The sequence below is a fragment of the Triticum aestivum genome, chromosome 5D (genome assembly GCF_018294505.1).
Source record: "Triticum aestivum cultivar Chinese Spring chromosome 5D, IWGSC CS RefSeq v2.1, whole genome shotgun sequence".
Taxonomy (NCBI): domain Eukaryota; kingdom Viridiplantae; phylum Streptophyta; class Magnoliopsida; order Poales; family Poaceae; genus Triticum; species Triticum aestivum.
In genome coordinates this window covers 303,409,069-303,481,157 of record NC_057808.1, presented here as the reverse complement: position 1 = coordinate 303,481,157, position 72,089 = coordinate 303,409,069, and positions in this window count along the sequence as shown.

Sequence of the window (72,089 nt, the reverse complement as noted above, 5' to 3'; positions counted from 1 at the left end):
GGGCTAAGGAGGGACGCCTGATACGTCTCCAACGTATCTATAATTTTTGATTGTTCCATGTTATTATATTACCCGCTTTACTTTACACTTTTATGTCATTTTTGGGACTAACCTACTAACCGGAGGCCCAGCCCGTATTGCTGTTTTTTTTGCCTATTTTAGTGTTTCAAAGAAAAGGAATACCAAACGGAGTCCAAACGGAATGAAACCTTCGGGGGCGATCTTTTTGGAACAAACGTGATCCAGAGGACTTGGAGTGCAAGTCAAGAAGCAATCGAGGAGGCCACGAGGGTGGAGGGCGCGCCCCCCGTACTGGGCGCGCCACCCTATCTCGTGGGCCCCTTGGGCGTCCACCGACCTACTTCTTCCTCCTATATATACCCACGTACCCCGAGAACATCAGGGGCGACAACGGAAAACTATTTCCTCCACCGTAATCTTCTATATCCGCGAGATCCCACCTTGGAGCCTTCGCCGGTGCTCCGCCGGAGGGGGAATCGACCACGGAGGGCTTCTACATCAACACCATAGCCTCTCCGATGAGTTGTGAGTAGTTTACCACAGACCTTCAGGTCCATAGTTATTAGCTAGATGGCTTCTTCTCTCTCTTTGAATCTCAATACCATGTTCTCCTTGATCTTCTTGGAGATCTATTCGATGTAACTCGTTTTGCGGTGTGTTTGTCGAGATCCGATGAATTGTGGGTTTATGATCAAGTTTATCTATGAGAAATATTTGAATCTCCTCTGAATTCTTTTATGTGTGATTAAGTTATCTTTGCAAGTCTCTTCGAATTATCAGTTTGGTTTGGCCTACTAGATCGATCTTTCTTGCAATGGGAGAAGTGCTTAGCTTTGGGTTCAATCTTGCGGTGTCCTTTCCCAGTGACAGCAGGGGCAGCAAGGCACGTATTGTATTGTTGCCATCGAGGATAAAAAGATGGGGTTTATATCATATTGCATGAGTTTATCCCTATACATCATGTCATCTTTCTTAATGCGTTACTCTGTTCTTTATGAACTTAATACTCTAGATGCATGCTGGATAGCGGTCGATGTGTGGAGTAATAGTAGTAGATGCAGGCAAGAGTCGGTCTACTTGTCACGGACGTGATGCCTATATACATGATCATGCCAAGATAATCTCATAATTATTCGCTTTTCTATCAATTGCTCGACAGTAATTTGTTCACCCACCGTAATACTTATGCTATCTTGAGAGAAGCCACTAGTGAAACCTATGGCCCCGGGTCTATCTTTTATCATATAAGCTTTCAATCTACTTTTATTTGCATCTTTACTTTTCCAATCTATATTATAAAATACCAAAAATATATTTATCTTATCATATTATCTCTATCAGATCTCATTTCGCAAGTGGCCGTGAAGGGATTGACAACCCCTTTATTACGTTGGTTGCGAGTTCTTGTTTGTTTGTGTAGGTGCGTGGGACTTTTGAGGAGCCTCCTACTGGATTGATACCTTGGTTCTCAAAAACTGAGGGAAATACTTACGCTACTATTGCTGCATCACCCTTTCCTCTTCAAGGAAAACCAACGCAAGCTCAAGACGTAGCAAGAAGGATTTCTGGCGCCGTTGCCGGGGAGGTCTTTGCTCAAGTCAAGACATACCAAGTACCCATCACAAACTCATCTCCCTCGCATTTACATTATTTGCCATTTGCCTCTCGTTTTCCTCTCCCCCACTTCACCCTTGCCGTTTTATTCGCCCTCTCTTTCCCAATCTCCTCTCTCTTTTGTTTGCCTTTTTGTTTGCTTGTGTGTTGGATTACTTGTCGCGATGGCGCAAGATAATACCAAATTGTGTGATTCTCCAATACCAATAATAATGATTTCCTTAGTACTCCGATTGCTCCTCTTAATGATGTTGAGTCTTGTGAAATCAATACTGCTTTGCTGATTCTTGTTATGAAAGATCAATTCTCCGGCCTTCCTAGTGAAGATGCCGCTACCCATCTAAACAACTTTGTTGATTTGTGTGAGATGCAAAAGAAGAAAGATACGGATAATGATATTGTTAAATTGAAGTTATTTCCGTTTTCACTTAGAGATCGTGCTAAAGTTTGGTTTTCGTCTTTGCCTAAGAATAGTATTGATTCATGGAACAAGTGCAAAGATGCTTTTATCTCTAAGTATTTTCCTCCCGCTAAGATCATCACTCTTAGGAATGATATTATGAATTTTAAACAACTTGATCATGAGCATGTTGCCCAATCTTGGGAAAGAATGAAATTGATGATTCACAATTGCCCTACTCATGGTTTGAATTTATGGATGATCATACAAAATTTTTATGCCGGATTGAATTTTGCTTCTAGAAATTTTTTACATTCGGCCGCGGGAGGCACGTTTATGGAAATCACCTTAGGAGAAGCTACAAAACTCCTTGATAATATTGTGGCTAATTATTCTCAATGGCACACCGAAAGATCTACTAGTAAAAAAGTGCATGCTATAGAAGAAATTAATGTTTTGAGTGGAAAGATGGATGAACTTATGAAATTGTTTGCTACTAAGAGTGCTCCTATTGATCCCAATGATATGCCTTTGTCTACTTTTATTGAGAATAAAAATGAATCAATGGATGTGAATTTTGTTGGTAGGAATAATTTTGGAAACAATTCTTATAGAGGAAACTTTAATCCTAGACCATTCCCTAGTAATTCCTCTAATAATTATGGAAATTCCTACAATAATTCTTATGGTAATTTTAATAAGATGCCCTCTGATTTTGAGAATAGTGTGAAAGAATTTATGATCTCTCAAAAGAATTTTAATGCCTTGCTTGAAGAAAAATTGCTCAAAGTTGATGATTTGGCTAGGAACGTTGATAGACTCTCGCTTGATGTTGATTCTTTGAAACTTAGATCTACTCCTCCTAAGCATGATATCAATGAGTCTCTCAAATCTATGAGAATTTCCATTGATAAGTGCAAAGAAAGAACCGCTAGATTGCGTGCTAAGAAAGATTGCTTTATAAAGGCGTGTTCTTCTAGTTTCCATGAAAATAATGATGTAGATCTTAAAGTTATTGATGTTTACCCTATTAGATCTTTGTTTTGCAATATGAATCAATAATGATGGGACTGGAGATGAGTCAACTTTAGTTAAAAGGCGTCCCAATGATTCGGAGTTTTTAGATCTTGATGCTAAATTTGGTAAAAGTGGGATTGGAGAGGTCAAGACTTTAAATAGCATTGAACCCACTATCTTGGATTTCAAGGAATTTAATTATGATAATTGTTCTTTAGAAGATTGTATTTCCTTGTTGCAATCCGTTGTGAATTCTCCTCATGCTTATAGTCAAAATAAAGCTTTTACCAAACATATTGATGCCTTGATTCAATCTTTTGATGAAAAACTTACTTTGGAAGTTTCTATACCTAGAAAACTTTATGATGAGTGGGAACCTACTATAAAGATTAAAATGAAAGATCATGAGTGTTATGCTTTATGTGATTTGGGTGCTAGTGTTTCCACGATTCCGAAAACTTTATGTGATATTCTAGGTTTCCATGGTCTTGATGATTGCTCTTTAAATTTGCACCTTGCGGATTCCACCATTAAAAAGCCAATGGGAAGGATCAATGATGTTCTCATTGTTGCATATAGGAATTTGGTGCCCGTAGATTTTATCGTTCTTGATATAGATTGCAACCTTTCTTGCCCTATTATTCTTGGTAGACCTTTCCTTAGAACGATTGGTGCGATTATTGATATGAAGGAAGGGAATATAGATTCCAGTTTCCATTAAGGAAAGGCATGGAGCACTTTCCAAGAAATAAAGTTAAATTACCTTATGAATCCATCATGCGAGCTACTTATGAATTGGGTGCCAAAGAAGGCACTACTTCAATCTATCCTTGCTTTTATGCCTAGCTAGGGGCGTTAAACGATAGCGCTAGTTGGGAGGCAACCCAATTTTATTTGTGTTTTTTGTTTTTGTTTCTGTTTAGCAATAAATTTTGCATCTACCTTCTATTTAGATGTGTTTTTATGTTTTATTTAGTGTTTGTGCCAAGTAGAACCTATAGGATAACCTATGGTGATAGTTAATTTGATTCTGCTGAAAAACAGAAACTTTACGCGCACGAAAATAATTTTAGTAATTAAAAGAAACGTGATTTTGCATTGATTCTTTTTTCTGTAGATCAATAGACAAATTTCTCAGGACTTACTATTTTGGTAGGATTTTTAGAGTTCCAGAAGTATTCGAGAGTTACAGATTGCTACAGACTGTTCTGTTTTTGACAGATTCTGTTTTTCGTGTGTTGTTTGCTTATTTTGATGCATCTATGGCTAGTATGTAAGGGTATGAACCATAGAAAACTTGAAATACAGTAGGTTTAACACCAATATAAATAAATAATGAATTCATTACAGTACCTTATGTGGTGGTTTTTCTTTCTTTCACTAACGGAGCTTATGAGATTTCCTGTTGAGTTTTGTGTTGTGAAGTTTTCAAGTTTTGGGTAAAGATTTGATGGACTATGGAATAAGGAGTGGCAAGAGCCTAAGCTTGGGGATGCCCAAGGCACCGCAAGATATTCAAGAATAGCCAAAAGCCTAAGCTTGGGGATGCCCCCGGAAGGCATCCCTCTTTCGTCTTCGTTTATCGGTAACTTTACTTGGAGCTATATTTTTATTCGCCATATGTTATGTGTTTTGCTTGGAGCGTCTTGTATGATATTAGTATTTGCTTTTTAGTTTTCAACAATCATCCTTTCTGTACACACCTTTTGGGAGAAGCCCACTTGATTAGAATCTATTAGAATACTCTATGCGCTTCACTTATATCTTTTGAGCTAGATAGTTTTTGCTCTAGTGCTTCACTTATATCTTTTAGAGCACGACGGTGGCTTAATTTTGAATAAATTGTTGATCTCTCATGCTTCACTTATATTATTTTGAGAGTCTTTTAGAACAGCATGGTATTTGCTATGGTTATAAATTTGGTCCTAGAATGATGAGCATCCAAGTTGGGTATAATAAAAACTATCATAGAAAGTGCATAAAACACTAGGATCAATTTGATGCTTGATAATTGTTTTGAGATATAGAGGTGGTAATGTTAGAGTCATGCTAGTGGGTAATTATGAAATTGATAAATACTTGTGTTGAAGTTGGCAAGTCCCGTAGCATGCACGTATGGTAAAAGTTGTGTGACAAATTTGTTGCATGAGGTGCTCTTTTAATTGTCTTCCTTATGAGTGGAGGTCGGGATCGCGCGATGGTTAACTCCTACCAACCCTTCCCCTAGGAGCATGCATAGTAGTACTTTGCTTCGAGGGCAAGTAGACTTTTGCAATAAGTATATGAGTTCTTTATGACTAATGTGAGTCCATGGATATACGCACACTTACCCTTCCACTTTGCTAGCCTCTATTGTGCCGCGCAACTTTCCGGTATCATGCACCCATTCTTTACCTTCCTCAAAACAGCCACCATACCTACCTATTAGGGCATTTCCATAGCCATTCCGAGATATATTGCCATGCAACTTTTCACCATTCCGTTATTATGACACGCTCCATCATTGTCATATTGCTCTTTGCATGATCATGTAGTTGACATTGTATTTGTGGCAAGGCCACCCTCATAATTTTCATACATGTCACTCTTGATTCGTTGCATATCCCGGTACACCGCCGGAGGCATTCATATAGAGTCATATTTTGTTCTAAGTGTTGAGTTGTAATTCTCGAGTTGTAAATTAATAAAAGTGTGATGATCTTCATTATTAGAGCATCGTCCCAAGTGAGGAAAGGATGATGAAGACTATGATTCCCCCACAAGTCGGGATGAGACTTCGGACTTTAAATAAAAAATAAGAGAAAAAAAGAGGCCAAAGAGCCCACCAAATAAAAAAAAGAAAGGCCAAATAAAAAAAGGAAAGGTGAAATAAAAAATAAAAAAATGAGAGAAAAAGAGAAGGGACAATGCTACTATCTCTTTTCCACACTTGTGCTTCGAAATAGCACCATGATCTTCATGATAGAGAGTCTCTTGAGTTGTCACTTTCATATACTAGTGGGAATTTTTCATTATAGAACTTGGCTTGTATATTCCAATGATGGGCTTCCTCAAAATGCCCTAGGTCTTCGTGAGCAAGCGAGTTGGATGCACACCCACTTAGTTTCTTTTGTTGAGCTTTCATACATTTATAGCTCTAGTGCATCCGTTGCATGGCAATCCCTACTCACTCACATTGATATCTATTGATGGGAATCTCCATAGCCCGTTGATACGCCTAGTTGATGTGAGACTATCTTCTCCCTTTTTGTCCTCACAACCACCACCATATACCACCATAGTGCTATGTCCATGGCTTACGCTCATGTATTGCGTAAGAGTTGAAAAAGCTGAAGCGCGTTAAAAAGTATGAACCAATTGCTTGGCTGAAACCGGGGTTGTGCATGATGGGAGTATTTTGTGTAATGAAAATGAAGCATGGCCTAACTATATGATTTTGTAGGGCTAAGCTTTCTTTGGCTATGCTATTTTGATAGGACATGATTATTTGTTAGTATGCTTCGAAGTATTACTATTTTTATGTTTTATAAGCTTTTATCTTGAATCATTTGGATCTGAACAATCATGCCACAATAAAGAAAATTACATTGAGAATTATGCTAGGTAGCATTCCACATCAAAAATTCTGTTTTTATCATTTACCTACTCGAGGACGAGCAGGAATTAAGCTTGGGGATGCTTGATACGTCTCCAACGTATAAATAATTTTTGATTGTTCCGTGCTATACCGTTTTGGATGTTTATGGGCTTTACTTTACACTTTTATATCATTTTTGGGACTAACCTACTAACCGGAGGCCCAGCCCGTATTGCTGTTCTTTTGCCTATTTCAGTGTTTCGAAGAAAAGGAATACCAAACGGAGTCCAAATGGAATGAAACCTTCAGGGGCGATCTTTTTTGGAACAAACTTGATACAGAGGACTTGGAGTGCAAGCAAAGAAGCAATCGAGGAGGCCACGACGGTGGAGGGCGCGCCCCCTATCTCGTGGGCCCCTCGGGCGTCCACCGACCTACTTCTTCCTCCTATATATACCCACGTACCCCGAGAACATCAGGGGCGACCACGAAAAACTATTTCCACCACCGTAATATTCTGTATCCGCGAGATCCCATCTTGGAGCCTTCGCCGGCGCTCCGCCGAAGGGGGAATCGACCATGGAGGGCTTCTACATCAACACCATAGCCTCTCCGATGAGTTGTGAGTAGTTTACCACAGACCTTCGGGTCCATAGTTATTAGCTAGATGGCTTCTTCTCTCTCTTTGAATCTCAATACCATGTTCTCCTTGATCTTCTTGGAGATCTATTCGATGTAACTCTTTTTGCGGTGTGTTTGTCGAGATCCGATGAATTGTGGGTTTATGATCAAGTTTATCTATGAGAAATATTTGAATCTCCTCTGAATTCTTTTATGTGTGATTAAGTTATCTTTGCAAGTCTCTTCGAATTATCAGTTTGGTTTGGCCTACTAGATTGATCTTTCTTGCAATGGGAGAAGTGCTTAGCTTTGGGTTCAATCTTGCGGTGTCCTTTCCCAGTGACAGCAGGGGCAGCAAGGCACGTATTGTATTGTTGCCATCAAGGATAAAAAGCTGGGGTTTATATCATATTGCATGAGTTTATCCCTCTACATCATGTCATCTTTCTTAATGCGTTACTCTGTTCTTTATGAACATAATACTCTAGATGCATGCTAGATAGCGGTCGATGTGTGGAGTAATAGTAGTAGATGCAGGCAGGAGTCGGTCTACTTGTCACGGACGTGATGCATATATACATGATCATGCCTAGATAATCTCATAATTATTCGCTTTTCTATCAATTGCTCGACAGTAATTTGTTCACCCACCGTAATACTTATGCTATCTTGAGAGAAGCCACTAGTGAAACCTATGGCCCCCGGGTCTATCTTTTATCATATAAGCTTTCAATCTACTTTTATTTGCATCTTTACTTTTCCAATCTATATTATAAAATACCAAAAATATATTTATCTTATCATATTATCTCTATCAGATCTCGCTTTCGCAAGTGGCCGTGAAGGGATTGACAACCCCTTTATTGCGTTGGTTGCGAGTTCTTGTTTGTTTGTGTAGGTGCGTGGGACTTTTGAGGAGCCTCGTACTGGATTGATACCTTGGTTCTCAAAAACTGATGGAAATACTTACGCTAATATTGTTGCATCACCCTTTCCTCTTCAAGGAAAACCAACCCAAGCTCAAGATGTAGCAACGCCTTTCCCTCCTCGAGCTCCCCGATGCATACCCAGAAGAAAACAAGGCCAAGGCCAAGGACGTGAAGCACAAGGGACCAGCCGTGCTCGCAGCCGAACCAGAGATGAAGCGCAGCTACGAACACCCTGAGTCATCCAAGGGTAGCCGTCCGTACTGCATCTTCCACAACATGCACAACCACAACACCAACAACTGCCAGGAGCTCAGGGCCCTCCGCGATGGGCGCCTCGGCCGTCGCCCCGAGTGCAACGATCGAGGCTACGGCCGTGGAGGTGGCCGAGGTGGAGGATGCTGGGATGGACGCGACCATCGTCAGGAGTGGCACAACCAGCCTCGGGAGGAGCGCTGGCAAGGCCAGCCTCGCGAGGGTGCCTAGAGGGATCAGCCTCGCGAGGATCAGCCTCAGGGCAACGCCGGTCTTCCTCCACTGCCTGTGCCACTAAGAAGGAACAAAGACCATCACCAGGACAAGGGGGCTGGGGGCTTCCGAGAGCCTCGCGCCATCGCATGCATCTTGGGCGGCTCCCAGGCCCCCAGCCTCTCATCGCGCCTTTAAGCAGTTCGCGCGTGAGGTGAACGCAGTCCTCCCCAAGCTCGAGGCGACACGCCCGTTCAGGTGGTCCAAGCACGCCATCACCTTCAACTCCTCCGACCAGCTTAAGTGCGCAGCCACAGCTGGCGAGCTCCCAATGCTCTTCTCACCCATCATCAGCAATGTCCTCGTCACCAAGACACTCATCAATGGTGGAGCAGGGCTCAATCTTCTCTTTGTCCAGACATTCAACAGGCTCCAAGTGCTATACTACCAGCTCCAGCCAACCAAGCCCTTCTCAGGAGTGACCGACGGCTCCACGCATTCAATCGGGCAAGTCCGCCTCCCTGTCACCTTCGCCAACACGACAACTACCACACCGAGCTCATCGACTTCGACGTCGCCGACATTCGCCTGCTGTACAATGCCATCCTTGGATAACCAGCCCTAGCCAAGTTCATGGCGGCAACGCACCATGGATACAATGTCCTCAAGATGCCAGGGAGCAGCGGCATCATCACGGTCGTCTGCGAGGAAAAGGACATGGTGTGCTCTCTCGAGCGCGCCTACCAAGCTGCGGCAGTCGAGAACCCTGAAGTCGAGGGTGTCGTCCTCCCTCCTGAGGTTGCCTCCAAGACAAAGAAGCAGCTGCTGGGTCAGGGGTCTCAGGAGGAGGCAGCATCTGACGGTACCGCATTGAGCCTCGCGTCCGTGGATGGGGCGCCTTCACCTATCGCATAGGAAGGCGCGCCCGGCGCCCCCCTCAGGTTGGGCTCGGGGGCTCTCCTCTAGTGGGCCTCTGACCTAGCCAACGTCATGAGGGTGGCGCTCGGGCACCATGTGGAGGCATGCTTCAGTGCACGCTTCCGAGGAGAGAGCATAGGGCGCGAGGCACCAGGCGCTCAAGAATTCATTAGCAAGGCAGTCAAGGAGATTCAGGAGGCGAGGGCTCTGCAGGGCGATCGCCGCCCGCCACCAGGCGTGGCTCCTTTCCCTAGCGAGGGCGAGGAGTTTCGCGTCTACATCGACATCCCACGGCTCAACAGGGTCACGTCTCAGGAGCTCTTCTGACTGTCCCGTGTTGGCCGATGCGAGGGCCCCCCTCACAGCTACGTTCGCATGCCCTTCGGCTTGCCGAGCGCGGCTGTGCATTTCAGCGCCACATGCGGGACGTCCTAGAGGCTCGGGAGGCTAGGCACCAGGCGATCCTAGCGGAGATGGAGATGGATCCTCACCCCCTAGAGCCTCCTGAGGCTCAGGGCCAGGGTGGCTCATGAGGAATGACTTCAGGAGCGCGCGCCTCCTGCTACCCCGACATTTTTCAGCAACGATGCCAGGTGACATCTTTTTAGTTCATTCAGTTTGGGGTCGCCCCTCGGGCTGCACTATCCCCAAGCCGCGTGGGTCCGTCCCTGCGGCATGTATCCTTCTTGCATTCGACAGGGTTTCCTAACCATCTCTGATGAGCTGAGTTATGATCATCACTTGCTTGCTTCGAATCCTATCTGCCTCGCGGTCTCCCTACATTGCTGACTCGCCCTTTGCTCATCCCGCAGCGGGGGCTACTCACGCTGGCACGACGCTTGTGCTCGGGTCCGTCCCTGCAACGCTGATGAATCCGAGGACCGAGCTCTGGCTCGCGACCCGCCTCGCGCACGCCACCTCACCAGGTCCTCGGTGCCTTCGTCTTCCCGCGAAAGGATCAAGGGTAGGCAGACAACACCGTAGGGGGTCGCATTCTCTCCCACAGGCTAACACGCAAGTACACCTGAGGCCTAGCTATGGGCGGGCCCCGGCGGTCGCCACCTTGCCCCGCAAGTCGCTTGCATGTTAAAGGGGGTGCACCTGAGCATCGCGCCTCAGGATCTCCTACTGGCTCTCCAGCCCTCACCCCCTGGCCTTGACCACGGCATCGCGACCTGGCATACTAGCGGCGACTGAGCCTACTCGAGGGCCGGGACCCGAGGACGTAGAGCACCTAGACAAGCAAGGGAGGGGGCGAGCGTCCCGGGCCCTACCTAGCGCCGCCACCCCGAAGGCACGAGTGGGCACCATCCAGGGGGATCGTTACAAGTTCGCTGAAAGATAAGTCACTCGCATGTCGGCATGATCCCGTCACCCAAATCGCACAACTCTCGCAGTTCCACTTTGGCAACGTCGCCCCCTTCCTTTTCTTTGGCAGCAGCTTGCACGCCAAGGGGGACCTCGTGAGCATCGCGTCTCAAGAGCTCTCACCGGACCTCGGGCCGCTCACCTCCTGGCCTTGACCACGACATCGCGACCTGGCATACCAGTGATGGCTGAAGCCTGCCTGAGGACTGGGCCCCGTCGGCATAGAGTGGAAAGGGAGAACTGTGCCCGAGTGGGATACGCGATTTCATCATGACGACAAGAAGAACAACGTTGAAATTAAAGCATTTCGATTCTTTACGTGCCCCCGCTGGGCTAGTCCTAATTCCGCGTAGGGAAACAAAAGAAGAAAAAGCTTCAAGGAACCAGGCCGGCACGCGTCACCAACGGCGCTGAGTAGCTGCTGCTGCCGCGCTCCGGGCACAGCCGGAGCTTGACGGCACGTAATTGTTGTCGCTGGACTCCGGAGATTAAATGGGCTCAGGAAAGTCGTTGGATTCCCAGGAGTCGTTGCTGCTGCTGGAGGAGACGCCGGCAGGGCCAGAGACGGGCCCAGTGCCCACGGCCGCGTCCCTCGCCTGCTTCCTCCGGGACAACACTCCAACCACCGGCTCTCCTCGTCGAAGACCTTGAAGAACAGAGTGGAGGCGCCGTCATACTCGAAGTGGATCACGAGGACCCCCTCCGCATGGCAGGCTCGGGCGACCTCGCCCCACCCGTGGGTCATGAAGATGTCGCCGGGGGGCAGCACCTCGACCTCAGCCCCAGTGGCCAGGCTGCAGCACCCGACGTGTTGCAGCAACAGCTCGAGCGCCCCCTCGGCGGCAGCTCATCGGCAAAGAACCTCGGGAGCCAGATCCATGAGGCGAGTGGCATCGCTGCCCACACCACGAACTTGCGCGAGCTACCCTCGGTGTGGGTCCGCGGCTCAAAAGGCAGAACGGCAACGGCGCGTCCGCTGCCACCTAGGGTTGCTCGACACCGTGCATTACCGTCCTGCTCACAGGCGTACAGGGGAAGGGGGAAGCTGGGTGGAGGCCTTGCTTGCCAAGGCCAGGTCACCTCTTGCCTCGCGCCGCCGTCGTAGGGACGGCAGAACCGTTTCTTCGGCGGAAGTGGATTTGGCCCCTCCTGAGGGGCTTTTCCCTTTGCTGCCGTGGAAAACCTCCTGATCGGCGCCATGGATGCAACGGCAAGGTGGATAAGAAGGAGGGACGAGCAACGAAGACGAAAAAAGAGATGAGCGAGGAGGGCTCTGCCCCTCCCTTCATTTATAGTCAGAGGGAGGCCAACCACCGGCCTCCACGACATCGCGCAATGATGATCTTCTGCATGCAGCATCGACTCGTCAAGTTGAACGGTTGTCGAGGCAACATGGGGAAGTGGAGACGCCCATGCCCCATTAATCGCCACATGTTGTTCAAGGCCGCAGGTGGTTAGGGCCCGCGGCGCTCCGCACTTGCCCTTTGGCTTCGCCTAGAAGCCAAGTCCGAGCACGCCTTGGGCCCGGGGGCTACTGTCGGCGTTCTGGATACGGGGGTACCCAGACTTGCCTGCCTACGGCCCACTGCATGGCTCCATCGACGGCCTGGTATGGCCCAAGTTCAGCATCAACAACTCAAGACCCTCGCGAGGGGCCAAGCATCGCGAGGCAGACGACACCAAGACCTCCAAGAGGATCGGCCTCCCCAGGCTGGCTCCAGAGGAGCGGAGATTTCTATGCAAGGTGCACCTCACGAGGCTCAGCCGACGTGAGCCATGACGACCAAGGCCAGGCGGGTGCCAGCGGGCGCAGTGTACCAGTTTCCTCTTTGGTGCAAAGGAGGCAAGCAGCAGGCATGGAGTCCCGAAGAATCAACCAAAGGTTTCCATTCTGGTGCAACGAGACCAAGACCGCCAGGATGGCAGGACGGAGGTCATCACCGAGCCCACTGCAGCGTCACGACCAGAGGCTTTTGTAGGTGAAGACCACTTTAGTCAGGATAGGATGTACTTGTTGTCTCCCTTCAAATTTGGCCGTTGTGGGATCTCTTCCCACCAACATTTAGGAAGAGGACCAAGGCCACTATAAATAGCACCTAACAACCACCATAGAAGTGGACGGACCGATGGGGATCCATAGAATCCATTCCACCCTCACCATCTCACCAGCTCACTTGAGCTCAAGAACACCTCACCTCCTGAGGCTGTTCAACCACTGTACCAGTTCTTCCTCAGCCCCTCGAGGCAAATCCACCACAAAGCAGGAGTAGGGTTTTACACCGCAAGGTGGCCTGAACCTGGGTAAACTGTTGTGTCTTTCTCTCCCTTCGACCTTGACGCGCTAGGTTGTGAAGTTTCGCGAGTAGCAGGCTGGGTAGGTTGAGATCTCCACACGCGCCCCAGAGTTCGGGTTGGTGTAACAGCCTGGATTTTGGCCCTTTTTCTTTTTCTTTTGATTTATTTGGGTTTTGCTCTGTTTTTCTTTTTGGAGTGGTTCTGTGGCCTTGCCACCTGGGAAATCATCCTCATTCCCCCTCTCAAGTGGCTAATCATTCTCAAAACCTTGCCAAGTTCATGTCACTTCACTCCTTGACCAAACCCTAAAATTCTTTTCTAGGGAAAATTCCTTTTTCATTAAAGGAATAACCCTATCTGCCCTAGGTTGCGAAGCAACCTATATTTCTGTCCATCCAAAAATCCCCAAATAATTCTCATAATTCCTTTGGGTCATATATAGCTCAAATATGCCCAAACATTTCCTAGGCCAGTTCAAAAATAATTCCCCAATATTCCTTTTTCTATTCTGCCCTAAATGCCACTTTGTGAAGGAAGTGTCATTTATATTTTTCCTAGTGGCTCCCAACCTTTTTGGGCATGCTTATATGTCCAAATAATTGCCTCATGCACAAGTTCAACTTTATTTGCCTAGCCAATCTTCCTCAGTGAATTTTCAAAGTTTCTGTCAGACAGAAGACTTTGTGAAGGAAGTACTAGCTAGGAGTACCCAAACGAGTTGAACTTTTGCACACTTCTTAATGTGCTCATATTAACCCCATCCACCCATTTGCGGCCCCATCCAATCATCTATGTGAGCATAGGAGCAAATCTTTGATTCTGGCAAAAAAATTAGGTTGTGAAGCAAGTGTATTTTGTATTGCTTCAAAAATCCTGATAAATTACCAGCTCATTCTTCTATCCATAAAACATCTCTCCACCCAATTTGGCATCATTTCATTGATCCATTTGATCACCAAAAGTATTCCAAGTTTCTTGACAGAAATGATGTTTGTGAAGCAAGTGCCATTTTGGCTTGTCCATTTGGCATGAGCTTTTTACAACATCTCCATATGTTCAAATAATAAAGCCTTGCCCAATTTGAGCTCACGTTGATACTCCATGTGAGTGCATCATCATGCTCAAGTTTCTGGACCATTTTGGTCAGTTGTGAAGCAACTGTAGTAAAACTTGTTCCATTTCTCCTCAAACTCCCCAGGACTGTAGTCCTTCCTAGCCTAAACACCCCAGACATAACACTTGACACATAGCATCTCTCTGTTGATCACACTTAGTTGATAAAGTTTACTGCAGTAAACTTCAGAGCTCACTTACCATTTGACCAGAGCAGTTTTCACCGAGCTACCACCGCAGTTGAGACCTACCCAGGAAGGACTAACCGCCAGACATTGTTTGGCCTCGCCTGTGGCACTATGTGCACCAGTGCACGCGGTGACCGCCTCTCTGGCATGCCATGGACGCGAGCTGGGTGGCTTCTTGCTCGGGCCCCTCCCCCTCTCGTCGTCTTCACGCTCGTGAGCGTGTCCAGCAGCAAGCTCTCGTCATCGCCGTTCCCCTAGACCCCTCTCCCCCTCCGTCCGCTTCGTCACCGCCGCTCGCCGCCGCGTGCACACGGGCGAACAGTGGCCATTTGGCTCTGTTCGTCGCCGTCTTGTTCCTCCTCGTGCTCCGTGGGCTCCCTCTGCCCCGTGGGCTCCTCTCTGCGTCTCCCCGTCGCCTTCCCCCGAGCTCGAGCGCGCGAGCACACGTCCGCGGCGCCGGACACGCGTCCGCGGCGGTGCCAGTTCGGCCTCCTTGCCCCGCGCCTATATAAGGCCTCCCCCGAGCCCTCCGAGCTCACCCGCAGCCTCACCCCTCCTCTCTAAGCCTCCCCGACCTCTCCTCTAAGCTCCAGGAGCTCTCCTCTCCGCGTTTGGCCGCCATGGCCGCCATCTCTGTCAAAATCGATTCCGGCAAGCCGGAGCTCTTCTCCTCCTTCTACCACCACCACTCGACCACCCAGACCCCAGCGCACCTCTCCCTTCTCTCAACTCGACGGCGGGTCGACCATGGCCTCGACCCCAACTCCGGCCAAGCCGCCACCCGCCGCCGCCCTCGCCTCTGCCGTTCCCGAGCTCTTCGGTGACCGCGCTACCCTGGGATGGGTTGGCCTCATCACCCTGAGCACGTGGGTAGGTCGGGCACCGCCTACGGTGGCCGGAGTCGCCGGCAAACCTCATCGGGGCCGGCTCTGCCTCGGCCGGGTGCGGGCGCGAGCGAGGAGAAGAAGGAGACGACCCTCCTCCCTGCCAGCTGGCCGCGGGCCCAGCGCGTCAGCCACACACGCATAGGCCCCACCCCTGCCACGTGGATAAGTGGCGGACCCGCCTGTAAGTCTCATGCGTTGACCCGAGCTGCCGAGGTGGATAAGTGAAAGCGTATTCCTCGGAGTACGTTTTCCTCCACCGAAAGTGTATTTCTCTTATTGTGCATTCTGTTTTTCTGTCCAGGCCCTGTTTGAAAGTATTTTCATTACAGATGTGTCCCTGGCAGTCAAACGTTCATATCTTTTTACCCGTAGCTCCATATCAGGTGATTCCAAAGCCCACTTCTTCGTTTCGTCGAGCCTGTTCTGATGGAACAATTTTCACCATGTTTTAACATTCCGAAAATGACCATTTTGCCCCTGCCCTTATTCAGTCCCCTTCGAGAGAAAATGTTTTCCGGTGATTCTTTCTGCGAGTTTCTCGCACTTTCTCCCGGTGATTTCTTCCACCCCAGGCAAGCCACACCCTCCATTTGCATCACTGTAATGCAGTGACATGGTTTAATCTATTTGAACTTGTTTGAAATATTGCTTTAGCTACATGACTCTGTGCATGGCAGTTTCTCGGAGTATTATTTTGATCTTTCTGTTGCCATGCTATTGTTTGGATTACTAGGAGTTATGCTTGCAGTTGATGAGTATCATGTTGTCATTGGAGTATTCGTGGTTGGTATTATGATTATTTCCATGACGGTATTTGTTATTATATTTTGGAGTATTACTTTGGATATCATGCTGCCTTTGGATTATTAGTGGTTAGTATGATTATTTTCATGATGCTAGTTGATGTTCTGTTGCTTGGAGTATTATTTTCGGAGATGATGTTTACATGTGGATCATAGCTGGATAACTTTATTCTTGTTATTGGAGTAGTAGGATTATTGTTTTCGGATTCATCTTGATAGTAGTGTTATGCTATCCTTGGAGTATTTTGGTATGATGATATTATGCTTGGATTATTTGTCGGATATTGCTATGACTTGGATTATAGTTTGATAGTTGATATCGGAGTATCAGTTTCACAGTTATATTTTGGGGTTAAATTCCGTCATTAAGTTGGTCAGGTGCCACCGAACCGGGATTTTCCAGTGCAACCACATTTGCCTTTTATGGGAAGGCCCTAATGCGATGCTATTGTCATGCCTCTCGCCGGTGCCTCCAACGAGGGAAGGTTAAGCGCGGGCACTACCCTGATCAGGTAGGACGACATAAGCCTTGTGTGCCCGTAGTTGGTATTGAGAGCGCTTATCCCCGTTTGGGACCATTTTGCCACGACGGTGGCCGTTGGTGTCCGGGGTAGACACGGGGCCAACCCATGACTTAGCCCAGTGGGGAGTGAGTCGGAGTGGCCGGGAGAGTGTCATGGCAGTAGATCGGTTTTGTCGGAACGCCGTTGGTCCACCCAAATGGGAGTGCGAGGCCATGGGTTCCGTGGTGTGGGTACAGTGCGCTACCTCTGCAGAGTGTGTGTGTTTAATCTATCGATAGCCGCGTCCTCGGTCATGGGCATAAGTTCGTACTAGGTCCCACCGTTCGATCAACACTCACATGACAGAATGACTTATAGGTGATGTATATGTTGATATTGTGAGTTGTAACAGTTTGGCAGGATGATGATGATGTTGTTGGGATGATCTTGAGAAGGATCATTCAGTTTGTGATGTGGTCACGAGGTGATCATGTGGATGTTCCGTTTGTGATCCGTGAGTGATCACCGTTTTGTTTTGGTCACGAGGTGATCGAGATGGTATATTGCTTGGACGGTTAGCCAAGTGTGAGATGGTTCATGTGGTACTTGAGATCTGAGATGATGGCTTAGCATTATTCTAGTAGTTCATATCGTGATTATTAGTTGCTTCATATGGTAGCTGTTAATTTAATTAACATGCTTAATGCTATGTTGTTGTCTTGCATTGATGTTTTTGGTTGTTGTGAGCTTGCAAATATATTCAATGTACTGACCTGGCGTGTCATGCCAGATTGCAGGTGATGCCGTGACTGCTTGATTGCTTGTTGTGGTTTCCGTTCATGCGAGCTAGATCGTGTCCCAGCCAGAGTCCCTGCGGAGTGGAGTTCACTACCTTCGTCGTTGTTCCGCTGCTAGAAGATTTCCGCTGCTTTGAGTTGTCCGCTGCTAGCATAGAGCAAGTGTAGTATCGCAGGCATGGTGTTGCCGTGCTGATGTGCTTCTTTGTAACATCAGACCCTTGTATTATTATTCTTGTAATAAGAGATGATTTGTTCTATGTCAAGCTGTGCCATATTCCAGAAGACTTCATCTCGATCTCTGGGCTGGAATACGGGACGTTCCGGTTTCTCTGAGCCGGGGTGCCACAGGCTTGGTATCAGAGCAGGTGTGGCTGTAGGACACCCTATTCAGCGCGAGTGGTAGAAACCGATAGAAATCGGTAGTATAGAGTCTGGCTTGATGATTGCATTTGGTTGCTGCATTTGTTTGTTGCATAGCATGCAAATAGCCTTAGTATTTGTGATAACGGTTTATCTGGTGAGGGTAGCAGGCATCGGTTCGGATCCAGTACAGCTCAACCTTTGCATTTCTCCAGTTCCTTTTTCTTCCGGTGTTTGGTGTCATTTCTGTCCCAGCAGAGTGATGCCAAGTGATCCCGACACTGTTTGCAAAAATGGTGCTCAGGTATCGCGCCAATGTCTTTCTTGCTGTCCCGTCTATCGTTTCGGTGATGGACATGCTTCTATCCCGGATTGTTTTTTTATTTTGTCATGTTGGCAACCCTTAATGATCTTAGTTATCAAGAAAGGGCAATGTCAGCAGCCTCAGTTTTTCCCTGCTATCCTATTTCTTGGACGAGTACGGATATTTTTCCGTCCGCTTCATAATAATGTGGTTGCGACCTTCGTGTCCCACTACATGATTACCGAGTGCGTCCTCCCCTACGAGCTAGTTCAGGTTGCTAGCTGGCTAAGCTAGCACTTGGTGTAACAATGTTTACACCAATTCTTCCACACATTTATTCGTCCTCGTGCACATCGTCACAACATGCTAGATTGTAGAGCCGGAGGTTCCGCAAAATTTGTGTGCTTAAGTAGGCATGCATATTGTGTGACTAGCTGTAATATGTGACATTGATTGTGTGATATGAATGTTGTTGCGTGCTTTTCTTTAGTTGAGTTTTCTTTTGCTTCTTTCTTTTTGGGCCCCGGTGTTACATTTTTCCCCTATAAAAGAGTTGCTCATCAACTGACACCGGACTTGAAGAAGCAATAAGGATTTGAAATATTTGGAAGAAGCTCAGCTAAACATTTTGGTCTACCCAGTCCACTGCATTATAGCATTAATATTGGCTCAGAATACCAATGCTGTCTTGGATTGATTATCAGCATCAAGTCCCCATCAGTACCAAATCCTCACAACAGTTATGCTCCAGCCAACAGGAAGACCAGTCAGGTAGAAGATCAACGGTATATTTTCAGACAGAGGTATGGATCATATACAAAGTTTTGGCTCAGCAATGCATGATGCTTGAAATATGTTACTATCCGAAATAAAGTCATATTGTGATATGCTCGAGGAAGACAGTCAAACTTTTTTTTGCTCATGCAAATAATCAGCCTTAGAATATTATGGGCGTGTGTATGGATTTCAGTCTACATATCCGTATGAAGTTTTGGATATAAGAAACCCAGTATTCCTCCACATGCTATCGGAAGAAATTTATGGGGCAAGGCTCCTCAAATTTTCCTCAGCATGATATGTGAACAATTTCCGACCCACGATACCCAGTCTTTCACAGCAAGATACCTCAGTAAAAGCTTCTGACAGACGGAAATGAATTTTCTCAACAAGGAAACCCTAGGAGAAGCTTCTCAAGTACGGAACTCAGGCTTCTCCAGCACAATAATCGGAGAAAGCTTCGTGCATAAGCTATGGAGCCTTTTTCTGCATGATAACCAGACAAAATATTTGAGCAGAAGTTAGCAAGTCTTCCTCAGCAAGCTACTCGGATGGCTTCTCTCGTAAGCCACCCAGTCCGCATCAGTACCACAATGTTGCACCATCCTCAGAGATCATATGAAGAGTTGCCAATGAATGGCAGTACCGCTCAAGAACCAGACTTGCAATAATTTTGTCAGAGGAACAATTCAGACAAAACATATGCCTACCGCAAGGATCGAGTGTTCGGTGGCATATCCTTCTTATATATGGTAAGCATGTATCCCCAGTCATATCAGTCACTCATATGAGATGCGACAGTGATCCAGCAAATATACCTAAGAAAAGTAAGGATTCAACAACCTCCCAGTTAGGCAAAAGGAAAATAAGCAGAGGTGCATCTCATGTGATGCAAGGAGTGATAAGATCTGGAGATGACATCACAGAATCAACAGTCTTGACAATGGTCATCAAGGTCATTATTCCCGCAACTGACAAGGTGATATCATGAAATCTTGTCACCTTCTTGTATGATTGGTCTCAGCAATGAACTCCATACAGCTACAAACCCCGGGTATATGCCATATGTGTGCGAACCCAGGTCAGAAAACAAGCACAATGACTAATGTCAAAAATATTGCACAAATCGCATCCATGGTCGTACGAAGAATCAAGGACAGGTGTGGCCAAGTTATTTCAGTAAGGTATCCTGACAACAAAAATCATGAGCGTAAAAAGGATGAGACTGACAGCAAAGGTATGATGATTTTTGCACGACAACCAGGGTCCGGATACCCAAATCAGTTGGAGTCCATAATTCCATATGGATCCACAAATGCATAATCTCAGCGGCCTACTCTATTTACAAGTATTTTTCATATCCCGCTGACCTGCTTGACATCGTTAGTGTGGAATATCCAAGTTTGCTCTATCAGATCCAAGATTCCTTTCCAACCTCAGCAGTTTGACCTCAGCGACAGTGTTAAAGCGTATCATAGCCCATTACCACCGATGGGTATATCGACCACATGAGAAAAATCAAAAGCCAAACAATCAGCTCAGACCCGGTATACTCACCGACGAAATCAAGTACATGGTCAGTCTGTCAGGAAAAGCATTTGTCCGTCAGCCCACTGTCGGGCCAGTCTCAAGATGTAAATAATTGAGGTATGACACGGCTATAACTCCATACACCATTATATTGCTCACGACAGAAGGCAGTCAAATCTTTGGTACATATCTCATGCTCGAGCCAAAGAAATAAATCAAGATAAATCAGTGCCACCTGTGAGCAGTCAGATCCCGTCAGAAGATGGCCATGATTCTCAGCATTTATTGAACCCAGAAGGCTTGCATTTATTTTGGCAGAAGTAAAAAGGTTTTCATAACCAAAGGAAAAATTTATGCTCAGGTCCATTGGATATCACCGCAGATATGAGAAAATTTGCGTCAGCAAAATGATTTGGTATGTGAGCAAAAACCTGTCAGAATTTGGGAAAGGTGAAGCAAACCACCCCAAAGCAAGGTAAGTTGATCATCTGAAATTCTTGGGAGAACAGTAAATAAAGGAAAAAGGATACCCAAGTTGGAAACGGTGTCCTCAAGTCATACTTGTTCCCAGAGCAACTAAATCTTGAGGACGAGATTTCTTTAAGGGGGTAAGGATTGTAACAGCCTGGATTTTGGCCCTTTTCTTTTTCTTGTGATTTATTTGGTTTTTGCTCTGTTTTTCTTTTTGGAGTGGTTCTGTGGCCTTGCCACCTGGGAAATCATCCTCATTCCCCCTCTCGAGTGGCTAATCATTCTCAAAACCTTGCCAAGTTCATGTCACTTCACTCCATGACCAAACCCTAAAATTCTTTTCTAGGGAAAATTCCTTTTTCATTAAAGGGATAACCCTATCCGCCCTAGGTTGCGAAGCAACCTATATTTTTGTCCATCCAAAAATCCCCAAATAATTCTCATAATTCCTTTGGGTCATATATAGCTCAAATATGCCCAAACATTTCCTAGGCCAGTTCAAAAATAATTCCCCAATATTCCTTTTTCTGTTCTGCCCTAAATGGCACTTTGTGAAGGAAGTGTCATTTATATTTTTCCTAGTGGGTCCCAACCTTTTTGGGCATGCTTATATGTCCAAATAATTGCCTCATGCATAAGTTCAACTTTATTTGCCTAGCCAATCTTCCTCAGTGAATTTTCAAAGTTTCTGTCAGACAGAAGGCTTTGTGAAGGAAGTACTAGCTAGGAGTACCCAAATGCGTTGAACTTTTGCACACTTCTTAATGTGCTCATATTAACCCCCTCCACCCATTTGCAGCCCCATTCAATCATCTATGTGAGCACAGGAGCAAATCTTTGATTCTGGCAAAATTTTCAGGTTGTGAAGCAAGTGTATTTTTTATTGCTTAAAAAATCCTGATAAATTACCAGATCATTCTTCTATCCATGAAACATCTCTCCACCCAATTTGGCATCATTTCATTGATCCATTTGATCACCAAAAGTATTCCAAGTTTCTTGACAGAAATGATGTTTGTGAAGCAAGTGCCATTTTGGCTTGTCCATTTGGCATGAGCTTTTTACAACATCTCCATATGTTCAAATAATAAAGCCTTGCCCAATTTGAGCTCACGTTGATACTCCATGTGAGTGCATCATCATGCTCAAGTTTCTGGACCATTTTGGTCAGTTGTGAAGCAACTGTAGTAAAACTTGTTCCATTTCTCCTCAAACTCCCCAGGACTGTAGTCCTTCCTAGCCTAAACACCCCAGACATAACACTTGACACATAGCATCTCTCTGTTGATCACACTTAGTTGATAAAGTTTACTGCAGTAAACTTCAGAGCTCACTTACCATTTGACCAGAGCAGTTTTCACCGAGCTACCACCGCAGTTGAGACCTACCCAGGAACGACTAACCGCCAGACAACGTTTGGCCTCGCCTGTGGCACTATGTGCACCAGTGCACGCGGTGACCGCCTCTCTGGCATGCCATGGACGCGAGCTGGGTGGCTTCTTGCTCGGGCCCCTCCCCCTCTCGTCGTCTTCGCGCTCGTGAGCGTGTCCAGCAGCAAGCTCTCGTCATCACCGTTCCCCTAGACCCCTCTCCCCCTCCGTCCGCTTCCTCACCGACACTCGCCGCCGCGTGACCACGGGCGAACAGTGGCCATTTGGCTCTGTTCGTCGCCGTCTTCTTCCTCCCCGTGCTCCGTGGGCTCCCTCTACCCCGTGGGCTCCTCTCTGCGTCTCCCCGTCGCCTTCCCCTGAGCTCGAGCGCGCGAGCACGCGTCCGTGGCGCCGGACACGCGTCCACGACGGTGCCAGCTCGACCTCCTCACCCCGCGCCTATATAAGGCCTCCCCCGAGCCCTCCGAGCTCACCCGCAGCCTCACCCCTCCTCTCTAAGCCTCCCCGACGTCTCCTCTAAGCTCCAGGAGCTCTCCTCTCCGCGTGTGGCCGCCATGGCCGCCGTCTCTGTCAACATCGATTCCGGCAAGCGGGAGCTCTTCTCCTCCTTCTACCACCACCACTCGACCACCCAGACCCTAGTGCACCTCTCCCTTCTCTCAGCTCGACGGCGGGTCTACCATGGCCTCGACCCCAACTCCGGCCGAGCCGCCACCCGCCGCCGCCCTCGCCTCCGCCGTTCCCGAGCTCTCCGGTGACCACGCTACCCTGGGATGGGTTGGCCTCGTCGCCCTGAGCACGTGGGTAGGTCGGGCGCCGCCTACGGTGGCCGGAGTCGCCGGCAAACCTCGTCGGGGCCGGCTCTGCCTCGGCTGGGTGCGGGCGCGAGCAAGGAGAAGAAGGAGACGACCCCCTCCCTGCCAGCTGGTCGCGGGCCCCGCGCGTCAGCCTCACATGCATAGGCCCCACCCCTGCCACGTGGATATGTGGCGGACCCGCCTGTAAGTCTCACGCGTTGACCCGAGCTGCCGAGGTGGATAAGTGAAAGCGTATTCCTCGGAGTACGTTTTCCTCACCGAAAGCGTATTTCTCTTATTGTGCATTCTGTTTTTCTGTCCAGGCCCTGTTGAAAGTATTTTCATTACGGATGGGTCCTTGGCAGTCAAACGTTCATATCTTTTTACCCCTAGCTCCAAATCAGGTGATTCCAAAGCCCACTTCTTCGTTTCGTCGAGCCTGTTCTCATGGAACAAATTTCACCATGTTTTAACATTCCGAAAATGACCATTTTGCCCCTGCCCTTATTCAGTCCCCTCCGAGAGAGAACGTTTTCCAGTGATTCTTTCTGCGAGTTTCTCGCACTTTCTCCCGGTGATTTCTTCCACCCCAGGCAAGCCACACCCTCCATTTGCATCACTATAATGCAGTGACATGGTTTAATCTATTTAAACTTGTTTAAAATATTGCTTTAGCTACATGACTCTGTGCATGGTAGTTTCTCGGAGTATTATTTTGATCTTGCTGTTGCCATGCTATTGTTTGGATTACTAGGAGTTATGCTTGTAGTTGATGAGTATCATGTTGTCATTGGAGTATTAGTGGTTGGTATTATGATTATTTCCATGATGGTATCTGTTATTATAGTTTGGAGTATTACTTTGGATATCATGCTGCCTTTGGATTATTAGTGGTTAGTATGATTATTTTCATGATGCTAGTTGATGTTCTGTTGCTTGGAGTATTATTTTCGGAGATGATGTTTACATGTGGATCTTAGCTGGATAACTTTATTCTTGTTATTGGAGTAGTAGGATTATTGTTTTCGGATTCATCATGATAGTAGTGTTATGCTATCCTCGGAGTATTTTGGTATGATGATATTATGCTTGGATTATTTGTTGGATATTGCTATGACTTGGATTATAGTTTGATAGTTGATATCGGAGTATCAGGTATCACAGTTATATTTTGGGGTTAAATTCCGTCATTAAGTTGGTCAGGTGCCACCGAACCGGGCTTTTCCAGTGCAACCACATTTGTCTTTTATGGGAAGGCCCTAATGCGATGCTATTGTCATGCCTCTCGCTGGTGCCTCCAACGAGGGAAGGTTATGCGCGGGCACTACCCTGATCAGGTAGGACGGCATAAGCCTTGTGTGCCCGTAGTTGGTATTGAGAGCGCTTGTCCCCGTTTGGGACCGTTTTGCCACGACGGTGGCCGTTGGTGTCTGGGGTAGACACGGGGCCACCCATGACTTAGCCCAGTGGGGAGTGAGTCAGAGTGGCCGGGAGAGTGTCATGGCAGTAGATCGGTTTTGTAGGAACGCAGTTGGTCCACCCGAATGGGAGTGAGAGGCCATGGGTTCTGTGGTGTGGGTACAGTGCGCTACCTCTGCAGAGTGTGTGTGTTTAATCTATCGATAGCCGCGTCCTCGGTCATGGGCATAAGTTCGTACTAGGTCACACCATTCAATCAACACTCACATGACAGAATGACTTATAGGTGATGTATATGTTGATATTGTGAGCTGTAACAGTTTGGCAGGATGATGATGATGTTGTTGGGATGATCTTGAGAAGGATCATTCAGTTTGTGATGTGGTCACGAGGTGATCATGTGGATGTTCCGTTTGTGATCCGTGAGTGATCACCATTTTGTTTTGGTCACGAGGTGATCGAGATGGTATATTGCTTGGCTGGTTAGCCAAGTGTGAGATGGTTCATGTGGTACTTGAGATCTGAGATGATGGCTTAGCATTATTCTAGTAGTTCATATCGTGATTATTAGTTGCTTCATATGGTAGCTGTTAATTTAATTAAACTGCTTAATGCTATGTTGTTGTCTTGCATTGATGTTTTTGGTTGTTGTGAGCTTGCAAGTACATTCAATGTACTGACCTGGCGTGTCATGCCAGATTGCAGGTGATGCCGTGACTGCTTGATTGCTTGTTGTGGTTTCCGTTCGTGCGAGCTAGATCATGTCCCAGCCAGAGTCCCTGCGGAGTGGAGTTCACTACCTTCGTCGTTGTTCCACTGCTAGAAGATTTCCGCTGCTTCGAGTTGTCCGCTGCTAGCATAGAGCAAGTGTAGTATCGGAGGCGTAGTGTCGCCGTGCTGATGTGCTTCTTTGTAACATCAGACCCTTGTATTATTATTCTTGTAATAAGAGCTGATTTGTTCTATGTCAAGCTGTGCCGTATTCCAGAAGACTTCATCTCGATCTCTGGGCTGGAATACGGGGCGTTTCGGTTTCTCTGAGCCTGGGTGCCACAGTTGGGGAACGCAGTAATTTCAAAAAATTTCCTACGATCACGCAAGATCTATCTAGGTGATGCATAGCAACAAGAGGGGAGAGTGTTGTCTACGTACCCTCATAGACCGAAAGAGGAAGCGTTAAGACAACGCGGTTCATGTAGTCGTACGTCTTCACGATTCGACCGATCCTAGCACCGAAGGTACGACACCTCCACGATCTACACATGTTCAGCTCGGCGACGTCCCATGAACTCTGGATCCAGCTGAGGTCGAGGGAGAGTTTCGTCAGCACGACGGCTTGATGACGGTGATGATGAAGTTATCGACGCAGGGCTTTGCCTAAGCACTACAACGATATGACCGAGGTGGAAATCTGTGGAGGGGGGCACCACACACGGTTAAAAGATCAATTTGATCAACTTGTGTGTCTATGGGGTGCCCCCTCCCCCGTATATAAAGGAGTGGAGGAGGGTAGGGCCGGCCCTCTCTATGGCGCGCCCAAGTGGGGAGTCCTACTCCCAGTAGGAGTAGGTTTCCCCCCTTCCCTAGTTGGAGTAGGAGAAGAAGGAAGAGGGAGAAGGAGAGAATGAAAGGGGGGCCACCCCCCCTCCCAATTCGGATTGGGCTTGGGGGGGGGGGGGCGCCCCCACCTTGACCGCCTCCTCCTCTCTTCCACTATGGCCCATTAAGGCCCAGTAACCCCCCCCGGGGGTTCCGGTAACCTCCCAATATTCCGAAAAAATGCCCGAACCACTCGGAATTTTTCCGGTGTCCAAACATAGCCTTCCAATATATCAATCTTTATGTCTCGAGCATTATGAGACTCCTCGTCATATCCGTGTCACATCCGGGACTCTGAACAATCTTCGGTACATCAAAACACATAAACTCATAATACCGATCGCCATCGAACGTTAAGCGTGCGGACCCTACGGGTTCAAGAACTATGTAGACATGACCGAGACACGTCTCCGGTCAATAAACAATAGCGGAACCTGGATGCTCATATTGGTTCCTACATATTCTATGAAGATCTTTATCGGTCAAACCGCATAACAACATACATTGTTCCCTTTGTCATCGGTATGTTACTTGCCCGAGATTCGATCGTCGGTATCATCATACCTAGTTCAATCTCGTTACTGACAAGTCTCTTTACTCGTTCTATAATACTTCATCCCGCAACTAACTCATTAGTCACAATGCTTGCAAGGCTTATAGTGATTAGTATTACCAAGAGGGCCCAGAGATACCTCTCCGTAACACGGAGTGACAAATCCTAATCTTGATATATGCCAACCCAACAAACACCTTCGGAGACACCTATAGAGCACCTTTATAATCACCCTTTTACGTTGTGACGTTTGGTAGCACACAAACTGTTCCTCGGTATTCGGGAGTTGCATAATCTCATAGTCTGAGGAACTTGTATAAGTCATGAAGAAAGCAGTAGCAATGATACCAACACGATCATAATGCTAAGCTAATGGATAGTTCATGTGCATCACATCATTCTCATAATGATGTGATCCCGTTCATCAAATGACAACACATGTCTATGGTTACGAAACATAACCATCTTTTATTAACGAGCTAGTCAAGTAGAGGCATACTAGGGACTATAAGTTTTGTCTATGTATTCACACATGTACTAAGTTTCCGGTTAATACAATTCTAGCATGAATAATAAACATTTATCATGAATTAAGGGAATAAATAATAACTTTATTATTGCCTCTAGGGCATATTTCTTTCAGTCTCCCACTTGCACTAGAGTCAATAATCTGGATTACATAGTAATCATTCTAACACCCATGGAGCTTTGGTGCTGATCATGTTTTGCTCATGGAAGAGGCTTAGTCAACGGGTCTGCAACATTCAGAACCGTGTGTATCTTGCAAGTCTCTATGTCTCCCTCCAACACTTGATGACGGATGGAATTGAAGCGTCTCTTGATGTGCTTGGTTCTCTTGTGAAATCTGGATTCCTTTGCCAAGGCAATTGCACCAGTATTGTCACAAAAGATTTTCATTAGACTCGATGCACTAGGTATGACACTTAGATCGGATATGAACTCCTTCATCCAAACTCCTTCATTTGCTGCTTCCGAAGCAGCAATGTACTCCGCTTCACACGTAGATCCCGCCACGACGCTCTGCTTGGAACTGCACCAACTGACAGCTCCTCCATTCAATAAAAATATGTATCCGGTTTGCGACTTAGAGTCATCCGGATCAGTGTCAAAGCTTGCACCAACGTTACCATTTACGATGAGCTCTTTTTCACCTCTGTAAACGAGAAACATATCCTTAGTCCTTTTCAGGTATTTCAGGATATTCTTGACCGCTGTCCAGTGCTCCAGTCCGGGATTACTTTGGTACCTTCCTGCTATGCTTATAGCAAGGCATGCATCAGGTCTGGTACACAGCATTGCATACATGATAGAACCTATGGCTGAAGCATAGGGAATGACTTTCATTTTCTCTCTATCTTCTGCAGTGGTCGGGCTTTGAGTCTGACTCAACTTCACACCTTGTAACACTGGCAAGAACCCTTTCTTTGACTGATCCATTTTGAACTTCTTCAAAACTTTATCAAGGTAAGTGCTTTTTGAAAGTCCAATTAAGCGTCTTGATCTATCTATATAGATCTTGATGCCCAATATGTAAGCAGCTTCTCCGAGGTCTTTCATAGAAAAACTCTTATTCAGGTACCCCTTTATGCTATCCAGAAAATCGATATCATTTCCAATCAACAATATGTCATCTACATATAAGATTAGAAATGCTACAGAGCTCCCACTCACTTTCTCGTAAATACAGGCTTCTCCAAAAGTCTGTATAAAACCATATGCTTTGATCACACTATCGAAGCATTTATTCCAACTCCGAGAGGCTTGCACCAGTCCATAAATGGATCGCTAGAGCTTGCACACTTTGTTAGCACCCTTTGGATCGACAAAACCTTCTGGTTGCATGAGATCCAACTCTTCTTCCAGAAATCCATTCAGGAATGCAGTATGGACATCCATTTGCCAAATTTCATAACCATAAAATGCAGTAGTTGCTAACATGATTCGGACAGACTTTAGCATCGCTACGGGTGAGAATGTCTCATCATAGTCAACTCCTTGAACTTGTCGAAAACCTTTCGCAACAAGTTGAGCTTTGTAAACAGTAACATTACCGTCTGTGTCGGTCTTCTTCTTAAAGATCCATTTATTTTCTATGGCTTGCCGATCATCTGGCAAGTCCACCAAAGTCCACACTTTGTTCTCATACATGGATCCCATCTCAGATTTCATGGCCTCAAGCCATTTCGCGGAATCTGGGCTCATCATCGCTTCCTCATAGTTCGTAGGTTCATCATGGTCTAGTAACATGACTTCCAGAAAAGGATTACCGTACCACTCTGGTGCGGATCTTACTCTGGAAGACGTACGAGGTTCGGTAGTAACTTGATCTAAAGCTTCATGATCATCATCATTAGCTTCCTCACTAATTGGTGTAGGAATCACGGGATCTGATTTCTATGATGAGCTACTTTCCAATAAGGGAGAAGGTACAATTACCTCATCAAGTTCTACTTTCCTCCCACTCACTTCTTTCGAGAGAAACTCCTTCTCTAGAAAGGATCCATTTTTAGCAACAAAGATTTTGCCTTCGGATCTGTGATAGAAGGTGTACCCAAAAATTTCCTTTGGGTATCCTATGAAGACGCACTTCTCCGATTTGGGTTCGAGCTTATCAGGTTGAAGCTTTTTCACATAAGCATCGCAGCCTCAAACTTCAAGAAATGACAACTTTGGTTTCTTGCGAAACCACAGTTCATAAGGCGTCGTCTCAACGGATTTTGATGGTGCCCTATTTAAAGTGAATGCAGCTGTCTCTAAAGCATAACCCCAAAATGATAGGGGTAAATCAGTAAGAGACATCATAGATCCCACCATATCCAATAAAGTACGGTTACAACGTTCGGACACACCATTTCGCTGTGGTGTTCCAGGTGGCGTCAGTTGTGAAACTATCCCATGTTGTTTCAAATGAAGACCAAACTCGTAACTCAAATATTCTCCTCCACGATCAGATCGTAGAAACTTTATTTTCTTGTTACGATGATTTTCCACTTCACTCTGAATTTTTTTGAACTTTTCAAATGTTTCATACTTATGTTTCATCAAGTAGATATAACCATATCTGCTCAAATCATCTGTGAAGGTAAGAAAATAACGATACCCACCACGAGCCTCAACACTCATTGGACCGCATGCATTAGTATGTATTATTTCCAATAAGTCAGTATCTCGTTCCATTGTTCCAGAGAACGGAGTTTTAGTCATCTTGCCCATAAGGCACGGTTCGCAAGCACCAAGTGATTCATAATCAAGTGATTCCAAAAGTCCATCAGCATGGACTTTCTTCATGCGCTTTACACCAATATGACCCAAGCGGCAGTGCCACAAATAAGTTGCACTATCATTATTAACTTTGCATCTTTTGGCTTCAATATTATGAATATGTGTATAATCACTATCGAGATTCAACAAAAATAGACCACTCAGCAAGGGTGCATGACCATAAAAGATATTACTCATATAAATAGAACAACCATTATTCTCTGATGTAAATGAATAACCGTCTCGCATTAAACAAGATCCAGATATATTGTTAATGCTCAACGCTGGCACCAAATAACAATTATTCAGGTCTAAAACCAATCCTGATGGTAGATGTAGAGGTAGCGTGCCGACGGCGATCACATCGACCTTGGAACCATTGCCCACGCGCATCATCACCTCGTCCTTAGCCAATCTCCGCTTAATCCGTAGCCCCTATTTCGAGTTGCAAATATGAGCAACAGAACCAGTATCAAATACCCAGGCGCTACTGCGAGCATTAGTTAAGTACACATCAATAACATGTATATCAAATATACCTTTCACTTTGACATCCTTCTTGTCCGCCAAATACTTGGGGCAGTTCCGCTTCCAGTGACCAGTCCCTTTGCAGTAGAAGCACTCAGTTTCAGGCTTAGGTCCAGACTTGGGTTTCTTCTCCTTAGCAGCAGCCTTTTTGCCGTTCTTATTGAAGTTCCCTTTCTTCCCTTTGCCCTTTTTCTTGAAACTAGTGGTCTTGTTGACCATCAACACTTGATGCTCCTTTTTGATTTCTACCTCCGCGGCCTTAAGCATCGCGAAGAGCTCGGGAATAGTCTTGTTCATCCCTTGCATATTATAGTTCATCACGAAGTCTTTATAGCTTGGTGGCAGTGATTGAAGAACTCTGTCAATGACACAATCAACTGGAAGATCAACTCCCAGCTGAGTCAAGTGGTTATGGTACCCAGACATTCTGAGTATGTGTTCACTGACAGAACTATTCTCCTCCATTTTGCAGTTGTAGAACTTGTTGGAGACTTCATATCTCTTAACTCGGGCATTTGCTTGAAATATTAACTTCAACTCTTGGAACATCTCATATGCTCCATGACGTTCAAAACGTCTTTGAAGTCCCGATTCTAAGTCGTAAAGCATGGCACACTAAACTATCGAGTAGTCATTAGCTTTGCTCTGCCACACATTCTTAACGTCATCAGTAGCATCTGCAGCAGGCCTGGCACCTAGCGGTGCTTCCAGGACGTAATTCTTCTGTGCAGCAATGAGGATAATCCTCAAGTTACGAACCCAGTCCGTGTTGTTACTGCCATCATCTTTCAACTTAGCTTTCTTTAGGAATGCATTAAAATTTCAAAGGAACGGTAGCACGGGCCATTGATCTACAACAACATAGACATGCAAAATACTATTAGGTACTAAGTTCATGATAAATTAAAGTTTAGTTAATCATATTACTTAATCACTCCCACTTAGATAGACATCCCTCTAATCATCTAAGTGATCACGTGATCCAAATCAACTAAACCATGTCCGATCATCACATGAGATGGAGTAGTTTTCAATGGTGAACATCACTATGTTGATCATATCTACTATATGATTCACGTTCGACCTTTCGGTCTCAGTGTTCCGAGGCCATATCTGCATATGCTAGGCTCGTCAAGTTTAACCCGAGTATTCTGCGTGTGCAAAACTGGCTTGCACCTGTTTTATGTGAACGTGGAGCTTATGACACCCGATCATCACGTGGTGTCTCGGCACCACGAACTGTAGCAACGGTGCATACTCAGGGAGAATAGTTGTACCTTGAAATTTAGTAAGGGATTATCTTATAATGCTACCGCCGTACTAAGCAAAATAAGATGCATAAAAGATAAACATCACATGCAATCAAAATATGTGACATGATATGGCCATCATCATCTTGTGCTCATGATCTCCATCACTGAAGCATCGTCATGATCTCGATCGTCACTGACGCGACACCTTGATCTCCATCATAGCATCGTTGTCGTCTCGCCAACTATTGTTACTATGACTATCGCTACCGCTTAGTGATAAAGTAAAACAATTACATGGCGATTGCATTGCATACAATAAAGCGACAACCATATGGCTCCTGCCAGTTGTGGATAACTTTGTTACAAAACATGATCATCTCATACAACAATTTATATCACATCATGCCTTGACCATATCACATCACAACAAGCCCTGCAAAAACAAGTTAGACGTCCTCTACTTTGTTGTTGCAAGTTTTACGTGGTACTACGGGCTTCTAGCAAGAACCGTCCTTACCTACGCATCAAAACCACATCGATTTTTGTCAAGTGTGCTGTTTTAACCTTCAACAAGGACCGGGCGTAGCCACACTTGATTCAACTAAAGTGGGAGAAACAGACACTCACTAGCCACCTATGTGCGAAGCACGTCGATAGAACCCGTCTCGCGTAAGCGTACGCGTAATGTCGGTCTGAGCTGCTTCATCCAACAATATGACATGCTGGTAAGCAGTATGACTATTATCGCCCACAACTCTTTGTGTTCTACTCGTGCATATAACATCTACGCATAGACCTGGCTCGGATGCCACTGTTGGGGAACGCAGTAATTTCAAAAAAATTCCTATGATCACGCAAGATCTATCTAGGTGATGCATAGCAACAAGAGGGGAGAGTGTTGTCTACGTACCCTCGTAGACCGAAAGCGGAAGCGTTATGACAACGCGGTTGATGTAGTCGTACGTCTTCACGATCCGACCGATCCTAGCACCGAAGGTACGGCACCTCCATGATCTACACACGTTCAGCTCGGTGACGTCCCATGAACTCTAGATCCAACTGAGGTCGAGGTAGAGTTTCGTCAGCACGACGGCTTGATGATAGTGATGATCAAGTTATCGATGCAGGGCTTTGCCTAAGCACTACAACGATATGACCGAGGTGGAAATCTGTGGAGGGGGCACCGCACGCGGCTAAAAGATCAACTTGATAAACTTGTGAGTCTATGGGGTGCCCTCCTCCCCCGTATATAAAGGAGTAGAGGAGGGGAGGGCCGACCCTCTCTATGGCGCGCCCAAGGGGGGGAGTCCTACTCCTAGTAGGAGTAGGTTTCCCTCCTTCCCTAGTTGGAGTAGGAGAAGAAGGAAGAGGGAGAGGGAGAGAAGGAAAGGGGGGGCGCCCCCCCTCGCAATTCGGATTGGGCTTCGGGGGGGGGGCACCTTGGCCTCCTCCTCCTCTCTTCCACTATGGCCCATTAAGGCCCACTAACTCCCCGGGGGGTTCCGGTAACCTCCCGGTACTCCGGAAAAATGCCCGGACCACTCGGAACCTTTCCGGTGTCCAAACATAGCCTTCCAATATATCTATATTTATGTCTCGGCCAATTCGAGACTCCTCATCATGTCCGTGATCACATCCAGGACTCTGAACAATCTTCGCTACATCAAAACACATAAACTCATAATACCGATCGTCATCGAACGTTAAGCGTACGGACCCTATGGGTTCGAGAACTATGTAGACATGACCGAGACACGTCTCCGGTCAATAACCAATAGCGGAACCTGGATGCTCATATTGGTTCCTACATATTCTAAGAAGATCTTTATCGTCAAACCGCATAACAACATATGTTGTTCCCTTTGTCATCGGTATGTTACTTGCCCGAGATTTGTTCGTCGGTATCATCATACCTAGTTCAATCTCGTTACCGACAAGTCTCTTTACTCATTCTGTAATACTTCATCCTGCAACTAAGTCATTCGTCACAATGCTTGCAAGGCTTATAATGATGAGTATTACTGAGAGGGCCTAGGGATACCTCTCCGAAACACGGAGTGACAAATCCTAATCTCGATATATGCCAACCGAACAAACACCTTCGGAGACACCTGTAGACCACCTTTATAATCATCGTTTTATGTTGTGATATTTGGTAGCACAAAAAGTGTTCGTCCGGTATTCGGGAGTTGCATAATCTCATAGTCTAAGGAACTTGTGTAAGTCATGAAGAAAGCAGTAGCAATGAAACCGACACGATCATAATGCTAAGCTAACGGATGGGTCATGTCCATCACATCATTCTCATAATGATGTGATCCTGTTCATCAAATTACAACACATGTCTATGGTTAGGAAACATAACCATCTTTGATTAACGAGCTAGTCAAGTAGAGGCATACTAGGGACTATAAGTTTTGTCTATGTATTCACACATGTAGTAGGTTTCCGGTTAATACAATTCTAGCATGAATAATAAACATTTATCACGAATTAGGGGAATAAATAATAACTTTATTATTGCCTCTAGGGCATATTTCCTTCAGTCTCCCTTGCACTAGAGTCAATAATGTAGATTACATAGTAATGATTCTAACACCCATGGAGCTTTGGTGCTGATCATGGTTTCCTCGTGGAAGAGGCTTAGTCAACGGGTTTGCAACATTCATATCCGTGTGTATCTTACAAATCTCTATGTCTCCCTCCAACACTTGATGACGGATGGAATTAAAGTGTCTCTTGATGTGCTTGGTTCTCTTGTGAAATCTGGATTCCTTTGCCAAGGCAATTGCACCAGTATTGTCACAGAAGATTTCCATTGGACTCGATGCACTAGGTATGACACCTAGATTGGATATGAACTCCTTCATCCAAACTCCTTCATTTGCTGCTTCCGAAGCAGCAATGTACTCCGCTTCACACGTAGATCCCGCCACGATGCTCTGCTTGGAACTGCACCAACTGACGACTCCTCCATTCAATAAAAATACGTATCCGGTTTGCGACTTAGAGTCATCCGGATCAGTGTCAAAGCTTGCATTGACTAACCATTTACGACGAGCTCTTTTGCACCTCCATAAACGAGAAACATATCCTTAGTCCTTTTCAGGTATTTGAGGATGTTCTTGACCGCTGTCCAGTGCTCCACTCCGGGATTACTTTGGTACCTCTCTGCTATGCTTATAGCAAGGCATACATCAGGTCTGGTACACAACATTGCATACATGATAGAACCTATGGCTGAAGCATAGGGAATGACTTCCATTTTCTCTCCATCTTCTGCAGTGGTCGGGCATTGAGTCTGACTCAATTTCACAACTTGTAACACAGGCAAGAACCCTTTCTTTGACTGATCCATTTTGAACTTCTTAAAAACTTTATCAAGGTATGTGCTTTGTGAAAGTCCAATTAAGCGTCTTGATCTATCTCTATAGATCTTGATGCCCAATACGTAAGCAGCTTCTCCGAGGTCTTTCATAGAAAAACTCTTATTCAGGTATCCCTTTATGCTATCCAGAAATTCTATATCATTTCAATCAACAATATGTCATCTACATATAAGATTCGAAATGCTACAGAACTCCCACTCACTTTCTTGTAAATACAGGCTTCTCCAAAAGTCTGTATAAAACCATATGCTTTGATATAACACTATCAAAGCGTTTATTCTAACTCCCAGAGGCTTGCACCAGTCCATAAATGGATCGCTGGAGCTTGCACACTTTGTTAGCACCCTTTGGATCGACAAAACCTTCTGGTTGCATCATATACAACTCTTCTTCTAGAAATCCATCCAGGAATGCAGTTTTGACATCCATTTGCCAAATTTCATAATCATAAAATGCAGCAACTGCTAACATGATTCGGACAGACTTTAGCATCGCTACGGGTGAGAAAGTCTCATCGTAGTCAACTCCTTGAACTTGTCAAAAACCTTTCACAACAAGTCGAGCTTTGTAAACAGTAACATTACCGTCTGCGTCGGTCTTCTTCTTAAAGATCCATTTATTTTCTATGGCCTGCCGATCATCGGGAAAGTCCTCCAAAGTCCACACTTTGTTCTCATACATGGATCCCATCTCAAATTTCATGGCCTCAAGCCATTTCACGGAATCTGGGCTCATCATCGCTTCCTCATAGTTCGTAGGTTCATCATGGTCTAGTAACATGACTTCCAGAACATGATTACCGTACCACTCTTGTGCGGATATTACTCTGGAAGACCTACGAGGTAACTTGAGCTGAAGCTTCATGATTGTCGGTGTCAAAACCGGCAGATCTCGGGTAGGGGGTCCCGAACTATGCATCTTAAGGTCGTATGGTAACAGGAGACGGGGGACACGATGTTTACCCAGGTTCGGGCCCTCTCTGTGGAGGTAATACCCTACTTCCTACTTGATTGATCTTGATGAATATGAGTATTACAAGAGTTGATCTACCACGAGATCATCATGGCTAAAACCCTAGAAGTCTAGCCTATATGATTATGATTGTCTCTACGGACTAAACCCTCCGGTGTATATAGACACCAGAGGGGACTAGGGTTATACAAAGTCGGTTACAAAGAAAGGAATCTACATATCCGAATCGCCAAGCTTGCCTTCCACGCCAAGGAGAGTCCCATCCGGACATGGGAGGAAGTCTTCTATCTTGTATCTTCATAGCCCAACAATCCGGCCCATGCTAATAGTCTGGCCGTTCGAGGACCCCTTAATCCAGGACTCCCTCACTAGCCCCTGAACCAGGCTTCAATGACGAGGTGTCCAGCGCGCAGATTGTCTTCAGCATTGCAAGGAGGGTTCCTTCTCCGAATACTCCAAAATAGTCTTTGAACACAGAAATCGTGTCAGCTCTGCAAAACAAATCCCACACACAACCGTAGAGAGTATAATATTTCACGAGTCCAATCCGCTGACAACTTTTTGTAGCGTGACATCACGTCATCGCCCGGCCATTATTTGAACCTTTTTTAGCCTGCCGTTCCATATTTTGAGATGCGGTTTTATTGGCACGTCTTGTCAAAGCAGAGATCGTGTCCCCTTTATTGCGGGATTCTCATCAACACGGGCGTGGATAACCCAACCGTTCTGTTGGCATGTTTCCTTGGGAATAGGCTTGTTTTAAGGCCTAGGAGGGACGTTTGATATTCATTGCCTTTGTAAAGGAGCAAAGACTCGTCCTTCTTCCTTTATGCCAAGCCCTTCCTCAACCTCTCCCACCTCGAGTTCCAACACCCAAGGTTCAAGCTAATCGCTTCGCGCCTCCCAGTCATGTCCGGACCCAGCCCTCAAGGCCGGTGGGTGACTTCCTCCGTCATAGAGGAGGATATCACGAAGCTTCGGGAGGCAAGATATCTGACCGCGGAAATCCTCCACAGGCTTCCTACTCAAGGGCAGGTTATTCCTACCCCAAGATCCGGCGAGAGGGTCATATTCATCTCCCACTTCTTCCGAGGGCTAGGGTTCGCTCTTCATCCCTTCGTTCGAGGGATCATGTTCTATTATGGGCTAGATTTTCACGATCTAGCTCTGGACTCCTTTCTTCACGTCTCGGCGTTTATCATCATGTGCGAGGCCTTCCTCCGTATTCCCCCACACTTCGGCTTTTGGCTTAAGACATTCAATGTGAAGCCGAAGGTAGTCGACGGGAAACAGGCAGAGTGCAGTGGTGCTGCGGTGAGCAAACTTGCCAATACTACTTGGCCAAAGGGTTCCTTCATAGAAACTTCTGACCTGTGGCAGTGGGAGTGGTTTTACATCACTGAGCCCCGTGGTAAAAAATGGGCAGCTACACCTGCATTCCGATCCAGTCCTCCGCTACAACTTGCATCATGGATTAATAAGGGGCTGGACTGGGGATCAATTGATGAAGTGCAGACGCTGCAAAGTGATACGTCTCCAACGTATCTATAATTTTTGATCGTTCCATGCTATTATATTATCTGTTTTGGATGTTTAGTGGGCTTTATTATACACTTTTGTACTATTTTTGGGACTGACCTATTAACCGGAGGCCCAGTCCAAATTGCTGTTTTTTTGCCTATTTCAGTGTTTCGCAGAAAAGGAATATCAAATGGAATGAAACCTTCGGGAGAGTCTTTCTGGAACAAACACAATCCAGGAGACTTGGAGTGAACATCAAGGAAGTAACGAGGCGGTCACAAGGCAGGGAGGCGCGCCCGGGGGGTAGGCGCACCCCCACCCTCGTGGGCCCCTCATGGCTCCCCTGACCGACTTCTTTCGCCTATATATACTCATATACCCTGAAAACATCCGAGAGCACCACAAAACCCTATTTCCACCGCTGCAACCTTCTGCACCCGTGAGATCCCATCTTGGGGCCTTTTCCGGCGCTCCGCCGGAGGAGGAATCGATCATGGAGGGCTTCTACATCAACACCATAGCCTCTCCGATGATGTGTGAGTAGTTTACCTCAGACCTTGGGGTCCATAGTTATTAGCTAGATGGCTTCTTCTCTCTCTTTGGATCTCAATACAAAGTTCTCCTCGATCTTCTTGGAGATCTATTCGATGTAATTCTTTTTGCGGTGTGTTTGTCGAGATTTGATGAATTGTGGGTTTATGATCAAGATTATCTATGAACAATATTTGAATCTCCTCTGAATTCTTTTATGTATCATTTGTTATCTTTGCAAGTCTCTTCGAATTATCAGTTTGGTTTGGCCTACTAGATTGATCTTTCTTGCAATGGGAGAAGTGCTTAGTTTTGGGTTCAATCTTGCGGTGTCCTTTCCCAGTGACAGTAGGGGCAGCAAGGCACGTATTGTATTGTTGCCATCGAGGATAAAAAGATGGGGTTTATATCATATTGCTTGAGTTTATCCCTCTACATCATGTCATCTTGCCTAATGCGTTACTCTGTTCTTATGAACTTAATACTCTAGATGCATGCTGGATAGCGGTCGATGTGTGGAGTAATAGTAGTAGATGCAAAATCGTTTCGATCTACTTGTCGCGGACGTGATGCCTATATACATGATCATGCCTAGATATTCTCATAACTATGCACTTTTCTATCAATTGCTCGACAGTAATTTGTTCACCCATCGTAATACTTATGCTATCTTGAGAGAAGCCACTAGTGAAACCTATGGCCCCCGGGTCTATTTTCCATCATATAAGTTTCCGATCTATTTTATTTTGCAATCTTTACTTTCCAATCTTTATCATAAAAATACCAAAAATATTTATCTTATTATCTCTATCAGATCTCACTTTTGCAAGTGGTCGTGAAGGGATTGACAACCCCTTTATCGCGTTGGTTGCAAGGTTCTTATTTGTTTGTGCAGGTACGAGGGATTCGAGTGTAGCCTCCTACTGGATTGATACCTTGGTTCTCAAAAACTGAGGGAAATACTTACGCTACTTTGCTGCATCACCCTTTCCTCTTCAAGGGAAAACCCACGCATGGTCAAGAGGTAGCAAGAAGGATTTGTGGCGCCGTTGCCGGGGAGTCTATGCACAAGTCAAGACATACCAAGTACCCATCACAAACTCTTATCCCTCGCATTACATTATTTGCCATTTGCCTCTCATTTTCCTCTCCCCCACTTCACCCTTGCCGTTTTATTCGCCCTCTTTTTCCCGTTCGGCTCTTTTTTGCTTGCTTCTTGTGTGCCTGTTTGCCCTGATGGCCTTGCCTAAAAACGTTGATCCTCACCCTAGAAGGTTGGAAGAAATCGAAAACAACGTTAGAAGCCTTATGACTTTACAATTTGAGCATAATAATTTCTTTAGAAACAAGCTTAAAGAACAAAAAATCTTTATGGATTACATGAATAAAGAGCTTGATGATATGTCTAAGGAATTTTATGGTTTGAAATCTCAGTTTGCTCGTCTTGAAAACTTAATAGCCCAAATTTCGGATAAGCAGGCGACCTTAGTTAATATGATGGCCGCCAAACCAGAAGGGTTAGAAGGAAATAATGATGAAGATCTAAAAGTGATTGATCTATCTCCTATTAAATCTTTGTTTTGCAATATGAATCTTGATAATGATAGGACTAGGGATGAGTCAACTTTAGTTAAGAGGCGTCCCAATGATTCGGAGTTTTTAGATCTTGATGCAAAAATTGGTAAAAGTGGGATTGAAGAGGTCAAAACTTTACATAGCAATGAATACACTATTTTGGATTTCAAGGAATTTAATTATGATAATTTTTCTTTAATAGATTGTATTTCCTTGTTGCAATCCATGTTAAATTCTCCTCATGCTTATAGTCAAAATAAAGCTTTTACTAAACATATCGTTGATGCTTTAGTGCAATCTTATGAAGAAAAACTTGAATTAGAGGTTTCTATCCCTAGAAAACTTTATGATGAGTGGGAACGTACTATTAAAATTAAAATTAAAGATCATGAATGCTATGCTTTGTGTGATTTGGGTGCTAGTGTTTCCACGATTCCAAAAACTTTGTGTGATGTGTTAGGTTTCCATGAATTTGATGATTGCTCTTTAAACATGCACCTTGCGGATTCCACCATTAAGAAACCTATGGGAAGGATTAATGATGTTCTTATTGTTGCAAATAGGAATTATGTGCACGTAGATTTTATTGTTCTTGATATAGATTGCAATCCTTCATGTCCTATTATTCTTGGTAGACCTTTCCTTAGAACGATTGGTGCAATTATTGATACGAAAGAAGGAAATATTAGATTCCAATTTCAATTAAGGAAAGGCATGGAACACTTCCCTAGGAAGAAAATCAAATTACCTTATGAATCTATTATGAGAGCCACCTATGAATTGAATACCAAAGATGGCAATACCTAGATCTATTCTCGCTTTTATGCCTAGCTAGGGGCGTTAAACGATAGCGCTTGTTGGGAGGCAACCCAATTTTATTTTTGTTCTTTGATTTTTGTTCCTGTTTAGTAATAAATAATTCATCTAGCCTCTGGTTAGGTGTGGTTTTATTTTTTAATTAGTGTTTGTGCCAAGTAAAACCTATAGGATCTTCTTGGGTGATAGTTAATTTGATCTTGCTGAAAAACAGAAACTTTTGCGCGCACGAGAATAATTTTCATAAATCACAGAAACGTGCTTTTCAGTTGATTATTTTTGAAGAAGATTAATAAACAAATTATCTAGGACTTCATATTTTGGTAGAATTTTTGGTGTTCCAGAAGTATTCGAAAGTTACAGATTGCTACAAACTGTTCTGTTTTTGACAGATTCTGTTTTTCGTGTGTTGTTTGCTTATTTTGGTGAATCTATGGCCAGTATCGGGGGGTATGAACCATAGAGAATTTGGAATACAGTAGGTTTAACACAAATATAAGTAAAGAATGAGTTCATTACAGTACCTTAAAGTGGTGGTTTGTTTTATTTCGCTAACGGAGCTCATGAGATTTTCTGTTGAGTTTTGTGTTGGGAAGTTTTCAAGTTTTTGGGTAAAGATTTGATGGATTATGGAATAAGGAGTGGCAAGAGCCTAAGCTTGGGGATGCCCAAGGCACCCCAAGGTAAAATTCAAGGAAAACAAAAATCCTATGCTTGGGGATGCCCCGGAAGGTATCCCCTCTTCCGTCTTCGTCCATCGGTAACTTTACTTGATGCTATATTTTTATTCACCACATGATATGTTTTTTGCTTGGAGCGTCTTGTATGATTTGAGTCTTTGCTTTTTAGTTTACCACAATCATCCTTGCTGTACACACCTTTTGGGAGAGACACACATGAATCGGAATTTATTAGAATACTCTATGTGCTTCACTTATATCTTTTGAGCTAGATAATTTTGCTCTAGTACTTCAGTTATATATTTTTAGAGCACGGCGGTGGTTTTATTTTATAGAAATTATTGATCTCTCATGCTTCACTTATATTATTTTGAGACTCCTTTAGAACATCATGGTAATTGCTTTGGTTAAAATTTTAGTCCTAATATGATGAGCATCCAAGATAGGTATAATAAAAACTATCATATAAAGTGCATTGAATACTATGAGAAGTTTGATACTTGATGATAGTTTTGAGATATGAGGATGGTAATATTAGGGTCATGCTAGTTGAGTAGTTGTGAATTTGAGGAATACTTGTGTTAAAAGTTTGTGATTCCCGTAGCATGCACGTATGGTGAACCGTTATGTGATGAAGTTGGAGCATGATTTATTTGTTGATTGTCTTCCTTATGTGTGGAGGTCAGGATCGCGCGATGGTTAACTACTACCAACCCTTCCCCTAGGAGCATGCGTGTAGTACTTTGTTTTGATAACTTGTAGATTTTTGCAATAAGTATGTGAGTTCTTCATGACTAATTTTGAGTCCATGGATTATACGCACTCTCACCCTTCCACCATTGCTAGCCTCTCTTGTGCCGCGCAACTTTCGCCGGTATCATACACCCACCATATACCTTCCTCAAAACAGCCACCATACCTACCTATTATGGCATTTCCATAGCCATTCCGAGATATATTTCCATGCAACTTTTGTCGGATATGGGGTTCCGGCAAAACCCTTAAGGTTCGAACTCTGGGGTGCGCATGAAGATCTTCTCCCTACCGAAACACGCCTGTCGGTGTCAAAACCGGCGGAACTCGGGTAGGGGGTCCCGAACTGTGCGTCTAAGGCTAATGGTAACAGGAGGCGGGGGACACGATGTTTACCCAGGTTCAGGCCCTCTCGATGGAGGTAATACCCTACTTCCTTCTTGATTGATCTTGATGATATGAGTATTACAAGAGTTGATCTACCACGAGATCATAGAGGCTAAACCCTAGAAGCTAGCCTATGATTATGATTGTCTGTTGTCCTACGGACTAAACCCTCCGGTTTATATAGACACCGGAGGGGTCTAGGGTTACACAGAGTCGGTTACAAAGAAGGAGATCTACGTATCCGAATTACCAAGCTTGCCTTCCACGCAAAGGAGAGTCCCCCACGGACAAGAGACGAAGTCTTCAATCTTGTATCTTCATAGTCCAACAGTCCGGCCAAAGTATATAGTCCGGCTGTCCGAGGACCCCCTAATCCAGGACCCCCTTAGTAGCCCCTAAACCAGGCTTCAATGACGATGAGTCTGGCGCGCAGTTTGTCTTCGGCATTGCAAGGCGGGTTCCTTCTCCGAATACTCCACAGAAGATTTTGAACACGAGGATCGTGTCTGGCTCTGCAAAATAATTTCCACATACCACCGTAGAGAGTGCAATATTCCACAAATCTAATCTGCTGACAACTTTTCATAGCGTGGCATCACGCCACGGCCCAGTCATTATTCAAACCGTTTTTCACAACCAGCCATCACACCTATCGCGAGGCGGTTTTATTGGCACGTCTTGTCGAAGCAGAGATCGTGTCCCCTTATCTCGGGATTCTCATCAATACGGGTGTGGGTAACCCAACCGCGACATCAATCGTGGCGCTTGGGGAATAAGCGAGTTTACCGGGCGAGTGGGGTGGCATAGGATCCATGCTGCCTTTATAAGGGGATAAGGACTCCCTTTTTCACCCACGCCCTCTTCTTCCTCTGCTCATCCACTCCCCCTTGCTCAAGCCCTAGCGCCCAAGCGTTCGTCTCCTCCGCCCAAAAGGGTCTTCCGAAAACGTCCGGATTCGGAGCAGGAGGCAAGTGGATGGCCTCTACCGTCTGGGAGAAGGATATAAAAAAGCTTCAGGAGGCCGGGTATCTGGCCAAGAGAATCGGCCACCGTCTTCTGACGGCGGGACAGATCGTCCCCACTCCGGAACCCCACGAGAGGGTGGTATTCCTCCCTCATTTTGTCCGCGGGCTAGGGTTTCCCCTCCACCCACTCGTTCACGGCACCATGTATTATTACGGGATCGATTTTCATGATCTATCCCCCAATTCCTTCCTCAACAGCTCGACATTCATCGTCGTGGGCGAGGCCTTTCTTCGCATCACGCCACACTTCGGCTTATGGCTGAAGGTTTTCAATGTAAAGCCCAAGGTAGTGAGCAGCGAGCACGCCGAGTGCGGAGGCGCCATGGTGAGCAAGATGTCCAACGTCACATGGCCAACAGATACTTTCAATGATTCTGTCAAGGAGTGGCAGCAGCAGTGGTTTTATATCACAGAGCCGCGCGGCAAGGAATGGGCCGCTGCTCCCGAATTCCGATCTAGAGCCCCCCTGCGGCTTACGTCCTGGCCCAAGAAGGGCCTGAACTAGTCTTCGTTCGATGAACTGTCGGTGCTCCAGACGCGCGTCAAGGATATGGAAGACAAGAACATCAAGCTTGTCAATGTAGTCCAGGTGATGTTAGTTCGCCGGATTCTTCCTTGTCAACACCGGGCTTGTAATTTATGGGAATTCGATCCGGCCAAGCACCAGACCCTACGGGAGCTCTTTGGCTCCTCGCACAAGGACATCTGGAAGGTGCTTTTTAAGTCGGGCAAATCATGGCTGGACTCCAGCGAGGACCGCGGGTACCAACTGTCCCGCCCTGCAAGTTCGGTAAGTCACTGTTATGTTGGTAATCGTATGTTTTATTCGCATATCCTGAGGAAAATGCTTAATGCGTCTTCCACAAATCTCCTAGGGTTGGACGAAGGAGGCAGGGCGGATCTACTGTCCGGCCCCACTGCCAGAAGAACCGGCCGGCCCGCTTCTGACGAAGATGCTAGTCCCGGCGCCTTACAAGGCACCGAAGAAGAAGGCCGAGAAAGAGGCCAAGAAGACCAGGGGCGGTCTCCGTTGCCGTGGCGCCTCGGACACCAAATCCGAAGACCCCAATGCCTGTTCTTCCTCCGAAGAGGACGAGGAGGAGGAGGAAGACGAATCCCTCGTGGGGGGAAGAAAGAAAAGGGCAGCCTCCACATCCATGGAGGCCGAGTCGCCTAAGAGGGGAAAAACTCCTCTTCCCGAGGTGTCCACCTTCGCCGATAGCAGCTCGGAGTGGGATCCTAGGGCCCAGCCCCTGGTGAACTCATAAGTATATAAAGTCCGAACACGCATATGCGTCCGGGTTCGTCATGGCATTATATTTTAATCTGAGCCATATTTCTTCGTAGTCCGGCGAGGTCCCACACCGAACAATCCTCGTCGGAGGACTTACTAGGCTCGGATGCTATGGAGAGCGGGCCACCCCCGAAGGCCCCTACCCCAAAACATGTGAATGACGCCGAGGTTTCATCCCACAAGGACCCAGACCAAGGAGAGGGGGGGGGGGAAGGCCGTAAAGGCGGCGCCAGGAGGTCAAACTTCAGGGGCCGGACACACGGGAGAGAAGGCTCCCATGGACGTCGACGGCGGGGGCGATCTTGAATTCGGCCCCTAGCCGGACGCGATTCCGGAGATTAATACGGCTCCAGAATCCGGTAGACGGCCTCCCTCGACTGGAGGGGGTGTGCCTGTTCCACCGGCAACCTCTGTCCAACCAGAGGTGCCGGATACTTTATCGGCGGCGCTAAAAAGCGCCTCCATCGTCGATGAACATCGTGCCCTTATGGGCGCGGTGATTGAAAAGATTCAGTCCACTGGGAGTGGACTAGATGAAGCCTGCATTAGCCTTATAAGAGGCTTTGAGGTATGTTTTGTAAGGTTCCGAAGAGTGTCATAGTATAGATAGTAGCCCCTGATACACTGTTCGGTGACAGAAAGAACCGGACAGAGGATCAAATTTATGTTCGCAGGAGACTCACTTGATGACATTTTTCTCTCTTCTTTTATAATCAGGCGTCTGTAGCGACAGCCGCCTCTCATACTGCGGAGGTCTCTGGACTGAATCAAAGTCTGGAGCGGGCCAAAGAAGAAGTTGGCCATTTGAAAAGGTAGTTGGAGGATAAGCAAGGTATGCACAAACCCTGCTTGCATTCAATGCGAACGAATTTTTTAGTATGATAAAAGTATGTTTCATGATTTGCTCTAGGGGCGATGACCGAAGTCGAGGCTCTTAAGAAGGCTGTGGCCGAGGCCGAGAAAAAGTCAGCCGCAGAGCAGGCCCTTCGTGAGAAGCACGAGGCCAGGGTTATCGAAGCTGAGCAAGAGCTTCAAGAGGCCGTGAAGAAATGCGAGACCTTGGAGTAGAGTCTATCGGAGAAAGAATCCGAACTTACCAAGGCTCGCCAAGCCGCAAGTGATGCCCGGGGGGAAGCCCAAGGTGCCCTGAAGGAAATCCAGGAGGCGAGGAAGATTGCGGCTGGTAAGGCTTTTTTTTATACAAAGCGGGTAGTTGAAAGGAGAAAATCAAGTTGATAATTTGAATTCTGATTTCTCCAGGGGTATTTGCGGAGCTGCCACGCAACATATCTGATGCCGCCCAATTCTACCGAGCCGAAGAAAGGAACACTGCGGATAAGCTCTTCTAGATGCAGTATCTGGCACCGAATTATCCGGTGCCTTTTGCCGATCAACTGAAGCAGCTGACCGAACTGCATAAGGCGGCCGAGCTAGCCATGAAGGATTTAATTATCCGGCTATGGCCCGCCGAGCCGATTCCTAGCAGTTACTTCGGGCTCGTGAAGCGGCTTGTGAGTGCCTGCCCTCGACTCAAAGTCATCAAGCGGGGAGTCTGTATGGAGGGTACGCGAATGGCCTTCGCCCGCGCAAAGGTGCACTAGGGGAAGATGGATGCAGAAAAGCTGATGACCGAGGGACCGCTGGAGGGGAAGGAGCACCGCAAGCCCGAATTATATTATGATAGTGTCTTGAAAGGGGCCCGCCTTGCGGCGGAGCAGTGCACCAAGGACATTATATTTCCATGAATACAGTCATGTTGTCCTTTGTAATGTTGAACAAGGTCATTTCTATTATGTATTGCCTGTTATTTGAAAGTTTTTCCTCCTGTGCGGCCGTTTTATATATTAATCCTGAGAGTTGGCCAGTCGTCGGCTTCTGCCCCCCCGTTGTAAGTACGGGGGTGTTCGGGATAAACCTGAGCACTCTTTATCCCAGTTTTGGGTCCTTGAAGGAGGTGTTCAGCACAGCGAACCAGGCAATCGGACTATAGGTCTTTATCACTCTCACTTAGCCATAGGAGTTTGATAAAAGGAAGGTAGGCGCAGGCCCTGGTGTTCGGAAGACCGCACGAGGGGCTCTATAAGCACCTGATTAGAAGAAAACCCGATCCATCACATGCTGCATTGGTTATGGCATTATGCGGAATAAATCCTTAAAGATTTCACAACCTCTCGAACAGCTGACCAGCTCTCGTCGTATCATGACAGTCAGTTTTCGGCTTTCTCTACTGAGTTGCTCGTCCGGAAGAACCGGGACACAATCGCAGTAGTTCTCCCTGTGCTACCTTAGCTGATATAGCGGAACATAAGGTACCAAAACATGGGAGCCGGGCAAACCCAACTATTGACCCAAGACATGATTCGGAGCTGATGCATATAATGCTATAAGTTTGGGGTGCCGAACTGCCGTGAAGGTGTTCGAACTTTGTTGCCGTATTATGGGTATAATGAAGCCCCTGGCATATTAAGGCATATCGCGATGTGCAGCTGCCTTTTGACAAAAGAGTTTCAACAAGAAATAACAACAGATAAGCATCATATAAATCCACATGTTGTATTTGAATAATACGTCGATGCGTATGAGTACAGGTAATGTGATAAAAAGAAATATGACTGCGGAACCTGCTGAGACCAGGCGGGAAGAAGTTGTATGCAGATCCGGAGTGCAGTCGGATGGTCATCAAGGGGGATATCTAAAGATTCCCTTACGCGTTCGAACTATTTCCACGCCATCAGTCCTGGCCTACGCAAAGGTGAACCTGCAAAGAAAATGCGAGAAATTTTTGTGTGCCACAGAGAGGTTGAGCCGCAGTATGTGGCCTGTCTTAACTTTTGCCGGAGTGTTTAATTGAGCTTCGGACGAGCCGGGCTATCCTGCCGCGCAGTAGTTCGGACTCCTTGGGCGGTGTCCGGGAGCTCGGCCGTCGACTCGAGGTTCGACTGAAAGGTGCCACTCGTTGCTTCTGCTGTTAAAGCGGCGGTAGACTCTTTGGCAGTGAGGGGAAGTTCGGCCCTTCCATTAACCGTAATGACGCCGCGCGGACCGGGCATGTTGAGTTTACGGTAGGAATAATGTGGCACCACGTTGAATCGAGCGAACACGGTTTGTCCGAGCAGTGCCTGATAGTCACTGCAAAAGGGGACGATGTCGAAGACTAACTCTTCGGTACGGTGATTGTTTGGCGATCCAAAGACTACCTCCAGAGTGATGGAGCTCGTACAACTGGCCTCCGCACCTGTTATAACACCTTTAAAGGTGGTTTTAGTGGGCTTGATCATCGAATGATCGATACCCATCTTGGGCACTGTGTCCTGATACAGCAGGTTTAGACTGCTGCCTCCATCCATAAGGACTCGTGTGAGGTGGAATCCATCAATTATTGGGTCCAGGACGAGTGCGGCCAGATTGCTCTGATTGGTATTGGCCGGGCGATCCGTACGATCGAAGGTGATCGGCCATAGGTTATATTGTGGGGCGACTGGCTCCGTTAAGTCGACATCCCTAGTAGTGTACGTCAGTTCCAGCTTGGGAATGTGGGTGGCGTTTGTCATGTTCACCGTTTTGATTTGCGTGGGAAATTTCTTTTGCCCTCCTTTGTTTGGTGATCGGGGCTCTTCGTCATCATCGTCGCTTTGAGACCCCTTCCCCTTGTTTTCGGTACCTGACCTGTCGGCTTGTCTGAAGACCCAGCATTCTCTGTTGGTATGATTGGCTGGTGTTCCTGGGGTGCCGTGAATTTGGCATGGACGATCGAGTATGCGGTCCAGACTGGACGGGCCCGAATTGTTCTTTTGGAATGGCTTTTTCCGCTGACCGGACTTAGAGCCGCTGAATCCAGCGTTGACTGCCGTGTCTTCGACGTTATCACCGTTTTTGCGACGCTTGTGTTTGTTGCATCGTGGTTTGTCGTTGCTGTCTCTGGCTTTTGATGTGCCAGGATTGCTTGCTGTGTTGTTGCTACGAGCCAACCAGCTATCCTCGCCCGCACAAAAGCAGGTCATGAGTGTCGTGAGGGCTGCCATGGACTTTGGCTTTTCTTGGCCGAGATGTCGGGCAAGCCACTTGTCACGGATGTTATGCTTAAAGGCTGCTAGGGCTTCGGCATCCGGACAGTCGACAATTTGGTTCTTTTTAGTTAGGAACCGAGTCCAGAAATTCCTGGTTGACTCTCCGGACTGTTGGGTTATGTGACTAAAATCATCAGCGTCCGGTGGTCGTACATAAGTGCCCTGAAAGTTATCCAGGAATGCGTCTGCCAGGTTTTCCCAACTTCCGATGGAGTTTGCCGGCAAGCTGTTCGGCCAATGCCGAGCCGGTCCCTTGAGTTTTAGTGGGAGGTACTTGATGGCGTGTAGATCATCCCCGCGGGCCATGTGAATGTGGAGGAAGAAATCTTCTATCCATACCGCGGGGTCTGTAGTACCATCATATGATTCAATGTTCACGGGTTTGAACCCTTCTGGGAATTCATGATCCATTACTTCATCAGTGAAGCATTGGGGGTGTGCGGCGCCTCTGTGCCGGGCTACATTGTATTCGGTCCGGCCAGATTTTTGGTATATCCGGCATGACGGTCATCGTCACGCGTTGTGGCGCGCCCCCGTGATTCGTAGATCGATCTTGACTGTCCTGCTTTGTTTTCCAATGTATCTCGCATGTCCTTCGCGTTGCCCCGGGCCTTAGTGTTACTGTTTGATTGGCGACGGGGTGCGGGCTGGAGTTCGGGCTGATACGCCGCTTTGTCTCGGCCACGAGGTGGCCGGTCAGCCGCATCGTGCGCTAGTAGTGTGGGCTTTAATGCCTCCTTCTCGAGTTGAGGTAGCAACCTGTGCTTTGGGTAACTTTTGGTAGGGCGCTCGAGTCCGTATTCCTCGGCTGCCAGGACTTCAGTACAGCTATCGGTTAGCAGATCTTGATCAGCTTGAAGCTGCTGCTGCTTCTTCTTCAGGCTTTTTGCAGTGGCTATAAGCCGGCGCTTGAAGCGCTCCTACTCGACGGGATCCTCGGGCACGATGAATTCTTCGTCGCCAAGGCTCACTTCGTCTTTGGAGAGGGGAATGTAATTGTCATCCTTTGATTCTCCATCTGTTGCCTGTTCCTTGGGGCTGGCGTGCCCATCCTCCCGCTCGGCCTGCTCGAAGCTTGGCTGGGCAGGGTTGTTTTCGTCTTCGGCACCATCCGAATTGTTATCATCTCTTGTGCCGGCATCGCTATTTTTGCTATGGCGGGGCTTGGAGCGGCGCCTATGACGCCGGTGCTTAGATTGTTTCTCAAGGGGATTATCCTCCGTTGCCCCATCGCCATTGCTTTCTTTGGGGGTATCCACCATGTATATATCATATGATGAGGTGGCTGTCCAGCGCCCTGAGGGCGGTGGTTCCTGTTCTTCTCCTGCATCGTCGTCCATACCGTTGATGTCTTCGGAGTTGAAGTCAAGCATGTCGGTTAAGTCATCGACAATTGCTATTAAGTGGGTGGTGGGTGGGGATCAAATTTCTTCGTCGTCCGCTTCCCACTCCAGCCGGACATAGTTCGGCCAAGAGTCTCCTGACAGGGAGAGAGACTTTAGTAAATTTAGCACGTCGCCCAAGGGCGAGTGCTGAAAGATATCCGCGGAGGTAAACTCCATGGTCGGTGCCCAATCAGATTCGATAGGCACGGACGCACGCGGTTCGGAACCTATGGCCGGAGACGAGTCCGAGGGTCCGATGACGTAGATCTCTTTGGAGGCGAAGTCTATGTTCCGCTCAAGCGCGGATGAGTGTGCGGCCTCCGTGACGGGGTCCATCCACCCGTCTTCGGATGGCACGATCTGCTCCGGATTGATGGCCGGGGCAGCCGCAGGTACGATCTCCCAACACTGTCCGATGGCAGATCTAAGTCATGCTCGTCATGACTGTTCGGCGCACTTGACATGGGCTCGAATCCATCGAAGATCAAGTCTCCGCGGACGTCAGCTGTGTAGTTTAAGCTTCCAAACCTGACCTGATGGCCAGGGGCGTAGCTATCGATCTGCTCCAGATGGCCAAGTGAGTTGGCCCGCAGTACGAAGCCGCCGAATACGAAGATCTGTTCGGGGAGGAAAACCTCACCCTGGACCGTGTCGTTGAAGATGATTGAAGAAGCCATCAAGCCTTATCGTGACGACACAGTGGAACTCTCAATGAAAGCACCAATGTCGGTGTCAAAACCGGCGGATCTCGGGTAGGGGGTCCCGAACTGTGTGTCTAAGGCTAATGGTAACAGGAGGCGGGGGACACGATGTTTACCTAGGTTCAGGCCCTCTCGATGGAGGTAATACCCTACTTCCTGCTTGATTGATCTTGATGATATGAGTATTACAAGAGTTGATCTACCACGAGATCGTAGAGGCTAAGCCCTAGAAGCTAGCCTATGATTATGATTGTCTGTTGTCCTACGGACTAAACCCTCCGGTTTATATAGACACCGGAGGGGGCTAGGGTTAACAGAGTCGGTTGCAAACAAGGAGATCTACATATCCGAATTACCAAGCTTGCCTTCCACGCAAAGGAGAGTCCCACACGGACACGGGATGAAGTCTTCAATCTTGTATCTTCATAGTCCAACAGTCCGGCCAAAGTATATAGTCCGGCTGTCCGAGGACCCCCTAATCCAGGACTCCCTCAACGCCCTCAACCTTGCCACGGTTCTAAGCAAGATCGACGAACAACACAAGAGACACGAGGTTTATACTGGTTCGGGCCACCGTTGTGGTGTAATACCCTAATCCAGTGTGTGGTGTGGTGGATTGCCTCTTGGGATGATGATGAACAGTACAGAGGAAGAACAGCCTCGCGAGGAGAGGTGTTCTTGTGTGGTGTGTTTGGAGAGGAGTCGATCCGTCTCCGTTGGCTCTAGATCAGATGATCCCTTCTACTGTGGTGGCTAGCCCTATTTATAGAGGCCCTAGTCCTCTTCCCAAATATTGAGCGGGAAGGGATCCAACAACGGCCATTTTGAAAGGGGACAGCTAGTACAAGCTATCCTGACTAAAGGTGGCCTTTGACTGCCAAAGGTGCTGGTGATGACGCCGTGCTGGGCTCCACGGTGACCTCCATCCTGCCGTTCTGCTGGTCTTGGTCTCGTTGCACCGATATGGAAACCATTGCCTGATGCCTCGGTACTCCACGCCTGCGCTTGCCTCCTTTGCACCAAAGAGGAAACGAGGACACTGCGCACGCTGGCGCCCGCCTGGTCTCGATCGTCATGGCTTGCGTCATGGGCACCTCGCGAGGTACCCCTTGCCTTGATCTCTCCGCCTCCTCGCGAGCCTGCCTGGTGAGGCCGCCCCTGAGGAGGCCTTGCATCGTTTGCCCCGCGAGGCTTGGCCCCTCGTGAGGGTCTTGAGTGTTCGTTGATGAAGACGGGCCGTACTGGGCCACTGGTTGAACCACGCTGCAGGCCGCTGGCAGGCAAGTCTGGCGACCCCCGTTCCCAGAACGCCGACAACTTTCCACCGTTCCGTTTATTATGACACGCTCCACCATTGTCATATTGCTTTGCATGATCATGTAGTTGACATCGTATTTGTGGCAAAGCTACCATTCATAATTCTTTCATACATGTCACTCTTGATTCATTATCCCGGTACACCACCGGAGGCATCCACATAGAGTCATATTTTGTTCTAAGATTCTTGAGTTGTAAGTAGATAAAAGTGTGATGATCTTCATTATTAGAGCATTGTCCCATGTGAGGAAAGGATGATGGAAGCAATGATTCCCTCACAAGTTGGGATGAGTCTCCGGACTTTATGAAAAATAAAAGAGGCCAAAGAAGCCCAAATAAAAAAAGAGGCCAAGGAAGCCCACCAAAAAAAAAGAAAAAAAATGAGAGAAAAAGATAGAAGGGACAATGTTACTATCCTTTTACCACACTTGTGCTTCAAAGTAGCATCATGATCTTCATGATAGAGAGTCTCCTATGTTGTCACCTTCATACTAGTGGGTATTTTTCATTATAGAACTTGGCTTGTATGTTCCAATGATGGGCTTCCTCAAATTGCCCTAGGTCTTCGTGAGCAAGCAAGTTGGATGCACACCCACTTAGTTTCTTTTGATGAGCTTTCATACACTTATAGCTCTAGTGCATCCGTTGTATGGCAATCCCTACTCACTCACATTGATATCTATTAATGGGTATCTCCATAGCCCGTTGATACGCCTAGTTGACGTGAGACTATCTTCTCCTTTTTTGTCTTCTCCACAACCACCATCCTATTCCACCTATAGTGCTATGTCCATGGCTCACACTCATGTATTGCGTGAAGATTGAAAAAGTTTGAGAATACTAAAGTATGAAACAATTGCTTGGCCAAAACCGGGGTTGTGCATGATTTAAATATTTTGTGTGATGAAGATAGAGCATAGCTAGACTATATGATTTTGTAGGGATAACTTTCTTTGGCCATGTTATTTTGAGAAGACATGATTACTTTGTTAGTATGATTGAAGTATTATTACTCTTATGTCAATATTAAACTTTTGTCTTAAATCTTTCGGATCTGAACATTCATGCCACAATAAAGAAAATTACATTGAGAATTATGCTAGGTAGCATTCCACATCAAAAATTCTGTTTTTATCATTTACCTACTCGAGGACGAGAAGGAATTAAGCTTCGGGATGCTTGATACGTCTCCAACGTATCTATAATTTTTGATTGTTCCATGCTATTATCTTATCTGTTTTGGATGTTTAATGGGCTTTATTATACACTTTTATACTATTTTTGGGACTAACCTATTAATCGGAGGCCCAGTCCAAATTGCTGTTTTTTTGCCTATTTCAGTGTTTCGCAGAAAAGGAATATCAAACGGAGTCCAAACGGAATGAAACCTTCGGGAGAGTCGTTTTTGGGACAAACACAATCCAGGAGACTTGGAGTGAACATCAAGGAAGCAACAAGGCGGCCACGAGGCAGGGAGGCGCGCCCAGGGGGGTAGGCGCGCCCCCACCCTCATGGGCCCCTCGTGGTTCCCCTGACCGACTTCTTTCGCCTATATATACTCATATACCCTGAAAACATCTAAGAGCACCACGAAACCCTATTTCCACCGCCGCAACCTTATGTACCCGTGAGATCCCATATTGGGGCCTTTTCCGGTGCTCCGCCGGAGGGGGAATCGATCACGGAGGGCTTCTACATCAACACCATAGCCTCTCCGATGATGTGTGAGTAGTTTACCTCAGACCTTCGGGTCCACATTTATTAGCTAGATGGTTTCTTCTTTCTCTTTGGATCTCAATACAAAGTTCTCCTCGATCTTCTTGGAGATCTATTCGATGTAATTCTGTTTGCGGTGTGTTTGTCGAGATCCGATGAATTGTTGGTTTATGATCAAGATTATCTATGAACAATATTTGAATCTCCTCTGGATTCTTTTATGTATGATTTGTTATCTTTGCAAGTCTCTTCGAATTATCAGTTTGGTTTGGCCTACTAGATTGATCTTTCTTGCAATGGGAGAAGTGCTTAGCTTTGGGTTCAATCTTGCGGTGTCCTTTCCCAGTGACAGCAGCGGCAGCAAGGCATGTATCGTATTGTTGCCATCGAGGATAAAAAGATGGGGTTTATATCATATTGCTCTAGTTTATCCCTCTACATCATGTCATCTTGCCTAATGCGTTACTCTGTTCTTATGAACTTAATACTCACTAGAAAAAAATACACTTCCGTGATGATACGTGTTTGTCACAGTAGGTCGCGTTTTTTGTCATGCATGTACATCCATGACGATATTATGACAGAATCAAGATAGTCATACCTGTGCTGTCGTAGAAGTGTTCCATGACATTACCAAAATTATCATCATGGAAGTGTCCACTTCCATGATGATAAATCGCGAGTCACAGAAGTGCTTTCGTCAAGGGTGACCGACACGTGGCATCCACCGTAACGGAACGCCGTTAAGCTATCGAGTCCGGTTTTGGATCCGATAACCCGTTAACAGCCCGGACCAATGGGGATTTTCCACGTGCAAATTCATCATTGGCCGGAGGAAACACGTGTTGCCTCACCGTTGGGACAGATGTCATCCACTCATTGGATAGGAGGCGCCTATGATAGGTCGACACGTGGCACGGCCCAACAGTGGCCCATTCCGGTGAAAAAGGCCAGCCCAGTAAAAATTAGCAGGCCGGCCCATATAAGGCCTACTTGTGTCAGGTCCATTTAAGCCCACGGCCCATACGAGATGTGCCAATTCGGCCCGTCAACGGCCTGTTAAAGATTTGACACCATTGCAGCCCATCGTCAGTTCGAGCCCGTTAACAGCCTGCTATATATTTGGGCTCAATATCGGCCCGATGAGATTTCGGCCTGTTAATGGCCCATTCAATGGATGGGCCAATTTTCAGGATGTACATCTTTCGGCCTTTTAGCGACCCATTTAAATGTTGGGCTAATTTCCGGCCCGGTGTGTCTTTCAGCCTATTGATGGCCCATAAATCAGATGGGCCATTTGTAGTCAGACCTGAGTTTCGGCCTTTTAGCGGCCCATTTAAGTGTTGGGCCAATTTCCGGCCCGGTTTCTCTTTCAGCCTATTGACGGCCCATAAATCAGTTGGGCCATTTGTAGTCGGACCTGGGTTTTGGCCTTTTAGCGACCCATTTAAGCGTTGGGCCAATTCCCTGCCCTGTGTGCCTTTCGGCCTGTTAACGGACCATAAATGAGTTGGGCCATTTGTAGTCGGACCTTAGTTTTGGCCTTTTAACGGCCGATGCCCTTCATGGTCCAATACCAACCCGATTTCTCTTTTGGCCTGCTAAAGGCCCACAATACAGTTGGGCCATTTACAATACGACCTGACTTTCGGCCTCTTAGCGGCCCATGCTCTTCATGGTCCAGTACAAGCCCGCTGTCTCTTTTGGCCTGCTAAAGGCCTACAGTATAGTTGGGCCATATGTAGCCCAAACTTAGTAACGGCCTGTTAACGGCCCGTGAAATCAATTGGGCCCACCTGTTGCCCGCTTCGATGTCGGCTTGTTAACAACCCGGGAGGTAAGAGGGCCGACCATTAACTTTCGGCCTAGTAACGGCCATTAACTTAACGGGCCCACTAAAGTTCGTACATGTCTTTAGGCCAAATTAGATAATTTGAGCCCATTACGACGAGAAATTATGCACAGGACCAAAACCGATCAAGCAAAGGTACGGCATACAGGGAAAAACGTTGCACATCCAGCATATATTACAAGAAATTACATCCACTAGGAAATCAAAGATTGATGCCAGTGCAAATAAATAAGCAGAACCTAACGATCTACAACGTCACAATCTGCAACCTCAGCACAGATGACGCCCATAAGCATGTGGGCAAGTTCTTGCTGCTTTGCTACACTGTCTCTTAAAACATTGATCAGTTGTTGTGTCGCACGACTCTGCACCTCCGATTCCTCCACCATTTCCATCATTGCTTCAGCCATTAATTGGTTCACAAACATACATTTATTCCGTTGCATTCGAGACAGAGGATACTGAACAGATTCAAATGGAGATTTTGGCAGGCTTGTATTATTAATAGTGGAGAGTGTCTCGACCACTGCATCATAACATAAATTAGAAGGGGAACCAAACAGATTAATCATGAGTTATTGCCATATTACCTGGACAAGATTTATTGGAAAGAAACAATGGGGTTGCCTTGCTGTTTTTAGAGTTTGTCTTCTTATCTTCAGCAGCCTGCACCAAATTAACACACTAGCATTGCTATCATTGGCCAAGTCAGATAATAGGAAAGCAACATTGACACAACGAACGTTTGGGCAACTAGCCTACACCAAATTAACACAATATGGCACAGCTATCATCAGCCAGGTAAGGTAATACGAAAGCAACATTGACACAATGAATGAATGGGCAACCAGAGCAGCACTACAATTCAGTAATGTGCAGGATATGAGATAGTACACTCATGCAGCTCAGTATGCAAAACTATGAGGCAGTTTTCCTTACAAAAATCAACATTGGCGCCTTTAACATTTTGTTACAACTAATTTTAGATCAGATAAAGGTTAGATTCGCGTCGATTAACAAAATACATGCTGATGTAAAAATATAGTGATATACAACAGGTACTTACATCAGCATTGGAGCATAGAGAATTCCTGCAAGATATTTTCCTCGAATACGATCCCAATGGAGGAAGTCCTCTATCGTTTAACCTTATTTTGTAAAAGAGAGATGGGTAAGAAACATGTAGAAAATATGATCAGAATGCTATAAAATTTCATGATGCAAGGATACGCACACGCTTCTTAGAATGGAGTTGACATTCTTTTGCTGGACTGGAGTGGACTAGTTCTTTGGCCACTGGAATCTGCTTATTATCAGTGGGAGTTGGGTTTCTCTATGCTGGAGCAGTATTTATGAAAAATGGAGTTGGTTTATTATCTCCTGGCGTTTGGATCTTTTGCAAAGACCCGGTTTGTAACCCTTCAGATTCTAACATAGCCGTCTTCCCCTTGCATGCCTTATATAGAAGAATGGTGCTTCAATTATAAAACATGCTACAACAGAGATGGAATAGGTACTGAAGAATAGAAAGGCATGACATATTGACATGTATTCCCTCCATCCGGAAATAAATGGATGGGTTTAGGCGTATTTCAGTTCTAGATACATCCAGTTTTATCCATTTCTGCGACATGTAATCCGGACGGAGGGAGTATGATGTAAGAGCTAGGGGTACGACAGGACAACACAGTAAAAAACACTAAAAACCCACTGCAGAACCAAAGTATTCATACCCACTAATATGAGATAGTACACTCATGCAGCTCAGGATGCAAAACTACCAGGCAGTTTTCCTTACAAAAATCAACATTGTGGCCTTTAATCATACATTTTGCTACAACTAAATTTAGATCAGATAAAGGTTGGATTCACGCCGATTAACAAAATACATGCTGATGTAAAAATATAGTGATATACAACAGGTACTTACATGTGCATTGGAGCACAGAGAATTCCTGCAAGATTCTTTCCTCACAGATGATGCTAGTGGAGAAATTCTTCTATCTGTTAAGCTTATTTCTAAAAGAGAGATGGGTAAGAAACATGTAGAAAATATGATCAGCATGCTATAAAATTTCATGATGCAAGGATACACACACGCTTCTTAGAGTGGAGTTGACATATTTTTGCTGGACTGGAGCGGACTATTTCTTTGGCCACTGGAATCTGCTTATTATCAGTAGGAGTTGGGTTTCTCTATGCTAGAGTAGTATCTATAAAAACTGGAGTTGGTTTATTATCTCCTGGCGTTTGGATCTTTTGCAAAGGCCTTGTTTGTAACCCTTCAGATTCTAACATAGTCGTCTTCCCCTTGCATGCCTTTAATAGAAGAATGGTGCTTTAATTATAAAACATGCTACAGCAGAGAGATGGAATAGGTACTGAAGAATATAAAGGCATGACATATTGACATGTATTCCCTCCATCCGGAAAAAAATGGATGGGTCTAGGCGTATTTCAGTTCTAGATACATCCTTTTTTATCCATTTCGGCAACATGTAATCCGGACGGAGGGAGTATGGTGTAAGAGCTAGGGATACGACAGGACAACACAGTAAAAAAAAGGTAGTTGAATGTAAAACTGTATGCTAGCGGAATACGCACAGAAAAAACTAAGGCAACATACACGTGTATGATTGGGAAACTAAGATGGCATTGCAACAGAGCACCAGAACATCACTTCAATGTAAAAAAACATGGTATGGTAGACAGATGAAGTACATACTGATGAATAACAATGCATAAGATATTCAGAAGCATGATGTCCAAATTAAGCAGATGGCATTGCGATAGAGTAGAATGACAGTACTTGAATTTGAAAACATGTTGTCATGAATGGAATAGGTACTGAAAAACAGGAAGGCATGACATATTGACATGCATGATCAGCATGCTAAGCACATGGCATTGCAACAGAGTAGATACACTCCAGGACATTATATGCATGTTGTACCCATATCACAGGCCAAGTTAGAGCAAGGACCTTGTGGGGTGAAGAGGATTCATCATCTTTCTGCAAGTCTTCTGAAGAACTGCCTTTACATGTTCCATCATATTGGGTATCATTGGCATCAAGTTTATTGGCCTTTACATTGCTCCGTGAGGTTCTTGTGGATATATCAGTGTGTGCAATTATATCTGACATGCATGGAAGACAACTAGTAGTTAGATTTATGTAATGAGTGCCTGTAGGAGACGACATAAATAGTAGGACTGGGGTTAACTAGCAGTAACAGGTCTAAAAAACTAAAGGGAGAACACAGATGAAAGCTACAGAATATGTATCGTTTGTACTCGAGATTAACTAGATGGCACACAAAACTATTAAAGAACAACATAGGTAATACTAGAAGTGGTATAATACTATAATCACCAGCCTGTGGGATAGCATTGGCTGATGGATGATAACTATGGAACAGCGTTACCTAAAGAACAAGTATCTTAGCTGAACTATGGAACAGCGTTAACTCCTGAACAAGAACCGTAAGAGATCAGCATGAATATACAGTGAAATGAGATAATCTATTTTCCATGCTTAGATGAATAACAAAGCCATAAATGCTGCACACAAGTAAGATGAGGGTACAACCTATCTGGCCGCCATCCATAGGAGTGAGCATCATGTGCTGACTTGTCGATGGCCCTGCAGTTGTTGTGGCTGTCCATGTCGGGCATGCGCATTCGATGCAGGGAACTATTGAGTGGGGACTATAGCTCCCTTCTGGTGTATGCTTCCCTTGTTGGAGCAGCTGCGATGAGTCGGAAGATGGTGTGGCTGAAGATGCAGATAACGCATAATGTTAAGAACGACATATCTCTTTGATCTGAAGAAATACACTAAGAGATCAACAACAAGGTACGAGAGTGGTCACACGTCTGTTGACTGAAGACTAAATTGGGGTCACACGATTTTATTTTATTTTGGTACTGTCCGATCTACGCCGGATGGCTTGATGGCCGTCTTGTGCCTCCCGGCTGACACTGTTTGGAATCTTCCCCGAAGAGCCAGTGACCAACGGCAGAGCAGCCTGCCTCCGCCGTCCGTGGCCCCGGCCAAAACCCCGCTCCCCACCCCACCGCACTACCGTGGTTGCGCCGCCCCCGGGCCAATCCACAAAGACTCCCCGTCATCCAGATCCGGCAGCGGCAATACCTTCAACCCACTCAACTCTAAGATAGCCATCTAAGCGCTGCTTCCGCGGCGAACTTGCGGCCCCGCACCCTTACGTTAGACACCAGCCAACCGGCAGCCTAGGAGCTCCGCCGCCTCGAGGGGTGCTGCTTCCCATTCAGAATCGATTGGCCCAGAATAAAAATTCACACAACTGACGCCTAAATAAAGTGATTTGAGATGAGGGTGTGACCTATCTGGCGGCATGGTGAAGTAGGCAGGTCCAGCTGCTGAGTTGGTGAGGCCGGCGCGGTTGCGGTGGCGACTGGCGGCAGTGAAACAGCGATGTCGCGACGGTCGACGACTACGGGGAAGCAGCGCCGGGACTCTGGACGGATCCGAAGTTGGAGCCGCTCCGGCGCCGTGAACAACGGCGGAGGTGAATCGGCTCCGGTATGGTTCACGCGGCCGTCGTCGAGGCAGCTCCAGCAGCACGGAGTAAGAGGCACACGGCCCAGTGCACGATGGCAAATGGACAACATGTCCGGCATTAGGGAGGAGGGCGGCTGTGAAATTGGTGCGGTGGGGGGCGCCATGGAGGAGGGGCTGAGGTTTCGCGGCTCGGGAGAAGGGAGCTTCTGGGGAGAAGGTGATTTGGCGCCCACGAGGTATGAATGGGGGTGGGGGTAATTGTGAGGGGAGTGGAACCATGTCTTACGAACGCATTTGTCTGAAATGTACTGAGGGTCGGGGATAGTAGAGTAACTTTGCTTCTCCCCAAATAGTGGGCGGGAGCGATTTCGGGCGAGGAGGGCGTGTTTTGAAATATAGTGGGCGCGAGCGATTTCGGGCGAGGAGAGCGTGTTTTGAAATAGTGGGCGCGAGCTATTTCGGGCGAGGGGAGCGTGTTTTGCCGACCATGGTTTATGAATTATTCGGCACATGTCATTTCGGCCGAGGAGAAGGCGCGCTTGGATGAAGTTACGAACCTACCCTCGATGTACAACGGGCCAATTGATGCGTGTCCCACATAGGACGGTAATTTCGCGTCTCCCATTTACTTGCTCGGGCGAATTCCACCGAGCAGAGGATGTTTAACGGTTCGTTCAAATTTTGGGAGAACGAGCATCCACGTCTACCTTACCAAGTCGATTCTAGCGATTTTGAAATATTAGCTTGCTACCTCTTTTTTAGATGGAGAGATGATGCTCGGGAGTAATGTGTATTTACATGCTCGTTGCTAGCGATTTACTATATGACAAATAGTTGACCCACTCAAAAACGCGAATCAAACCCAAAATGAAATATCTTGATTCAATGAAATAACTCGTTCACTAGGTCAAAATAGTGAACTAAATCCAAAATTGAACACCACAATCGAGTAGCATGTTGTACAGTATTATAGTACTCCATGAACATGTTGAAAGTCAAATTAATGAACTTGTTTGATATACGCATATATCCGTTCATGTGTGGATTGCAGACAACATGTTCTCCAATTTAAATATTTGAATGCAAGTTTATATCAAAACATGGTTTATATCAGTCTTTGATGCATAAAACGCGACCACCCCCTCTCCCGGACTCCTGCTCTCTCTCTCTCCCTCTCTCTCTCTCCCCGACAATCTTCAATTCTGTCGCACGCATCCGACACATAAACCTTGTTGGTCCCTCTCCCTTTCTCGCCATCTCTCTCTCTCTTTGTGTGTGTGTGGGGGGGGTCTTTCTAGTTCACATGCATATATACTCCATCTATAGGTCTCTCTCGCACACTATGTATGATACTCTAGCTAGTCCAAGCTAGATATCTTGGGTGCACTCATCGTACGCACACAAATTCCTTGGCTCGTTGCCTGTAACTCTCTCATGCACCACTCTGTCGTCTCGGAGCTCTTCCCCCCTCTCTCAAACTCTCCATCTACCTGGGTCACACACATACGTGCATATCTCACTCGCACTCAATAGGAACATCTAAAACTCTATCTCTCTCCCTCGTTCTCTCTCCATCTCACATGCACACACACACACACACAATCTCATGCCTAGCTAGCCAAGTATGATGGTCTCTCACTCAATTGTAGGCACACGCAGTCCTCCCTGTATATGACTAGCTAATCTTAGTCTCCATCACAAACATGTACATGGTCTATCTCGATTTCTCTCGGGGCATCTTTCTGTCGCGCACGCACCTCCCTCGATCTCCCACCCATATAGTCCCCTCACGACCTCGAGGGGATCTCTCTATCACAAACACACCCTCTCTCCCTCCCCATGCGTCCATGTCCTCCATGTGTCCCTCTCGACCTTTGTTCCTTGTTGGCCAGACCTCTATTGGACATGTGCTACAGGGGGTGTCTCTCTCCGTTGCAAACAATCACACACTAGCTATCTTCGTGTATCTCCTCACCTCGCTTTTCTATCTCGGAAATGCATGCGTGATATGTTCGCATAAGAAACGAAAACACACACTCTCTCTCTAATTTCTCGTTTGTTGTCACTTTCTCTTTCACACACATACTCTTTTTGCACACTTACTCATTCTCCTTCACACGCACTTGATCTGTCTCGACTTAGGCACTCTCCTCGGTCCATAGCATATAGATTTATTGAAAAGTCAAACATCACAAAGTTTGACCATGTATGTGGAGAAAAACAATTACATCTAGAACGGCAAACATATACCATTAGATTGACGATGAGATGTAGTTTTGTATGATGTATCTTTGGTGTTGTAGATATAAATAACATTTGTGTAAACCTGATCAAAGTTTCCAAAGTTTGACTTCTAAAAAATTTACATGCACTGCATTATCAAGCGGATTGAATATCTCTTTCCCCCTCTCAGCTATCTGACGCACCACTCAGCCTTATTGGGGCTCCTCAATCTCTTTCAAACTTTATTGGTCAGTTTGGTTCGTGACATGACCCTCATGCCTTGATGGCCAGTACTGCTTGGTGTGGACTTGAGATGTAAAATATTTCTGCCTGGCCAGGCTTGTGTGGTGCTGAAGCGTTTGGTTCATGCCTGGGCCAGGCAAAGCATCATCGTCCCATCAATCAGTCCAAGCAACAATTATTTAATGCAAATATCCATCCAGGCTGCTGTTAGCCTCGTGGCCGCACGGCCAGGCGTTCGAAATCGGTCGCCTAGGCCGGGCTACTTGCAGTGTCTGGAGTCCAGCCAGGCTAATTAAAGTGCAAGGGAATCCAGGCCAGGCGGGCTTTCTTTTTCACAGGGTAGGAACCAAACAAGCGTGCATGAAATCCAGGCACAACTCCAGGCCAGACAAAAGATGCTCAGGACGCAAACCAAACTGACCTTATATCTCCCTGGTTCAAACATACACATGTCTCGCTCGCGCTATACATATAGACCCATCCAACACTCTCCGCCCTTGTTCTCTCTCCATGTGACACGCACCCCCCTAAGTACCATAATCCCTCACTCCATCATAGGCGCAAGCACCCCCCTCCTAAGTTTGATTATCTCTCACTAGCCATCAGGAACACACGTATTATCTCCTTCCATCCATACGTCTATCTCGATATCTCTCGAGGCATCCTCTATCGCGCACACACCTTGTCACTCGATCTCCCACCCATGTAGTCCAATCACGATCTCCAGGGGATCTCTCTATGACAAACATACACTCTCTCCTCCCCATGTCTGCATTTTCTCCGTACGTCTCTCTCGACCTCTCTCCCTTGTTTTTCAGACCCCTCTTGGCCACGTGCTAGGGGTCTGGCTCTCTCGGTTCCAAACAACCACACACTATCTCCTCACCTTGCCTCCGTTGTCGAAGATGCATGTGCGATATGTTTGCATAAGACACACACACTTTTTCTCTACTTTTATTGTGTGTTGTCCATGTCTCTTTCACACACGCACACACACTTTTTTCACTCACTCTTTCTATTTCTCTCTCTCTCTCTCTCTCTCTCTCTCTAGTTAGGGACTCTGTCACGTCCATAAGCATATGGATGTTTTGAAAAGTCAAACCTCAAAAAGTTTGACCAGGTATATGTGGAAAAAAACATTTACATCTGGAACGATCATTAGATTCATCACAACATGTACTTACTTCATACTATCATTTATCTTTGGTATTGTAGATATAAGCAATTTCTTTATAAACTTGGTCAAAGTTTCAAAAGTTTGACTTTAAAAAAAATGTTTGAACTACATTATCGAAGGGAGGGAGTAGCTCTTTCTCTCTCTCTCTGCTATCTCTCACGGGCCTCCCCTCTCACTCGAACTCTCTATACCGATGGATTATACGCTCACTGTGTCAGCGTATAGCTCCGTATATTGTTTAGTTGACCGGTCAACCAGTCCACATGCTGCCTTGTCAGCTCGTGTTCTGTATCTTCGTGTGGTGGTCCATGTGGCAGTGGGTGAAAATAAGTAAACTAGAGGCCCATCTGACACGCGGTGAAGTAAACAAAGTTGAAACCACTCGGGGTAGCACCCTGCACGCTAGTAAATTGAGGGCGGATTGAGGACACACTTCTTGCGCGTGAAGGACGCACTCGCGCACAATTCACCACTGCGCCGCGGCATGCACAGAAGGACGCACTCGCGCACACCCAGCACACAACACACACCAGCACACATGTACACCGGCGTCGCCACCGGTTGAGATGGACGGCGAGGCAGCCAACAAGCGGAGGCGGCTCGAGCCAAAACCGCATCCGGCGAGCCTGGACTTCAGCAGCAGTCTCCCCGATGACATGCTTCTCGTCATCATCGGCCTCCTCCCCACCAAATCTGCCATGCGGACCGCCCTGCTCTCCCGGCGGTGACGCCCCCTCTGGCGCCGCGTCCCCCTCAACCTCACTGTCGACAGCTGCCTCTGCGACGGGGATTGCAAACGCATGGCCGCAGTCTCCAAGATCCTTTCATCGCACCCTGGGCCAGCCAGACGCCTTGACATCCGCATGTTCAGTACCAACTGCAAGGTCCAACCCAAGTTCGACGAGTGGTTCTTATCCCCCGCCCTAGATCAGCTCGAGGAGCTCAGCTTTGAAGCTGGACGATGTCGCTCTCTGCCGCCATCCGCGCTCCGCCTCATGCCAACGCTGCACCGTGCCAGCTTCAGCTCCTGCTATCTTCCCCAGATTAATGCCGCGCCCGCCCTTCTTCTCCCTCAACTCAAGCAGCTCGACCTCTTCGACATTGTCATATCGAAGAAGGCTATGGAGCACCTGCTCCGCAGCTGTACTGCGCTCGAGTACCTTCGTCTTGAGCAGATCCATGGGTTCATTATCCTCCACATCGCCTCGACGAATCTCCGATGGATTTATGTGTCTTTCTGGCCCCGCAACAAGACATCAATTGGGAAGAGATCACTCCAGCTATTCCACATTATGGTCATTGAGAATGCGCCTTTCCTTGAGAGATTGCTTGTATTGGATCTAGAAGGTCTAACAAAAATCAGGGTCATTGACGCACCGAAATTGACAATGTTGGTGTACTCGTCTGCCAAATTCTCCGAACTCTTTATTGGATCCCTAATCGTTCAGGTACAACACTCATCTTCTTCTCCGTCTTCTTGAAATTCACATTTTTAAATTTCTTCTTGATGTATTTATGACCGTCTTCCAGAAAATGATTCCCACAAGGTTGACCCAGTCCATGCGCACAGTGAAGATCTTGGCACTAAAATCTATCGGCCCCAATCTGGATCAAGTTGTTGGATTCCTTACATGCTTTCCGTGCACGAAGAAGCTATTCATCGAGGTGAAACTTCTTTCCTATTAGTAAATGGTAATCACAACTTAGCTCAATGTTTTCGTAATTTTCCCAAATTACGATGACAAGTGTAGTGTTCAAAACTGCATCTACGCACTGCACCGAAAGAAATGTTTTTAGTATTTTTTCTCACGTGATCACCTGCATCGTTTTTATGTTGTACTACTATAGTAGCCTAGGCTAGTCATAGTGGAAAGTAACTTAGACTACTCCAGTAACTCTATGGTTACCCTAAGAGCAAGTACTACCTCCGTCCTGGTTTACTCTTCCTATTTTGTAGTATCAAAATTTGACCATAGATTTAACTGCCAAAATGTTAATGCATGTCACTAAGAACTATATTGTTGGATTCGTATTTGAACATAATTTCAAATGGTGTAATTTTTAGTGACATGCTTTGGCATTTTCTTAGGTAAATCTATGGTCAAAATTTTATACTAAATACGAGGTAGTATTCCCTCCGTCCCAAAATTCTTGTCTTACATTTGTTTAGATACGGATATATCTAACACTAAAATGTAACTAGATACATCCGTATTTAGACAAATTTAAGACAAGAATTTTTGGACGGAGGGAGTTCAAAAGTGGGCTATGTAGGCCAAAACACGTGCCAAATTCACTTGTGATGCATTTGGCATCGATGCCCCTCCATTGCTCACCTGGTGCCCCAATCTGGATCACCTACTTTCCTCCGGTGCCAAATTAACTCACGCAATGAAAAAACACTTGCGTGGGAGAGAGAGAGAGGACCGAGGCAATAAAAAAACACATGTTTGGGAGAGTGAGAGGCTGGTGTAGTTGGTTTGATTGATTTGTTTATACATGTGGGTCTGTGTGCACAGCGGTGCCAACTCTCTCACAACGCCAGAGCGGTGCCAAAATCTTTTGATTTGACATCGATGCATATTATGTGGCATACTTTTGCGAAATATGGCATCAGCCACATATTGGAAGGCAACAAATGCCCAAGCTCTTCACGTGCTCCTAGGTAAATGAGAGGAAACAGAAAGAGAGAGAGAGAGTGAAAAAATATCACTAGCCAGCCAACCCTATCATACGAGCGAATGATTGGTACCTCTTGATGACACGACAATCTTATACAGCCAACTGCTCTAATATGTTCTCTACTTTTGCAGATTAAAAAAGACCCAAAAGTGAAAAATGTGCTGCACTATAAAAATCTCATCGAATGCCTTGATCTCCATCTTACAGAAATTGATTTGATCAACTACCGAGGCAGCACATCTGAGATTAAATTGGCCAGGTTCTTTGTTCTGGAGGCAAGTGTGCTCAAGGTAGTGAGGTTTGGCGTTCTCTGGCGCAACAATGAATGGCGTGCTGATCACCGCAAGCGTCTAAGCCTAAATGAAAAAGTCTTCGCAGAAGCTGAATTTGTATTTGAATTATCAAGTGGCCAGAGACTCGAAAACTTATTTGCCCATTAGTGACTTGTCAGGGCGGTGGATTTTAGTTTGTACGATAATGCTGCATCCACCTAAAGTAACAAAAGTTCTTACATAAACTTCCTAGTAATTCCCTCTTCGTAGGTGCAGCATTACTCCTAACATTTGTAATATTAGTTTGAAGCTTGCAATATTGCCGTGTCCTATTCCTGCGTTTTCAAAATCCTGCGAATCAAACAGGTCCTGAGTTGGTGATGATGTTGTGCCTCCCATCTTTCACCAATAGCCGTCGGATCTAGATCTGACGCATACAAACCAAACATCTCCATTTTTGAAAAAAGATGCCCGCATTGTTCCCTATTTACAAACAACTGCTTGTCTCTCACAATCAACCTTATCTCCTCCCCACCACATCTAGAAGGCCGTGGAAAAATCTGGCGCGATGGTCGCTGCCTGCGCCGTCCACCCCAATCTTGGTGTTCCGTGCAATGCACGGGCATCTACGCACGGGAAATTATGTCGAACATGGCTAGTTGTAAGAAGGCTAGCTCTACAGCCATGATGATAGTGACTGCAGACAGTGATGCTGACTATGGTATGCCGAACACGGCGCCTATACTCAGGTGTCATCTCCGGCGCAGGGTCTTGTCACTTCACTGTGAGGAGCAGCACGTAATAATTTGACCAACGGGTAGTACAGTGCTAGTATTCCTAATACATTGGTAGTACTACTACTAGTACTAGTAGCACCACCATCTGGATTTAGGAGTACTACCACGTCCATCTGGATTTTAGTATTTGACTAGCAATATCTAGTAATGCATGTCACAAAAAATGTACTACTCCCACTGTAAATAAATACATGGTGTATTGTTTTATTCCTATCGGCGAGAGAACTTAATGTCTTTTTGCTAATTAATAGGATTACATGCAATGAACTAAACACTGAATGTCATGTTTGGTAGTCTCAAGTCATTGAAAGCATGCACGACCCACATCTCTCATTGGTTGATATGTCACGAAATAAGAAACGAGGAGGGAGTTAATGTACCGTGCCTAAGTGTTTTGGGATTATTTGGTTTTCGTAAGGTGACTTACACAACATTTTTGTTTACATGCATTAACATTTTATTAGTTAAATCAAAGGTCAAAACTTGGCACAAAATGCAAAGGGGACCAATAAACCAGTGAAGATCAAACTTCTCTCGTTTGGCCCCAACTAGAGGTCCGGTGAGATGACTATACTGCACCGGCACGGAGGGGGACGCAGCTTCATTGACTTACTGCAACTGCCTTTGGGTGAATGACACGTGGGCCCAATGGGTGGCTGGCCCACCTATCATACAGCCAAAGGCAGGTGCAGTAGAGGGTCCAGGAGTAGATGGCCAACACGCACGTGAATTCAACGCAGTCTGCACTTCTCATATAAAGGCTCCCCGCCAGTCCAATCTACTTCCTCTGTCTAGGTGAGTAAGTCATCTTAGGTTGTGCACCGTGACCAAGAAGGAGGGGAAAATGAGAGAACTTAATGTTTATTTGCTAATTAATAGCATTGCATGCAATGAACTGACCACTGCATGTCGTGTTTGGTAGTCTCAAGTCATTGAAAGCATGCACACCCCAAATCTCTTATTAGTTGATATGTCAAGAAACAAGAAAACGAGGTAGAAGTTAATGCACCGCGCCTAAGTGTTTTGGGATTATTTGGTTTTCGCAAGATCACTTACACACCTAGACGGAGGGAGTAGTACGAAATCCTACGCACCTACGCACGCTAACCAAGGGCAAGAGTGATCACTCGAATCGCAAGATCAGTTGACTAGAAGCTAAGCTAGACCCATGGAGGCGATGAGCGCGAGCATCAGCTGGCTGTGCCAGATGGTCCATGATGCCGGCCTGCGGCCCGGCACCGAGGAACGTCTCCAGGTATTGCTTGAGGCCGCCAGGGAGAGGGGCCGCTTGGACGACAGCTTCGTCTCCTTGTTCGACGAGGTCCTCGTCGGTTTCCTCGACAAGTTTTACCGTCGTGAAGAAGCTCGCGGACGACTTTGATGTACGCCTCCAGCCGACGCGCCCAGGCTCTGCGATGCCCGCCACCCTCAACGGCCACTATGGTGACAACCTCTTCGACGCACTGGTGGCCCTGCGACTGCCCGCCGTTGCGCCGGAGAATGTCCACCTCCAGGTCGCGCTCGCCGCGCAGCGCATGGCGCAGCAAGACACCATCGACATAATCACCCAGGTCTACACGCAAATCGTCCACAAGGACTACTACATGCAAGAGGAGGACGATAGGACGCTGGCCTTCTTGGACCGCAGGGCAACCTTGGACGGCATTGTTCAGAAGCACGTTGAGCTCGCCACCAATGCCGCTGCTCCTCACACGTCGGTTGGTGACCCGGAGCACTAGGGCGTGAGGATGTCGTTGATGGATTCGTATGTATTTTTATCTTTCCGTCAAATCCATGTAGTAGTATAAGGTACTACTAGTAATTATCTTACCTTTCGCATCAACTTCATGATTTTCGTACGTACTCCATGCATGAAAGACGCCAGAACCAAACTTCTCATTACTCTAGGGAAAATCTTTATTTTCTATCTATCGGTCGCGCCATGGAGCAGAACCAAATTTTACAAGTTACAAGTTCAAAAGGAAAAGCCTGTCGTGTTCGTGTCGCACCCCCACACAGTTGGTCCGGCACGCCGCTCAAGGGGGAATGCGTGCGGTGTTGCATTTTCACTTACAAGTGGGACCACAGTTGAGCAAACCGACTATCGGCAAACCCCCACCCCGCCCACCGTGCGATGGCTGAGAAAACATGAGGGAGAAGAGATGGCTGTAGCACGGACTCCAAGAAAATTGGTGTCGGATGGGGCTCGTGTGGGTGGCGTGTGTCGTACTGCTAGACGTGAATGCTAGTTATGGCCCATGCCACCCCACTATATCGAGCCTATATTGAGGTGCTGGTTACGTAGAACAAATTTCCTGGAGTCCGTGCTCAGCCCTCCTCTATCTCTCTTCTCAGCCAGCCAGCGGACGCGCGGAGCCCATCGTCTGTTTGCTCATATGCGGTCCCACATGTCAATGAAAACGCAAGAGGACCCACTGAACCTGCACATCTTTCACCTCGATGTGCTGGTGATGAAAAACAAATCCAATAAAGATCTTCGGTGGCCGCTTTTGGAGTTACTCAAGAGTAGTAAGATTTTATTTACAGTTTAACCCAAGATGCACATCACGTGGCTTCAACTACCACTCTATTTTCTTGCATGACACGACCTGGATGTTGGATGTCCCACATGTCGGCAAAAGGAGGAAGAACCCGACCAAATCTTCGGTTGTGCTCTCGGATTAGACTAGTTGTGCTAACTTAAAAAATTTATTGTGTAGAATGGATGCAAGTTTTGGTATTGGGAAGAAGAGTACATCGATATATTGATAGAGCACAATTTAGTAGATGTTCTAGCACTTTTAGCTAGCATAGAGGCTACAGATGAGACTAGTGCACTTGTTGATACTAGAATAGAGGCTAGACATGAGACTAGATGCGAGGAAGCAACGTCTACTTCTTTACACTCGAAGAAGAAAGAAGCACGCAAGATCGAGCCTCCGCAGATCAACAATGAATGCATCGAGAAGGCACTAATCCAACTTATAGGAGAAGTTATGGAAGTTGGATATCTTCTAAAATGTATTCTTGTGGTTCTTGTTTTCTTTGGTCTTGCTTTTCTAGTCAAAATTATTGTTGGAGTTCGTGCAAAATGGAGGTCCATTTGGAGTTGGCCTTACAAGTGGGACCGCAGTTGAGGAAACCGACTATCAGCAAACCCCCACCTTGCCCCGATGGCTGAGTTAGAGAAACGACGAGGTTGAAGAGATTGCTCTAGCATGGACTCCAAGAAATATGGTGTCAGATGGATGTCGTGCTGGTGGCGTGTGCTGTACTCCTGGACGTGAATGCTTGTTCTGGCCCATGCCACCCTACTACTCCTACTACTTATATAGTACTAGTAGTATCGAGGATTCGAGGTGCTGGTTACGTACAACGAACACATTAACATATGGCTACAGTAAAAACACCCGCCCGACGCGCGAAGCATGTGAAGCTAGTACAAATAGTGTACTACTATTGTTGATTGGCCTCATCCGATAACCTGTTGCAATTGGTCAATTATGTATTTGGAAAATATTTTTTTGCCTCATCGCACCACTCACTCAGAGAAGCGACTCGAAAGCCATTCATAAATTTAGTAAGTTTATCACAGGCATATCATTTTATTACATACAATAGGTCATCAACCCACATCGACAACGAGGATACATTATAAATACTAAAGTTTTCATCACACAACAAATAACAAGCAATGAAATGAACTTCAACTCAACCAATCCTCGGTGTTGGAAACGCTTGCTTTGAACCACAAGTGATTCTCTGGGAAGGGCCATCCATTGTCGATCTCGAGACCAACGCAGGACTGATCATCCAGGCTGAAGCGGCCTACTATATCAGTACCAGGGTAGGGAACCACCGAAATGTCTGAGGTATAGATACAGTTGCTTCTCATAAATGGTAGTAACGTTGTGTCAACAATAGTTGGATCGCCTTTCACCATCATTGGATAGTTTTGTCCAAGGAAGAGCAAGTTTTCTCCAAGACTATCAATTCTGTACCAGGGAGAAGGTGTTGGCGCTAGCACACTAGTATGCATCCCGAATACCATGCAACGGGTGTTGGAATAGGTCCGGAGAGTGCGACCATGGGAGACAACACCCGCTTCCTTAGTAGTAACATCAGTAGTGGGCTGTATATAGACAAGAAGAGGTGATCCATCGGAATTAGTTGCCAGGCGCCACTGAGTATATGGGCGCTGCTCGTCCTCATGCTCGTGATCATCACCATTGTCATCTCCCCCTTGGTTATAAAAATTTTCAAGTATAGGTGGTGGAATGTTCACAGGACCTTGGAAACACAAGAAAAAGGTTAATTAGTAAAGGGAAACTTGCTAACCCGCATGCATGTGGATGAACCAATTATAATTACGGTGGAAGACAAACGTA